General features: G+C 38.1%; 1 protein-coding gene across 2 annotated transcripts; it reads left to right on the forward strand.

The window, feature by feature from the left end:
* Positions 1–4,408: 4,408 nt before the first annotated feature.
* On the forward strand, positions 4,409–50,274 carry TRIQK (triple QxxK/R motif containing). Of its 2 annotated transcripts, XR_014896111.1 has the most exons (4): positions 4,409–4,485; positions 34,982–35,067; positions 45,129–45,316; positions 48,381–50,274. XR_014896111.1 is itself a non-coding variant. In XM_085306871.1 (3 exons), exons 1-3 carry the CDS (start codon positions 4,425–4,427, stop codon positions 45,240–45,242), a joined length of 261 nt encoding a protein of 86 aa, XP_085162997.1. In that variant the 5' UTR covers positions 4,409–4,424; the 3' UTR covers positions 45,243–48,366. The 2 variants fall into 2 exon arrangements, 1 of the variants encoding a protein (XP_085162997.1); XM_085306871.1 differs by lacking the exon at positions 48,381–50,274 and having other exon boundaries at positions 45,129–48,366.
* The last annotated feature ends 21,815 nt before the right edge of the window (positions 50,275–72,089 follow it).

Below are 72,089 nucleotides of genomic sequence, written 5' to 3' on the forward strand. Positions count from 1 at the left end.
TTTTCTTGCAATTTTGACTACTGGTTACTTTCACTACCTTTCTTCAATTTTTTTGTTACTATTTCAGTAGTGCACAAAAAAKCCAATTAAAATAATCAAGAGCAATAATTTCCAAAATAGATAAATGCAGACAGCTTCCTACACAGAATGCTGTGCTACAAGTTCTTTTGGATAACTTGATGTTCACAGAGAATTCAATATGGTCCTTGGATTTTACCTAGGAGGATAAAAGGCTATCTTTATCTCTGGTAATCTGTAACATTATTAATCATTAATTATTTATTAATAGTAATCATTAATTATATAAAACATTATATTAATATCCATTATTTATTAAACTACCGACTATGYGATTGACTGGTAAAAGACTCATTCTTTCACATCAGTAGACTTTGGATCAGATTCAAAATTAATTGGATTATGTGTTGAAATTACTAACCTGCATTGCGCCCACATGAAAAGGAGAGATTTTTAAGTTTTATATCCATTTGTAATATTTATAAAGCATAAGGAACTTGTACATATACACAGATATCACTATACATCATCCTCATTTATTTATACCCTTTTTCGATTAAACTTGAAGATTTGACCCAGTAATTTTACACGCTGTAGTGGTTCTTTTCTATCACAAAATCTTAATTTCTTTTCTCACATCTGACTAGCCTCATTTCAACTGCAAAAATAATCATTTCATTGGTTATTTTGATCACTCTAAGATGCCCTGTATTAATATTCAGGCAGCCTTTTGTTGAAGAATAAAATCATTGGAGACTGTCAGATACCATCACTGCTAAGAAAGTGTGCACATAGGCACATATGTAGATCTTCCTGTGTTCAGTGCTACACACTTCARACTTCATTGCTATTATTAATAATTTATATTGTGCCATAAATGTACAAAGTGCAGCCTTTATGCTATGTAGTGCCTGTGTGCTTATTTCTAACACTATTTTTTGAAGGAATTCACAGTATATTTCGTTAAAATAATTGCTTTAAAATGTCTGTGGTTGATAGGAGCTGTATATATTTCACGACTAGTCAGTTGGGATTTAAAACAAACACTGGTGTGATCACATCTTGAATAGACATTCGGACTTGTTTTATAACTGAAAAAATGCTATTAACAGTGGGAGGTGGTAATAGGCAATTTATCATGTGTATTAATTATTATCAGTCACTGCTTCAGAATAAAACAGGAGGAAGTTAAAAAAAACCCCGTGTGCTCTTCCCAGGCTACAAGCCTTCAAAGGTGAGTTCTAGAGGGCAGGAGAGAGAGGGTAAAAAAACAGTTAAAGGAACCACAAAAATGAAGAAATCGTTTGACCGTGTAATATCTCTGAAAAATAGCAACAAACAAGCAAAAAAAAAGCCATTCAAGTGGATCTTGCTTCATTTTCTTAAAATCATGTTTTGTAGAAGTTTGAAAGGTGAGGAGGGCTCATGTTGACTTCAAATGACCTGAAATTACTCTTGAAGTATTTTTAATAGCRTGTAAAAAGAGCAGAGACAAGGCCCTTTGCCTGTTTTGAAACGGTTATACAGCCATCAGTGTCGCAGGGGCCTGGAGACCGTTCAGCGCGTACGTAGCACGCTGTGCTGCTCGTTGCTCGTGTTCTGCAAAGAAACAGCAGAAAAGGCCAAATCCGGCACTCGCTGGCATCAGAGAGAGTGTCGCTGTCARAGACAGCGGAAAACGCCTGACGGCATGTTTCTTTCCTTAAAGTTAAGGCGAATGATTACTGCAGGACGACCACCGCTGTTTTAAGTAGGGAAGTGGCAGTTTTCTCTTCGGATTGTGTCCTGAGCCGTAAAGGATCCAGGCTTTTCCGATCAGAACGTCACATTTGAAACCATTCCTATGGCAAGATGCATAAATAATAAATATTATCTCTTATTAATCCGTATTTTAGTTTGACTCTGGCTCATCGCAAGTTACTTCCTCGGGGAGCACAGGATTCTGCGTTACAAATTACAAGGGAAGGTGATGAGCCACCGTCCCCGAGGAGTTAAGTTGTGAAAACAATCTTGGTTTCGTACGCGCTGATATAGATCTGTTATTCCCTTTCCACAGCTATCACAACACATTTTAAATTGTGGCTGATCTTTTATGCAAATAGCTGTCTTATTAGACGTTGCGGCTGTACGTGCTAATGTCTCCACGGGTTTCTCGGGCATTTGCGATGTAGCCACCAAAGTGGTGGAAATGAATGATGATGGCTGCAGAGCTTTGAAGAGCGAAGACCAGCGGCAGCGTTGGCGAGGTTCTAGGTGCCCGAGTCGGTGGCCGGCAGCAGCGGCTCAGGGAATCATTCTCGTCTGCTCTCTCTTCTTGTGTTTTATTGTCACTCCTAAACCTGCAGACATACCTCACAGCTGACATTTTGTTAGCAAACATGAGTAGGCTAGTGAAATTGCAAAAGGCGAGTCGAAACAGTTGCTAACGGTGGCATAAAATAAGCCAAGAACTGGTTTTGCTGTGTAAAATGTATGCTATCTCCTCAACTAACTGAAAGCTGAAATTTTGTATTTGTTTTCCGGTACTGTAATGTGAACATTATGTGAGAAATACAACGCAGTCAACAGAATAGCAGGAAAAAAACCAGTGGATTACAGCTTACCGCATATCTGTTCTAGATAAAATATGAGTATTCTCTGAATTAAACCAAAATAAGGCATGGAAGCATTAAAATGCTGTTTTTGAGGTTTCAGTTCAGATTAAAAATAGTAGTAGTCTTTTATACCTTGCTATTCCTCTTGAATATTTTTAAGAATTGTGCCAATTTGTAGACAACAAAGTTCATTTTAAATCCTGTGAACCACAGTTTAAATTGCAGAGCCTGATTCTATTTCCGTTGTCCTGTTTTTTTCACTTGACATTTACATTTTGATAATTCTCGTAGCATAGATAAATACAAAAAAAGGAAATTGTTTTTAAATGCATGAATCACATGCAGTCATTCCTGCAGCTATTCTTTGAACCTCATTTAAAGTTATGAATGAACTAATCTTGAATGTTTAAGGTTGTAACATAGACAGTAGCCCACTTCGCAGAGATTTGGCATGCTTTTTAGCACGTGGTTTGGCATCACAGTGCCTTCAAGGGCTGAGCTTCCCAGACCGTGTGCCTGGGGAAGCTCATGTTGCTGACTGTAAAGTTGCATGCATTTCRAAGGCCACCTGCACAGTCTGCGTATAGTTTGTGACTACCCAAGGCAGTCCAGCCAAAGTCACCCTTGGCAYCCGACCCACCAAGGCCTATGGGGAAAAAGCAAGTATTTACTGGTRTACATCTTTTGACTAACAGTTGAACTCGGTAAAGTGGATCTGCACATCTGGGAAATGCCAGGCTTCTGGTGGCTGATAGGAAACTTGTGTTATAAAGATGGTCAAATGGTCGGGCTTATTGGCACTATGAGAAATGACGTGTTTAGCCCAGTGGAAAAGACTGAAAAGCATTGTTTTGAGCAACAAGGTGCTGATTTAACTGTAAAATTCAGGTATTTTTTGACTCTGGAAAAACGGATGAAATATTAGCAYGTTTCTGTAAGCTCACTGTACCTCTGGAGCCACGAGTGGCAGCCCCGGGACTGGACACCTGGCAGGTGGACGGCAGGTTCTGCACTGTGGGTGGGTGGAGATTTGCTRGCGCACTGCTCAAAGGGTGCTTCTTCACCAAAGAGTGACACGGATGGTGTGGGGGGCACCAACGTAGTAAAAAGAGCATCCTCGGAGGAATATGGTATCTGAGCAAAAGAGAATACCAGGCAGCAAAAAAGCAGCTCCGTGTAGGAAGAGACAGCGGAGCCCCGGTTCTCACCTTCTCTCTCCACTGTCTCTTCATTTGTCGCTCTCTAGAACCCAGGGTGGGAAAGCAGAGAATATGGGGTATTTTGCTCCCTGGGGAGAGGTGCCAGGAAGGCAGCCCTGGTGGATTTCCCGGAGCAGATTTGGCTTGTGGAGCATGCACGCTGCCTCCTACTAGCTCAGGTTCTTGGGCGTCGTGTGAATGTTTGCCAGCAATAGAGGAGGCTCACAATACTCCACGTGTGCTGTGGTTTACTAAGGAAAAAATATTCTAAAATGAAGTTCAATGGCATCAAGTGCAGAATTACAGTACAATCAGTTTAAATTCTTATGCTTTTTTTTTTTAGTTCAAACTAACAGGCATTCTGTAATGTTAATAAATGATGTAATGGGGAAAAAAGATATTTTTAGATTTTTTCTAATAGTCTTTATAATAGTGATAATTAATTTTAGTACGTCATTGCATTCTGGGTAGACTTATGTCTTTGTTCATAATCTTTTAAGTGTTACTTGCTACATTGTTTTATGTTATACATAGAAGTCATTGCTTTCTTTAGGTGTCTTATTTAGGAGTAATTTTTTTTTCTGCTATTGATAGTGATATTGGATTGAAAACGATGGGTAGAAAAGATGCCTCTGCAGCAAGGACTCCTGTTGACCAATACAGGAAACAAATAGGTAAGAGACCTGAAGAAAAGTCTGTGTGCTTAATTTTTCACAAGTAGGTGAGTTGGTTTAATAACATGTATTATTTCTCCTCAAAAACTGAATTGCTTATAAGCGGGTGAGGCAAAGTAACACATTGTTTAGGAAAACATTTGTATACTGTTGACTAAATCATTCAGCAAAACTTTTTTACAGATAGTGTTTTGTATAACTTGAAAAAAATTCCTTGTTTTATGTTTAGAAACGTTAGCAAAATATATCTGTGTAGTGGCTACATGATACTTCTGAACTGTTGGACCTGTCATTATTCTCCTGTTTGCCTCCAGTTTGAAATATGGACATTTCTAACAAAATTGTGTTCATGCTTTTTAATAATTTTTGGTATGCTGAAAGATACAGGCCTTTACATTGTATAACTAAATTTATTCATATATTAATGACATATTTTTAAAATACATTATTCCCAGTCTTTTCTGTAATGACTTATTGTAGATGTAGGTAACTTCTCCACAAAGCACACTCATGCATCTACCTCCCCAGATATGCACGTTGAGATACAAATCTCTATTTCTTGGCTTAAATGCWAAAAGTGGCTTATTTTTTGGCATCTGTGTTTGAGGATTCTGCCTCTCTAGGTGATAAACAATATTATAAGACACATACAATRTTTTAAAAGTAGATATTTAAATGAAGTACCTTAATCTATACTCTGTTATGTAAGTAAAYGACTTTGTTTTACAGTTGCTAAGCACCTACATCTGTGTTTAAATATGCAGAAAAATAGCAAGTCTCTGGGTAAAAAGAGCTGTTCATAATGTACATTCTCATGATRACAAAKTTAGGGTTATGTGAAAAAATCTTGKTTTTATCRTGTCTTAATTATTTTAGTGTGACATTATTTTAATATAATTGTTTTAATGGGATTTTCTGCATTTAAAGTTGAAAATAAGGGACTGTTTTGTATTTTATTTGTTTTAGATTGCTATAGGATGCTCTGTGTTTCCTATCTTGGGCAGGCTTCCTTGATTAATTCTTTGAAATAGTTAGAAATGTGGTTGAAACTCTTCAAGCACATTTACAAATGGGAAGCAAATATGTTACAGARATTTCAAATAGATGGGCTGTCTGTTTTTGTGCAATTTAGGTTTTGCATAGAAAAACCTTGCTAGGAAGCTGCTACCCAGCAGAAGATGACACCACAATATTTCACCAAAATGGATTTGGTAAGAAGTAAAAATAAAAATAACCCTAGACACTGGTACAAGCTGGGGGGGTGACCTTCTGGAGAGCAGTTCTGCAGAGAAGGACCTGGGAGTGCTGGTGGACAACAAGTTGACCATGAGCCAGCAATGTGCCCTTGTGGCCAGGAAGGCCAATGGTCTCCTGGGGTGCATGAGGAAGAATGTTGCCAGCAGGTCGAGGGAGGTGATCCTGCCCCTCTACTCAGCCCTGGGGAGGCCTCATCTCGAGTACTGTGTCCAGTGCTGGGCTCCCCAGTACAAGAGACATGGAGCTACTGGAGAGAGTGCAGCATAGGGCTACAACGATGATGAGAGGGCTGGAGCACCTGCCCTATGAGGAACGGCTGCGAGAGCTGGGCCTCTTCAGCCTGGGGAAGAGAAGGCTGAGGGGGGATCTGATCAATGTGTACAAGTACCTGAAGGGAGGGTGTCAAGGGGACGGGGACAAAGTCTTTTCAGTTGCTCCATGTGAGGCACATGGCCCCACAAGAGGCAATGGGCAGAAATCGAAGCACAGGAAGTTCCACCTGACCGTGAGGGGGATTTTCTTCGCTGTGAGAGTGACGGAGCACTGGACCAGGTTGCCCAGAGAGGTTGTGGAGTTTTCTTCTCTGGAGATCTTCAAGGCCCGCCTGGATGCAACCCTGTCTACCATGCTGTAGGTGACCCTGCTGYGTGGGGAGGTTGGACTAGATGATCTCCAGAGGTCCCTTCCAACCTTACCGATTCTAAGTGGGAGGCCCTCAGCTCATCTTTAAGATGATTCTTCCCACATAGCTAGATGGTTAAAGAGAGGATTGTTACRTCCACTTTCTAACATTTTCTTGGCATATTTTTTATTATAATCGCTTCTTTTTCAGCTATCTCCTTCGAGGTTGCTTTTCTTCTTATTGTGAACACCTTCATGTGGTTACTCTTGGAGTCATTTTTTTGAAATCCTCCACAGGGTGGAAGAGATCAGTGATCTCGAGAGACATGCTCTGCTCACCAGGGCAACATTCTCATGCATGAAGCATCTCTCATTTCAGCAGGAAATTCTGCTATCCAGGTCCTGCCTTCAGCTGCATCCCCTAAGAACTGACTGGACCACGGGAGACCCAGAGGGGGCGTGAAACAGCCACTGAGTATGAGACTCACTAAAATGACCTCACTGTCTTCCATGGCTTGAGCTATTTCTTGCACATTAACACCACTTGGCACCATGGTTGCACATCTCACACCTGTGTGCCAAGACTGATCAGCTGTGTCCTGAGCAGGAGAGAAGACACTGAGTTGTGGCAAGGAGGCAAGGGAGTGAGAGGATTTATATTGGTGCCCAGCACTCTGAAGGATCCTGTTATGCAGCTGACTCGTGTTTCAGGTTAGCCTTGTATAGCACATTGTCTCAGCAATTTGGCACCTCCTCTGTTATATGATGCAGCACCACGATCTGTTGGATACTGCAAAATACAGCATCTGAGGGATCACATAATAAGCTCATTTTGCTTAGATGTGATGCAACTTKGCAAAAGCAAATGTTAATTATTATAGGGAAGAATCTTGCACTGGCAGATAAATAAACTATATGACCTACAAGGTGTTTTTTCTGTTTCCAGTTTCTGTGACTGTATTATTCCTTAGAGGACTGAGAAGACAATTAAAATRCACTATCTGTTGCCTTTTTCTCTGGTGATAGTTGTTTCAGTTCCAGTTTTAGTTGTTCACTGATATACCCCTGCAGTTTTCCAGTATGCATTATTGCAATTAGTGCATTATTATTAGTGGATTTATAGGTAAAGTTTTATATTTTAGTATTACAGGGGTGTTTGAGTTTAATGTACAAGCATTACGAGCCAGCAGTAGGTCTGGTTCCTGAGCTGAGTTATCCTTCTATTCTCTTTACAYCTTTAAGTGTATTAGTGCAATAAATACAAATTTTATCTAATAAAGAACTTTTCTAGCCATAATGAATATGGAATCATTCATRTTTTGCCATTACTTCTGATTTTTTWATACTCTTTTGCTTTGATGATAATTCATCTATTTAATTCCTTATGATTTGATTTCATTGGCATACTTATTAAAAATTGTACTGGAAGAATTGCAGTTTCGTCTTGAAATCTGGTCATCAAATAAATCTTAGATTTGGCAGTTTACATACCTTTTCAGGATTTCTTTAGTGTGAGAGTTGTTAATAAAAGACCTTCTACAATATGGAATATAGATGCTCTCCAGGACTATGTAGCTTCTGGATGGTTTGTTATTATTTGTGGGATAACAGAGGCAGAAGGCTCCTGAGTTGCAGGAGAAAGWTGTATGCGCACCCTTTCCCCAATAGTTTGCAATCCCAGAAACAGTAGACAAAGGGAKACTGCAGGGGGCCTGTCTTTGAAAACTTCATTTATCACACCCATTTAAGGTTTTAAGCCAGTTCTTGGAATGATTACCATCCTTCTTTTCCAGGGGTTCAAAGTATATGAATTCTTGAAAAATATTAYGATGGACACATGCTGAACAGCTATCTTCTGCTGTCTAATTTAGGCATTATTTTTTAGTTCAGAGTTTACTATTTTATAGCCTTTCTGGATAGAAGGTAACCAGGTTGAAAAAATTTTCGTATCTTTTTTTGCATGAAATATACAGTCATTGAGGAACAATATGTCATAAAATCCTGTCAACTCCAACACAATTTTCAATTAAAGTTTTAGTGCAATAATTTGAACTAAAATCAGATATTTAATTTCATTTTATTCTAAGCTTTCTGTTTTGTTCTGTTTCTGTACAGCATGCCACGTGCTTGCCCTATGCCATGGTTTAAGTTCATGTGTTGACTGGTTCAGTTTAGCCTTTTTCCTTTTTTTTTTCTCCCTCATGGCTGCAGGATTACTTGGGTTTTGCTTGCTGCTATGCCATTAGCAGTTGTTTTTTGCTTCAGTGGCATTTTCAGAGGACTCCTCCAGAATAAAGATTGATAGTACTCTTTTCTGTCAGCTGGCTTTCAGCCACCTCTCTTACCATCAGCCAAAATCTGTCTGTAGTGCCTCTCGTTTCCAGCAGCGGCCCTGCCTTTTCCCCAGGGAATAGAGAGAGGCTTTTACTTATCAGACCAAAGTGACGCTGGCTTCTCAAAGACTGTCCCCAAGTGAGACAGAGAGTAACAGCAGCAACCTTTTCAAACTCGCCTAGGTTGTGCCAGGAGAAGGCGAGGAGGAGGAAGGAGAACGCCGAGGGAGTTTTTATGTGTTCGGTCCCCTTGAGCAGCCAAGGCTTTAGAGGAAGCATGGGGAAAAGTAGTTGTAATGCTCTTTACTCAGCTCGCTCTCAAACAGACAAAAATATGCCTGAGTGTGCACTTACACGCACACATAGACACACGCGCGCGCATGCAGCCCCGTAAGGTGGCAGAAAGCAGTGAACTCTTTTGCGTAGCTTTTACTTATCACTGCTGCTGTTTGTGCTGCTGTGCTTAATTTGCTGGGATTGGAGGAAAGGTGTTAGTAAGTAGGCATCTTTCTGCATTTATGTAGCTTTGCTTCACAAATGCTATGAAAATAGCAACAGGTTTTGCACCATATTTGCTTTGTTTACTGTTATGGGTGCTTTAAGATCCCAGAACAATTCCACATGTATATTTTTCATCCTTCTTCATCTGGTGTGTCACTTGTTCAGCATAGGAGCTGYGGGATTTGTGGGTAGTGTTCATGACTCGTGTGATTGCGTGGATCCTAAGCAGGCATACTGAGAGGATTATAGTATAACTAAAACCTGGTCTACAAATCAGGAATAGACATGGTTTTGGCTCACATTACTATTGTGTTGCTGTAACATAACTTTTCATAAGGAGAGATTGTTTGCCGATCATTCAGGCTCCAATTTGTAGACTCAAAGGTCTGCTTGTTGTCTGCTCCGTATCCTTTGACTTGCCAGCTTGATCCTTTAGGATCTGAAACTTATACAGGCATGGCGCTCAGGATCACTGGAATAAATGAGGCYTTCCACAATCCCATGGGAAGGAATACAATTTATGAATGAAAATCACTTTTTTGGGGGGGAGAGGGGGGTGGAAAGCAGAAGGTGCTAGGCCATGCATGATGGGTCTCTTGTGGTGGTGCTTGTTAGCATAACATAGACAAACCAGTGCAATTGTGAAAGAGGCCTAGGTAATGGTCCAGGAGACGCTCGCATGTAGCAACACAAGGAGAAAAGAAAGAGAAATATTAACTTGAACTAACAGCTGAAAACTTGAGRGTAAAGGGACTCCTTTTTTACTCCTTCTCAGCATGAGGAACTGGTGGCTAGTCCAAAAGAAAGGCATCTCATCCCAAGGTCAAAGGCTGTGCTCCCTCAGTATCCCTGACCGCCTAGAGAAGAGCTATGGTCTTGCAGCTGTAGCACCCTGAGCTGAGCTAGGCTCTGGTGCCTCCCAGCCTTCTGCACAGAGCAGCTCCATTGGCAGCTGTGTTATTGCAAAACCCCCCCCCCCAGTCCTAGTTTTCCAAACCAAGAGTTATTTCTGGTACTACAGTTGTGCTGACTGATGGAAGGAATAGATCTTGAGGAGATGGATGAGCAGGAGAGGACTAGAAACACTATGAATGTCCCYTGCTCTAGCCACCAGCTCAGTGGCCCGGAAGGACCTGGTGCCCCCTTCTCTCCACAGGGAAGTCATTCCCACCACAGTTGCAGGTTGCCATATCCAATTGCCCTTCTGCTAAAATAAACTGATTTTAGCTGGGAGAACATCAGTTCCATCTTAGGGTTCATTAGGGTTCTCCCTTTACTGTGTTTACCTCACCTTTTTTTTCTGCTTTCCCTTATTGTTCACCTTCCCTATTTTTTTKCAGCATTAATGTCCCTCTTCCTTCCCTATCCTGATTAGTGCAGTACATACTCAAACTGGCCACTAATATTTTGCCTGCTCAGATCAAAAAAGAAAAAAAAAAGTTATATTTTGATATTTCCTTCTGAAATAATTAGATACTTTGAAATAAAACATTTTTGTTGTTTTTCAGGGAATGCTTGTTAGCAGCATCAAAATTTTAGATTTTTGATTCTGAAACAACAGCAACAACAATATTTGGACYGAATTTGCACTGAAACTTCAAAATTGCACAATTTGTCAGAAAACAGTAATTCCTAAATGTTTTATCTATTAAGAGAAGGCAGAGGACAGAAGGTAGCATTTTGGTCTTTGAGACTGGTTGTGCCATCACAAACAAATGTATAACAGGATAGATGTTAATGGAATGAAAATTCTCCACCCTCTTTGCTGGAATAGGCTTTTTTTCACGTATTTGATAGAAGCAAACTATTCACTGGGGGAAAGCTAAGGAGAAAGAAAGTTCAGAAGAAACAAATACCTGCTATTCTGGCTGTCTTATTTTGAGTAGAGACAAAAACAAAGACTAGAATTTATTAGAGGGGGAAAGCAACCCAAGAAACTGATGGGCAACTCTAGTGCATCACATTCTTTTTGCATGTAGAACGTTACATTTAACCACTTGAATTTTCTAATAAGAATTTTATAATAAGTGCATATAATAAAAAGAAGTAGGAAAAAAAATCTTTCTCTTTTAGCTATTATGTGAGAGTGTTAGCAAATTTTAGAATTTTTCGTATGCTAAGGTTCATACCTTACGGTGATGTACCATGTGTAGTCCTTTTTCTTTTGCTTGGAGGGAGGAGTGAAGGAGAATGAATTTCTTTTTCATAAAAATTGAACTATATTTTTTGGTCAGTGATTGCTGCTTTCATTTCATTTTTGTGCCAGAAGTGTAATTTCTTGGAAAAATAATGCAAGAGCAGCTGAGGGAAACACTACTATGAAGTGAAACTTAGGCTAGCTAAAGTAGTGCAATCCACATTTTATGGCTATTGGGATGATTTTAAATATGTTCTGTGAAGACTGGTGATGGATTTTAAGCTTAAAATCATATATGATATGTGATCATTTATTTTTAAAGTCCAAAGCAGTAAAGTTGTATTTTATTGCCTTGGCTCGGAGCATCAAGGGATGGTAGGTCTGGGTATGTACTTGTGTTTGTATGGATGTTGTTTACTTTTCATTTACCGCGGCAGGTGCAGTCCCAGTTTGAACAGGGAAGCTGCAGAGCTGTAGATCTGGGAGTACATGATGTAGTGTGGGAGAGTTTGCATGCACGATACAGTGACTATAAGGAAGAAGATGGTGTGTGTATCCTACTCCTTTCCCACCTGTTACCTCCCCACAGTAAATCCATATTGTTTCTTTGAAATTGTTTGATTATACTAGTTTTACAGTACTTTTATACTACACTTGTTTAGTACTTTTATACAGATGAAGGCTCACAGTCTGCTCTGTTTTTAGTCTCATCAACAATATTACCATTTCTTCAGTGGAGTTTCTGTGAATTTTTTTCTAGGTGCACATGAGAGTGAAATATGACACACAATTTCCAATTGCTCTACTGCATTTTGGTATTACTGCAAGCATTTGCAATTCCTGTAGAATATCTGGTGTCTAAAGGACTCTTGGAGTGACACATATTTGCACTTGTACTTATTCTGAGCTGCCTGATCCAATTGTTAATGGATTCATTTTTGCAGGCAAAAATATCATCCTAACCTCTCTGCATCCTTTCCAAAATACATAAAGATTCCATTATAGACACATAAGCATGTATATATTACATTCAGAAGCAGAGCAATTCAACTTATTTATGAATTCTTGTACCAGGCTTTGAAAATCTTAGCTCATATGCATTAAGGGTGGACCTCAAAGTACTCATACCGGAATGTGAATCTCTAAGTCTGGCTTTACGCACCCATTTGAAAAAAAATCTCAAACATCATTTGTATATGTATACAATATTCATTTCTATGCATTCTCTCTCTGTGTGCGATGTGATTAAAGGTAGCAATATGTCAGTATAAATACAAGGAAAGGTGGGTAGTGAACAAGAAATTAGATTTCCTATTATTTCATCATAAGTAGCAGTGCAGAGAGAAGGTATAAGAATGAAATGTCCAGTGCATGTTTCCACAGATGTGTTTAATAGATATTTAAGATGGACATAATGCATACTTGTAACTTGTATTTCTTTGGTTATAGTATTGCAAAGTGTTGTTCTATTTTTTCTGATGCAGTTAAGTTTTGTCCAGCCATTGTCCCACAGTGGAATTTGGAGTCCTTAAATTTCCATGGATGCTCCTCTGTCTGGACCTAGCAGTAATGAATGCAGCAAGAAGTCTGGAAAGCACTGCGGAGGCCACTGGAGTAAAAATGGCATATAATTCCCCTGTCTCAATTCTGTTCCTTTCAAGAGGTTTTTCTGGAGTGACTTGTGTACTTCATCTATGAGGACGTGACAGTAGATCAGCAGGCATTGCACCTATTTATGGCCAGAAAAAAAAATCTGTGTTAGATTTCCATGTTCATCATAAACATGACCACAGATCAGTCATCTGGCTTTTGTAGGATCAACTTGTAACAATTTTGTTCTCATTGGTGATGGCTATCATGTGGTCTATTACTTGCACGTTGTCAGAGATTTATGTAACTTATCTGTATTAAAAATATCTTTTTTTCAGTGGAAGCTTTTGCTTCTATTACACTTTATTTTGGAAGTAAGAAATTAGGACCAGACTACGTTGTGACTTACAAGGTCTTGAGCTATTCATGTGGTGTCTACTAGGCCCTGCGTATTACTTCTCAGGCTTTGAGTGCTGGATGGGCATTGAAATAACAGTGCAGCGGGAGAATCATCTTAGCTCAAACTACTCAAATAAACATATAGAAAGAGCCGTTGTTTAATATGTATTAAAGTTACATTCAAAGTTATTTTGAGGTGTTTCATTGGTGTAGCAATTGGATCAGTGCAGCAAAGCATTGTGAAGTGAATGAAGAGCTATAAAGTGACAAGTGGAATGTAGGAAACCAAATAATCTGCTCTGATTGAGTGATTAATATTAATGTATTTGCAGATAATATAAGGCAAGTCACTAACCTGTTATCTCTGAAATACTTTACTTCAAATCTGATCCTTGTAATAATCCCAGCTATGTGGATATTGTATTTGCCATAGGACCAACTGAGTGGATTTTGCCCTGTTAAGCTATAAATACTGTTCTAAACTAACCCATATATTAAATAATGAACTAAATACTTTTCAAATTTTTAAATTGCATATTAAATAGGAAATGTGGGAAAGATCTACCTTTTCCTTAGTTTATGTTCTGTGAATGTCTTATCACTATCACTATATTTTTATTGTTGTTCTAAAATTTGTAGCAGAATTGATATTCTGAATTGTGACTTTTGATTTTTCATTAAAAAATGAACAGTGATTTCAGAATGCATGTTGTGTTTATTAGAATTAATTTCCCTACAATGTTTTAGCAGAATATCCATGGGCTTTCTTGTTTGTAAGAACTGGGGATTAGATGATCTAGATATGATAGGTAACAGGATGTGACACAGCTCAACACTAAATCACTTGTTCAGGTTCAGTCTAGGTGATAGTCATGGGATGATGGTAACTACCTGGCAGATGTTGGGTGGCATTTATGATGCAATGTTTGTGCATTCAGTTCCTAGTGGAAAAGTGTTGAAAAACATAATGTTGTTGGCAGTTAAAACAGAGAGGAGCTGGATAATGAACTAGCATATGGAGTGAAACAGTGTCTCAGCATTAGATGTGGTCCTGTCAGCTCAAGGTTATTGCATACTGATAAGAGAGTGGCCCAGATTCACTGCAACCGTTGCAAGGAAGACTGAAATCATAGAGTACGTTAGATCCCTCAGCTTTGGACTGTTTGAGCATGGTGCTCGTGCTGTATTAGCCTGTCAGCAGTGCTAATTAACTTCACCATGATGCTATATGTTATGGCACTGCATTTTCTGGTTTGAAGTTGGTTTGCACCTGATCAGAGCATAGGCAGAATGAATGCGCCGCTGTTTGTGTAGCCATAGCCTGAGGGACATAGCCTGAGTCAATGTAACTTAGCAGCTGGAAGAAGTTTTAAGTTAAAATAAAATGCAAGTTGAGCCACCTAGGAGTTTTGCAAGCATTGACTGAGCATTATAAGAATCATTTCCACAGGCATTGCTGCAGGTGAGAGGTCTCTGAGTTTGGCCTGGTGATTCACATCTGCACTTCTAAATTAAATAAGCTTTGGACTGTTTTTTGGCATAGAAGCCAACTGGCATTGAATGAACCTGACCATACTGTTAAACTCTTTTATGTCCCAAGCAATGGGGTTGTATGCAAACTGCTTATTGGAAATTGCTCGAGGCCCATGTTAGCTCTTGAACCATGCATAGGAATGACTTGGGAGAGTTTTAGTTACCTTGAAGACAAACTGTGCCAGACACTATTCTAAGAATTTGACAATACAAACAATTGATTTTCAGTTCTTATTGCCATTRTATAATGTGTTGATACACCTGCCACCAGATAGCCAAAGGGTGCAGTTTGACATTACAAAGTGATCATTAGCAACACCTACTTAAGATACCTGACTCTCACTACTTGTTCCTGTCCCCAGGTTACAGGGTACTGTGCCATCATTTGTGATGGCACAGCTGTTTAAGTGGTCATTTTGATCCAGTTTAAAGAAAAAATTGTGCTGGGTGTTTTTTTTTTTTTTTTCAGTTGAGTCAATTCCCTGATCTGCTTTATCAACTGACTGCATGCAACTGAGCTAATATAAATAAACGAGCAGGATGACACACTGCAGGAACTGAATCACGTGGCAAAAGTCAGGGCAACAAGTGCCATAATCAAGTATTGCTGCTAACTGTACTGTAAGGCTGAGCCACAGCTCCAGTGAATTTAGGAGGAATCTTTGATCTGTCAAACAAGCAGATTGAACAGATTAGAAGGAAGTGTAAGAAAGATTAGTTTCCTGTGCAGGCTTTCCTTGACTTGCTAAGAATCACCTCTGATTTCATTCCAAAGGTGTCTGTAGGTCAGGTCAGTCCTACTTGCTGAATTATGGTATGAATAGTAAAAATGATAGTTTAAAACCTTATATTTTAAAAGGTATTTTGCATTGTCTGCAGTGAACAATAATGTTGTCTTTCATAGGTCTAGAAAGTACAASGAGACCTGAACATAGCTCTTTTGAGCCACACCTTTTTCATAATGTTCAGGTGTAGTATGGTGTATTGTGTCTACTGCACATGTGATCAGAAGAAATGGAGTGAAATGGCTAGTAGGTTTATATCTGAAGAAATGCTTTTCCAGAAAAGATAGACTGCAGTCTTCTGTGTCTTTTCTGGAACAGATGGGTACTATGCAAACTGGAATGAATGGCACAGGGAAAAACATTGAATAAATTGCAAATCAAATAGGTATAACCCTTAACATACTTCAGAGTGTGAAGTATCTTAGAAAATCAACCTGTTAAGTACATTACCAGATGGAAATGACTGGGAGAGTTACAAGAAAATCAGACTCATGTCTGCAACACCGGAGCCCTGTGTATCTTGAAAAGAGGCTTGGAAAACCACAGAACACATAGCATATATTCCGTGCAGGAGCTTCTGACCAAATGGCTTACTGGAAGAAGCAAATATGACCTGTTGTTTGTGCAGAGAAAACTATCAGATTCTAATGAGAAATCATCATGAAAGGGATAAAGGAGAAAGTGCATTTTACTGTTCGTGAGAGAAGGAGAATAAAATGTTTTGGCTATGGCAAAAGCAGAAAATAGAAGTCCSTGAAAGATGGTCTTTCCCATTCTAGTTCTACTACTGGAACAATATGAGGAATTAAAGAGCATGGTTCAGTGTTAACTTTTTTGCTTTATCTAGTTACCTTTTAGGCAATTTTTAGTCTGAATAGAAGCACTTCTGATGGTAAGAGATCGTGAGCTGGAAAGTCAGATTTTACTATGGTGGAGGTTTGTTATGGATATCACAATACTGAATTTAGCAGAGTTACTTTAGATRTGCATCATTTTAAGTGGGAGCAAGTTCCAATTCCTAAGTGTGAAAATAAGATAAATCACAGAATCACAGATCACAGAACAGTTGAGGTTGGAAGGGACTTCTAGAGACCATATAGTCCAACTCATCTACTCAAGCAAGGTCACCTGGAACATGTTGCCCAGGATCATGTCCAGACAGCTTTTGAATATCTCCAAGGATGGAGACTCTACAACCTCTCTGGGCAGCTTGCTGCAGTGCTCAGTCACCCTCACAGTAAAGAAGTTTTTCCACATGTTCAGACAGAGCCGCCTGTGTTTCAGTTTGTGTCTGTTGYCTCTTGTCCTGTCACTGGGCACCAGTGAAAAGAGTCTGGCCCCRTCCCCTTGACACCCTCCCTTCAGATACTTGTACACATTGATMAGATCCCCCCTTCAGTCTTCTCTTTTTCAAATTGAWGAGCCTCAGCTCTCTCACCCTTTCCTCATACGAGGGATGCTCAAGTCCCCCTTCATAGCCATCTGCTGGACTCTCTCCAGTAGCTCCATGTCTCTCTTGTACTGGGGAGCCCAAAACTGGACACAGGACTCAAGATGTGGCCTCACCAGGGCTGATTAGAGGGGCAGGATCACCTCCCTCGACCTGCTGGTAATACTCTAATGCAACCCACGATACCACTGAATACCATTTAAACTCTAGAAAGGCTTATTATGTTGCTTCCAGTTTTGTTTATTGTCTTTTGTCAAAATATTATCAAAGAAGTGTGTACATTGATAGAAGTGGATAATCCAGCTTTATTTCTAGATTTTATAATCCAGGTAAACACTGGAACGAATTGCCCAGAGAAATTTTGGAATTTCCTTCTTTGGACCAGATTTTTCAGAACTCAGTTGTACAAGGCCCTGAGCAACCAGATCTAACTTTGAAGTTACCCCTGCCTTGAGCAGATAACTAGGTAGCCTCCAAAGATCCTTCCAACCTGAATTATTCTGACATTTYCTGTGTTTATTCTCATGTGTTTCTGAAATACAGGGAATTTTGGCTCAGAACTGTAGCAGCATAAAGTCCTGTCACAGTAAAGGTTCTCAAAGATGTCTAAGCTTCCTTTGCTTGGACAAATAGAGAAACCAAAAACTGATGATGTGATACTTGTCATATTGAAGGAATATCAGGATGGGCTGTATCAACATCTTAATGCTTGATTTATAAATCTTTAGTTTGTTGATGAGCTCACTACCAATGCTGCAAACTCATCAACTGAAACCTCAGAGGAAAGGTCCCCTTGTTTCTGCTCATCATCCAAATCATGGCCATGAAATAAAGTGTATATTATCCCTGTATGTATTTCAAGTAAARATAGGAARTATTAAAGCTTTTGGATAGGGCACWGGTAACAGTGCATTTGAAGTTTTGAGCACTAATTTGGCCATGCATATTTAAGGAAAAAACTGAATTAAAATTGAAAGAAAGATGTTGAAAGAACTACTAGAGTAACCAAGAAAATTTCATTTCTTCTTGTCATAGACAAGATATRTCAAGTCATGTCTTCTTGGCGTGATTTTTGAGTCAACATGTTTGGCCTAGCCAAATACAAGCTAAGATAAATATGATTGCTTTCTGTAAATATATTGGGGTAAACACCAAGAGAGATATAAGTCTATATATACTCCATCTATAACTGGATATAAACTGGCTGTAGACAAATCTGGAGACTAGAAGGTAATTTCTAAAAGGAAATTGAGGCTCTGGAGTGATGTCCTGCTTGTAGTGCTACAGGGGGAAAAAAAAGAAAGAAAAGAAAGAAAAAGAAAAGCTCTCCAGCATGTTTTCAAATTGATCATTCTGATCAATTTTGAACAAAACTGAATGATATAGATGCCTGCATTAACAGAGAACTGGATTTCAGTAGTTCACAAAGTCCTTTCTAGTCATATGTTCCATATGGACAAGATTTTACTGTGAAGCGAGCAGCTTTCTGAGATATTTATAGCTAAAAATATATTTGGAAGGATTACCATAACTTTCTGCCTGGAGTTTTACTTTAGGAAACATTAATACTGAATATTTTCACCAAAATCAAAAATTCAGGAGRACTGAAGAACATAATCCTGAATTTCACCAGCTTTTTCCTTGTTGAACTGAATAAAAAGTTCTTGCTGAGAGTTCAGGCTGAGAGGAGAAGGGTGAGAGAAAAGGGACACAATTTCTCTGGTAACATTAATCTTTGCTTTTTAATGCTTGTGTTCTCTACATAAAATGGCAAAACCATCAAAACAACACAGGTTAAAAACCCAGAAACCTGAATATTTCCGCAGTATTATTGTTCCTGTTTCTATTTTTTTATAAGGTGCTGGGTACATTTGATGTTGTTGCCTTTTTTATTTTTCATTTTACACAAGTGCAATCTAGTCTAGTTAATAAGTACAGTGTGCAGTCTCTTTGAGGAGCCCTAATTGTACATCCTTGACTGGACTTTCCTATCTCACCTCTTGGTCCTAGCCTTGCAACATGCCCACTGACAAGAATAAGATGTGACTCAGGCTTTCTTATAATTAAAAAATGTCAATGGGAAACTAAAAAATGGTTCATAACAAAGACTTCTGGGAATTAGCTTATCTCCAGAGGGAGAGAAAGGAGAAGCACATAGTGTTTGTAGGTTGTCGAGGAACCTGGGAACATTCAGTCATTTGTTTCATTCAGTCAGTAAATAGGAACAATTTGGAAACAGTTTATAGCAGGTGCCAAAGATGTTACAGTAAGGTCATGGTAGTAAGAGACATCTCCATTGCATACAGCACTGACTAAAGTGCTTTTCTTAGGTTGAGTTTTCCTTCTAAAATGAAATAATCTTTATAATTGATTGAACAGCATATGCAGAATCAGTTATTTCCCAAGAATGGTTTTAACCTAGTTTAGCACATTTTTGATGAAATACTTGTGAGTTTGCAGCATTAAACATTACTGAAACCCTTGGCATAAAACTTCTCTCATGTAATTACACTCCGCTACAAGGGTGCTCTGGAAGAGCTTCATTCTCAGTAAGTCTGAGAGAAGGTGGAAATATTGGTGGAAGTGGGATGATGGGGAAATACCTGGAATGGAAAATGATTGTGATACCTGTATTTATTTGGACTTTTAGTCCCTGCCATAACACAGGCATGTCAGCTATGGCTGCCATGATCATGGGGTGGGATACTGGCATTAGAGAAAGATGAGTGAGACTGTCAGTGTGTTTTGCTGCTTCCTAACAGCCAGTAAGAAATTATTAATTAGAACATATGCATAAAGTTAGCATTGTAGTTCTTCTACACCTTTGGATTTTGCACCTGAGATTTCACTTCAATATACAACCCAAAGAAYGTTCAACAAAAATGTAAAACATAATTTGACAAAAATCTCCTCTTTGTGTATGTTTCACTCAAATGTTAGTGGCAATAGTTTTAATAATTTAGTGTAATCTGTACTGCATATACAAAATTCTTTTGCTAAATTCTTGCAATTTGGAGTAATCAGATCTGCTGGCTTTCCTGTGGATCTAGGAGAAGAATGTCTGTTGTAAGGACTGCATTGTTCCTAAAGGTGAAGAAGTGTCTTCTTTCTTCTGAGGAACTGAAGTTGTTCAAAAACAGACTATTGAGGGGGTATTTTATTTTATTTTGTGGGATAAGAGTTTCCTATATCTATCTATYTATGAAATGAGACATTCACAAAGACAATTCATTCCAAATGTAAGACAAAACACCAGGCTGTGAAAAACTGAAAAATGACTAAAAAAGAAATGCATTGGCTGTTTATCACTTGGCATGCTATRTATAATACATATGTTCTTTCTGTTATTTTTAAGAAACAAAATTAATCAGAATRGGAAATGTTAGTAGTGAACTTTTCAGGTAGTTTATTAATAACCTCTTTTATCTGCCTTAAGCAATAAATATCTTTTCTTTTTGGAGTGCACTGCCAAGGCAGTTGATGGATTCTCTCTGTTGATGTCTGCACATCGGGACTAGTCCCATGGTAGATGCACTTCAACTAAGCCTGTRCTACTGTGGTGCATGGGTGAAATTCTATGATGTCCTGCATTTGCATGCTAGGTCACTACAGAAAGATGTAGTTTCTGTAGAATCACTAAATGAAGGGACTTCTCAAGCATGAAAAAAAAATTGGGGAGGGAAGGATGATACTTAGGACCTTTGYGATCAGACCTAAGTCAATATAAAGAGTTTGTGAGGAAACAGTGTTCTAGTTACAAACAGGCATTGCTAAAAGTTGGTTTTCTGTKTGATTTAGAGAATTTTGGTATGTTTTTAAATTCTAAACACTGGAATTTCCATGTGTAAGGATTTATAAATATTTAACATGCATTTTTTAATGAATAAGAAATTGATGTTAAGGGTCAGTAACAGATTCAGTTACTTTTTCAGGTACTTTTTAATTGTTTCTCATTACATTTGTAAATTTAAATGTAAAAACTTTAGAAATAAATTAATATAGACTCTCAGAGAATCACCTTGAATAGATAGTATTCATGATTATTTTTACACTTCTATTACACTATCAAATTTTTGATGAGTATCAAAGTCTTAAGAAGAGAAACTTCGAAAGGTCATGAAATAATATTATGTAGGATCCAGGAATAGAAAACAGCTCCATACTTTTTCTACTCAAATAGAATATTTTTCCAGAAGATAGGCTAGTTTCTTCAACAGTCATGACAGATTTTAACTATTTCTTACAAGAGGTGACACTCTTAAAAGGTTATCTCATAGAATTAAATTTCAGGAAAAAAGATTTTGGGAGAACTTCTTTTTTTCTTTTCTTTCTTTCTTTTTTTTTATTTTTTTTTTTTTTTGGTAAACTTCCCTACTACACACCCTTCATTATTTAAGTTAAATAGTGTAGCAAGGTTTAAAATAAGACTATTACTGAAACAGACTGACTTGGTTTATAAAAATATCAACACAGAACTGATGCTGATGGAAATGAACACAGAATGGTCCCAGGTAAAGTCAAAAGGCCCCAGGTAAAATCAGAATGACGATAATGTAATGGTAAAATTACAGCATTTAATTGTCCTTTGTATATACCTAAAGAGAAAGTGTGGAGTAGCCTACTCTGCGTGACATACTGAACATTGCAGTATTTGTGAGTGGATACCAGAGACTCTCCTGCAAGGCAGTTAAGTCCAGTCCTGAAGTCAGGAATGAGAGGCCATAGATTTTATGTGCTTTAACACACTACACATGCAGACATAGTTCATTTTCTACAAGCTGCCAGAAAGGGGAAAGAAAAAGATGGAGTAATATGTCTGGAAAAATATAGATAAGTTTAAAAGTCAGCCAGTCTCTAGCCTTTCTTTTTGTAGTAGCAGGCTTTAATGTCTTAACACAAACACAGATCTCATTGTTGGCTGTAGCTCAGTTTGGCTTTTGAAGGTAAAATTGTGTCTTCTAATATACTTCAAGACATTATTACACCTTTAGTTCTGAGGTCCATAAACCATTATTCTGGATACTCATAAATATGCATTTCCTTTACGCTTTTAAGTAAGTAAGCTGCTATTGCTGTCATTCACTTTTAGTTAAGACCTGTCAGCTGGTGTTTCTGTTGAAGGCAAGAAGTTTAAATTATGAGTGAACTGAAGATATGTATTTCTTAGGAGTGCTAAAATTATGAGTGAGTTGGAGAGATTATTCCTCACAAGTAATTTTAGGATCCCARGGGATAATTGTGATATGTACAAGAGATGTTCCCTTCTCCACTAATTCCATTAAAAGCCCCTGATTTCTGCGTTGCTGGTGAGTGAAACTCCAAAACCCTGCCTTTCCGTCTTACATAATCACTTTCACAGTATCCTTTAGCATCCACCTCTGCTAAAAATGTCAGTGCGTTGACTCCTGCAGTGACAGTGATATATAGGTCTGACAAAGCATCTTTTGCAATAAGCTTCATTGAAGTGAGACTTGTAATTGCTGACAGTATTACTGGAAACCTTTTACTTAGACAGTATTAATAAATTACAACTTCTGTTTTGGGATGGCGTTGTAATATACAGCTGGTCCAGAATGATATGACTCTTACAAGTAAGGAATTACTGCATGTTGGCAGACAGCATCCAATTTATTTTCAATTCAGAGAAAAGCATTATCCACTGGATAAGACTCTGGACCAGGAGTTAAGACATTCAGGATCACAGTTGTGCCATTCTTCTGGTGTATGACCTCGTGCAGGTCTCACTCAGACATCTTTTGTTCCTTTCACTTTTTAGCTTGTGTCATTCTYCTTGGTGTGTGATCTGACAGTGATTATTCATACAGTATCCCTCTCTTAGGTGAAACCCAGGAATCTCATATTCAGGCTAAATCTGTAAATTCAGTTCCTTATTCACAAGTTCTAACTCCAAACCAGATATTATTTGGTCCAGAATCTGCAAATCTTTCTTGGGCACGTTGTGACGAGTGATGAATTGACAGTAAGTCAGTCTGAAGCAAAGAAAAGAATCTTAGCAGCAATAATACAGGTTAATGTTAAAAAAAAATTCCGGCTCGACAAAGAAAGTATTAGAGAAACGAACCTAGTTTCTCCTTTGCTGCACTGTTTCTGTGTCTCGCCTCTGCTAAGGAACGTCCCAAAGCAGAACAGCTGGACATGTGAGGCTGAGGAAAGCCTGTGGCTCCTGGGAAAGGGCTTGTGAAGGAGGCAGTTTTCCGAGGCCAGCGCTCTGCAGCTGCAGGGACGGAGAGGGAGAAGGGGCGATTCCAGTTCCATTCAGTGCTGCAGTCTCCATGGGACATCTCCCAGGAACTGGTCCCCTCTCCTAATGAGGTCGAACCCATCAGGTAGTGAGGAGTTAACTATAACAGAGTGAGAGACATCCTCCCCTCCTAAAACACCATTGCCCCTTTRTCCAGAAGGTTTAATATTATTATTAAAGTACTTGACCATGTTGTGGTGCTTATTCAGCAGCTGTGGTTGTCAATGGTCAAAATGATGGTTAAAATGATCTAGCACTAGACTAGCATGATATACCAGAGTAACTGGGAATAAATTTCAGATTACTGGTATTGGAAACATTTTTCAGGAAGTGGTTGGTTTGGCCCTGTTCACGTACTCGGAGGATAAACTTATTGTTAGAGTTGTAGTCAAGAAGAATTTTTCACTGCATAAGATTCACTGGAACTGTTGAGGGGGTTTCCTTTAGTGGGGAATTAGGGGCGGGACATCTTGCTTTTTTGCAGTGTGTGCCATGATCTGCCTCTAGAATCATGAATATATTTTTCCTAAAATATTTCCCAGTAAAGACTCTTTAACCTCTCCTGTGACCTCAGTCTCTCCTGTTCTATATAGGGTCAAAAGAAAGTAACTTTATGCAAGATAGTGGGAAATTTTTCTGGCTATGTGATTACGGAGGTAAGAAAGCAGAATAGATATTTTATGGAACACCTGTTATATGGATATGTTTTATTGTGGGCAAATGAATTTGATGACCTGGTCATCAGTCGCTATATTTTTCTTTGTTGTCTTTTAAGTGTGCTCACTAGAGAACTATTAGTAGTATTTTTCTACCTTCCTACRTAAGTTCCTATTGGAACTCACCTCTAGTAATTACACAGCCAACATCACAATAACAAGGAAACAGATGGGACATATAATATTCATAAATTATTGAATGAAACTCCCTCATCCTTCACAATAAGCTCTTCAGTACAGGCACAGACAGTGTCTTGTAAGTACCTAGAATATAACAAGGAGATAAGTAACAGCCAACTTGATTTGTCATACCAGTCTGATATTCTTCTTTGGAGAGTGGCAAACCGTATGCCGGGAGAAGAGGAAGAGGTGCCATATGCCTTGACTGTATTAAGGCTTTTGACAGTGCAGTGTGATAAGCAAATTAGAGATGTATGAACAGATGAAGCTGTTGCAAGGTGGGTGCCAAGTTGGTATGAAAGCTGTATTCGGCAGTTATCAATGGTTTGCTGTCTGTTTGTGAAGGTATAATGAGGGATTCACAGGGGTCTATCCTGGGCCCAGTATTCTAATGGCAAGGGGAATGATGAATTATGTTTGCAAGTTACACCAAGCTGGGAGGAAGTAAACAAGTAGGGATAGAAGATTAGAATTGAAAATAAATTTAGAAAGTGAAGAAACTGCTTGGAAACATAAAATATAATGCAGTGAGAAAGAGGCAAGATTCTTAATCTTGGTAGAAATAATCAACCCACAAACTGAATAGAAAGAACAATTTAGGCAATAATTTTGGAAAGGGTTTATAACCGTGGACAGAGTTGCAGACTCTAACTGAATTTATAAAGAGAGTATATGTGATAGAGRTAACACCTCTACTGAAGTGTTCTGCCTGATTTTGTTCAAAGATCAGGAAAAAAAGTCCRGAGGAGAGTAAGAGAGATCCAGAAAACAAAGACTGAAGGACTGAGGTTGTTCAGTCTGGACAGCAGAAGATTTTGAGAGACATAATGACARACTAAATATATAAAAACCTTGTACAATGAAGAACGGAATAAATCATCTGCTCTCCAAGTCTAGTGAGCTAAGAGTTCAACAAAGGAGATTTAAGTTAGATGTTAGACTTTACAAAACCATATATAATAAAGATAGTGAAGCACTGGGGGAAAGCTAGTGAGACTGTGGATTTTCCATTATTAGGGATTCTTTGAGAACTACATGGACAAACATCTGTCAGGAATTGTATAGATAAACTTGATTGTACCTTGGGGCTAACAAGATAACTTCTCAAAGTCCCTTTCAGACCTGTCTTCCTGTGATTCCGTAGCTAATACGTCTGTGCAGGACTAGGCTGTTGGTAGTGTCCTCTGGGAACCACCATCGTTACGTCATTATCTATGACAATGATGATTATACTCTCTTTCTCTCTCTCGCCTTTGCTGCCTAGCTTCTATCTAGCAGATCCCCTCTTGTTCAATTGTTTTTCTCTATTAATTGACCTATGAATGTATCTTCAGATAGKATATATTAAAAAAAAGTTGTCTGTGGCCTCTAGAGACAGAGATTGCAAAGAACAAAAGAATGCTCACAGAAACGGTGCAGCTCTGAAACTGCGGCRCTGCATGCTATGTCCATCTTCCTAGAAAGCTTTGAGCGTATGTCTGGTTCCACTTATTTCAGGGTATATCACATTTTCCTCTATTTGGAGCCAATAAAGTTAAAAAAGAAACAGTATAAGCCAAGTTGGAACTGGGCTTAGTCTGTCTCAAAAAGGCAGAAAGACTCTGTGTGCTCTTTCCCCATGTTATGCTGCCTTTTTCATAGTACTGAGCATCAAAGAAATAGTACTACAGTTTCCGTTGTCCAAATACAGTCTAATCAAGTACTTGATAAAAATGTGGCTTATAAATTGTGTTAATAGTGGGTATTTCACACACACTCCTAAGCAGTAGTATTTTTGTTTTGCTTTGCTCAGTTTAGAATTTTTAGTGAAACAGGACTGATTATATGAAAGTGCAAATGCTGATACTTGTTGTGCAGCAAATAGACGTCTGCTCAAAACTACATGTGTACGTGCATGCATGTATATACTAGGTAGATGGAGAAAAAAAAAGAAGAAAGCTACTCATTCTTTAATATGTTTCAAATTAACTGTGTTAATTTGTTTTTGAGAAAGTTATGTAATGTTRTCGTAGTTGTCTATTTTAATATAAAATGTTAAAGAGATCACTGGAAAGGTTAATTGAAGAATTGCCATCYTGTGTGTTCAAGATATTCCTTTTTATATGGAGCTATTACTTTCTTACTGGCTGTAAGCATGCACTTGTTGGCTTGATTGAAATGCTGAAAAAGATAACTTATTATTGAAATGTATGAAAAAAGAAGATTCCTCAAATAGTAGCATTAATATTTTTAGTACTGTTCTTTATTCTTTTATTATGCAATTAATTGTGTGTATTCTATAGATATTGAAAACAATGCAATTGTATGAAATATGAATTAGCTGACAAAGTATTGATGATCTTTTTATTTTGTAAATTTTTCCAAAATTTTGTAAAGTTTTCTAAAATTCTCTTCTAAGTTGTTTATATAGGTCTTTAAAATATTTCTTAAAGGAGTCTTTAAAAATGTACTAATTTAAATGTTTTTTAAATATTTGTTACAGTCAACACATGCCTAATACAGATTTTAAATGTAAAACATTCCTTTTATGATACACTGTTTTTATTGAAAAACAACTCAATAATTCTGAGGGATTTTCTAAGGGATTTTGTTTCCAGTCAGAATATTACATTTAACAAATATTAGCAGATTTCTGTTCTGGAATCAGGGAAATATAGCAATAGTTAAATGGGCATATTTTGGTGTACTTAAGGATGCCTTATATTTTGATTTTTTTTTAAGCTTGCAGGCAGCATAAAAGGAACTTATTCATTTTAATGCATCCTTCTTGTTGGCTTAAAGCTGAAATATAGTTGCTTGAAAATTAATTTACCCCTCATGAATGACTGGTTGGATTATCTTTGTAGCATTAAATGTCAACCTTGAGCTCAGAGAACATTGTGTCTACGGTAAAAAGTTGTCCCTGAGCACTTAATGTTGTGTTAAATGATGATGTGTCCTTTGCAAATGTATTATTAGTGTCAAGCTGTTCTGTCTCTCAAGATTGAAAAATGGTCAGTGATTTGAGCTGCCATTAAACCTGAATAAAAAAAGAGAGAAGCTGTGGGGGGCTTTCATGCTTTTTCTGAGTACAGACGTACTCTTGAGTACGTACAAGACATATCAAAATGTTTCTGTTAACCTAAGACTTCAGAAACATTTGTAATCACAGCAATTAAAAATAAGAAAATCTCTCTTCTGTGTCTCTGGAAAAAAGAATGATCATTGAATATATCTGTGTGATGTTAAGAGCACAAAAATAGCAGATACTTGAGAGCTTGGTCTTGTTTTCATAGAAGAGAACTAGAATTCTGGCACTGATCCTCAAAAGTGAACAATAACGTCCTAAACGCTGTTACATATATATGATTTGCTCTCTGATTTTAATTGAAATTAGGCCTGAATTTTCTCTGGAATTGTTTTTCTGTAAATCCTCTAATATCCTAAATAAACATTTTTTTTTTCAATTTTAGAGTTGTAATGTTATGGGTGATACATGGATGTTTAAAATGTGAGTGTTATGTCAGAGTAGAATTTCACAGAGGTTCAGTAGATTCAAATTCTGTTACTCAGTGAGTATATAACAACTAGTTTATGATCACTCACAAAGATATTTAGACATCTGCTTGTGTTCAAGCACCTTAGAAACTAGGTGCATAGGAACCTTTGTGGATCTGGTTGATGTTAAAAAGTGCTTGAAAGAACACTTCTTTGCCCATACCAGGCACCTAAGTTGCTGGCATTCGCAAAGGCGCTTAAAGGAAAATTCTGCTACTTATGTGTCTAGAAAGACTGTTTTCTGTGAGGGCTCCATTGCTTTGAAATTCTCTCCCTTCCAATACGAGATAGTGCTCAGACTCCGGGACATATAAGGAAAGAAATATCTATATCCCTTGATATTAAATATAAAGTACTGTAAAGTTACAGAATTGTTGAAAGAACAAAGCCTTTTAACTTTTCAGTCAACTGACTTGCTGGTTATAGACCCAGAATTCCTCTGGTGCACTTTAATCAGACAAGAAGGTTCTGGGGAGACCTTATTGCTGTCTACAGATAATTAATGAGATGCTACGTAGAAAGTGAAACCTAACTCTTCTCGAAGGTGGGATAAGAAGCAACATACACAAGTTAGAACATGAGAAATTCCAATTACATATGAGRAAAAAATTTCGCTAGAAAGATGGTCATATATTGGAAGAGGTTACTCAAAGACGTTGGGCAATCTCCATGTTTGGAGATGTTCAAAACTCCACTACACAAGGCCCTGATCAACCCCGACCAACTTTCAAGTTGGATCCAGTTTAGAAATTGGCTGTTGTGAGTGGGATGCTGGATCAGATGACCTCCACATGTCTCTTCTAAACTAAATTTTTCTRTGAATCTGTAATTTAAAGCCCCGGGGAACATAGCTGATATGCAGGAAGGGTTCTCAAGAGGTGCAGTGTTAATGATTGCAGAACAGTGGCTCTGTGCAGGATAGACGTAGCATAATCTCTGGCTCAGGAACTGCCACGGCATAACCCACCTGACCTGGGTGCTGAACAAATCTAGGCTCGCTCCGTGGTCAACGGCAGTAAAATAGACACTGACAGGGAGCTGTTTAGTGTATTCCACTCTGCTGTCATTCGCTCTTTGGAGAAGTTTCCCAGTGGGAAGTAGAGAGAGAGAGCTAGAGCAAGCAAGTGCCTGCATCCCTGAAGTTTGGTGCAATGAGCGTGATCTTCTGTGTCTTCTGAATAATCATGTGCCTGAGCTTTCCTCTGCACCTTTGTCCCTCCCTGCCAGCACGATCAAATATGTCTCCTACCCCTGTTGTGGCAGGGAAATAAGAGCAGTTACTCAAAATCGGCCTGTGGAACCCCTAAAAGGACTAGAGAAGCCTCATCTTGCTTTGTGCTTGTACAGTAGGATTTCCTGGGAAAGTTCCCCAAAGCTTTACTAATTGGATCGATAATAACAATAAGAACACCGATTTCTGTTTAACTAGGTGTGTGATTAAACACTTCCACTTTGACAGTAAAGCTTACTACAGTCCATCTCCAGTTTTTAGTTAGTTATGTATGCAATTTAATCTTGGATTCAGTGTCAGTTGCATTAATGCACTTTAGTCGGACTACTAACACTAACTAGAATTTACTCAATAGCTGTGATTTTATTAAACTTTAAACAATACTTTAACATTTGAAATGGATTGCTACAGTGTGGAAAAAAGTCTTATTACATTTTGATTATGACTGTAATATCAGCACAGAAAGATTCAAGCAACAGTTTATTGGTTGTTACAAATTATACTGAAAGTGTTGAAAAGAATTTTAAATCTGTAGTGTTGATTAGCAAATTTTACTATCTGTCAGGTTTTTTGGCATGCTGTAAATAACTCATCCTCAAATAGTTTGTCTGAGTAATTAAATAGAGATTGCACATTTCACATTTCAAATATTTTGACTCTTATCTATTTGCTTTTCCATTGTGGCTTAATTGGTGTGGTCTATATAAACGGACAATAAATTTATATACCTTTGTTATAAAGATCAGTCAGTGAATAGAACTTGGTATTCATCCCAGACAGAATTATGATTGAATGTATTTGCAAGATTAAAGCATTGAATTTACTTTTTTCTAATTAAAGGCAATTAAAGATTTGCAGACACAAATAAAAGACAATGAATTGAGGAATAAGTGTAGGAGCAAGTCCATTTGCAGGTGAAAAGAAGTGCCTTTGAAGCAGAACCAGCTGTATTTTCATTGAAAGAATAACAGTTTAGGAAGCTTTTCTGCATGTGCTTGCTTGATAGCATAATGTACTCATAAGCAGCTTATGCAGTACAGTATTCAGAAAATAGCAGTGCATTAATTTTTAAAGTAGCAAATGCAGGCGAGGAGCAGTGCTGCCACATGATGATAATGAAGGTGGATATTGTAAAGTCTACTGAGAGAAAACAAGCAGGGAGCTCCTGAAATGTGAACATTTATAAAACAATAACTAGATATTCATATGATAATAAGCTTGGACAGCAGTATCAACAAAAGGCCAAAGATGCAGTCCTGTTTCTGCTTAAGCGTGATGAATTGAAAAGCAGAGAGGCAGTCTTTAGGCTGTTGTTCAATCCTAGTAATGAGCTATTGTCAGAACAAAGGAGTAAACGTATAGAAGAGGTAGGGAATCTCATTTTTTTCTCTCCTGAAGTTATTCTGTAGAATTAGAGAGTTAAAATGTGTTCTGTTCAGGTTATGTCTTAAATGGTGGTATCTTTAAAACTCAATCTTATATGTAGTCAATTGTCTTGAAAAGTAGTACTCAGCATGTCGCTTGCTCAGTTACGTGCGCTGCAGAGATGCATGAAGAAGGGATGTATGCAAAATTAGTTATTGATACTAGCATGATCATGTCATAGTATTTCTGCAAACTAAATAAGAAATGATCACCCAGAACTTAATGAACTTGTCTAGTTCATATTTATTGTTCAGTTTTAGTTCTTCATTAATCATGGTGCCATTGCAGGTTTAGTTAAAAAGAATACTGACAATTCCAGGTCAGGCTATTTCTAACCYGTTATTACAATTATTGAATAAAAGATGTATGAGATCTTGTTCTCTCTTGTGAATAGAGGTAAATCACAATAATTCTTGGGAAATCCAGAGAATTTTAATCGTAATTGAATAAGGAGAAGCAAATTCATGTTGCCTACTGAATAAAACACTCACTTGTGCACTGAGGGGGGGAACTTTGGCATTTTTCACAGCATAGCTGTGTTTTGTAGTTGAAAAAGTCCCTATCTTTCACCCTTGTCTTCACCCTGTTCTAATTCTACAACTTATAAAACAATCTTAATTTTTAGGCATAGAAATAATTTGTAAAGGATGCAACTCAGTTCAGCAGCTACAGAGGCCACTCTGCCAGCAAAGGAATAGAAAAARCTGTCCAGACAATGGTGGAGAAAAGGGACTAGCCAAAGGGTGAGATCTGGAGAGCTTCTGAAGGACAAAGGAAAGTTCAGACACTGAAATGGAAAGTGAATGACATGTGTATTTGCTATTTGGAGTGACTGGCAAGAGGCAAGACATAAGCAGGGAGGAGATGGCTGTAAGTGATTAAGAAAAGTTGCCTTATCATGGACTAGTGCTTTGGCCTTAAAAATGGAAAGAAAGTGGTGGACTTAGGAAAAGCTGTAAAGAAAGAAATGAGAAAAAAATGTCTAAAAACCAAAATTTGGAGTAGCAAAAAAAAAAAAAAAAAAAAAAAAAGAAAGAAAGAAAAAGAAAAGAAGGCCAGTGCGGGAGTTTGAGAGAAGAAAAGAAGGACTGATGATGGGAATGAGAAGAAGTAGAAGAGGAAAGGATTTTGCTTAAGTAATAAAGAAAGTAAGATTTGGTCTGGAAGCATTCCAATGCTATCCTTTTGGCTTCTTCTGCTTGCCTTCCTGTGTTCCCTCAGGAAAATGCAATGTCTGTCTTGAATAGACATTGGGTAAAGCAGACAAATGGGGCTTTGTCTGATGAGTCCATCTTAACTGGCTTTGATGGTCACTTCCTGGGAAGAAAAAATAGCTCAGGGTGATGATTCTGACAGGCAAATGTACAAAAAAGCTTGCAGGATAAGTGAGATAAAACTAGAAGAAATTGGGAGTGTGCAGATACATATTCCAACATGTTTTAATTTGCAGGCCCAAAAGAACATAGGGATATAGTATTATTTATTTCTGCTTGCTGTCCAGGTGGTAATGATCAGTGTTCATGTGGTAGGGGCTTTGTATTTCATAGTTCTTTATAGTCCTGTAGTGCAGATGTCTTTCCCAAGGCCTTAGAAAGTTCAGATGTTTTAAGAGTCTTTTAGTGCAATTGCAGAATCTGGTTTTCATTACAAAAGACTCCACAGATGCCCTTTTTAAACTTTTGCACTTGGTGGACTCAGACTGTTTCCCAAACATGTATTTTTTTTTTCTTTTGGCCATCACATTTAGCAAGGAGAGWGGTAAATTAATGACAGGTGCATAGATTTGGAGAACTACCAGCTCCAGAGTCATTATTAAAATAGCCTATTTGTTATATACGGAGGTTTAGTTGTTCATATCAACTTTAATATAAATCTGGAAGTATTCTCTGAGTAAGTACAATCCAGTCTTAGCCATAACCACAATATTGGAATAAATAGCACCAGAGTGCTTGAAACTGATGCGAAGAACACCAATAAAATTTCCTTTTCTAGGAATAGACTTGGCCCTACYAGTAGATTTTGTATAGAGATTATGTGTCTCCTATGTGATATTTACCCTGGCTCTTCACAGTTTATCCTTGCAGAGGAGGAGGGAGAAAGAGGGATGTTAGGGAAGGGGGTTGGGTTTCAGTAGCTGACTTGAGTTGCGCCTCGTTCCTAATGGGTCTTACGAAGCTTTCCCGTTTTCRTTATCTAACCCCACTGTATCGCTGGAAGGAAAATCTTTTTAAAAGTAGGTCATTCTGCTGATCATCCTGCCTTATTTGCCCCATACAGGAGAACAGCAAATCTGAGTTACAAGAACTGAAACTGAACCTAGTCCTTKTGAGTTATCTGCTTCTAAGCTGAARATATTTTTAGTGCTGAAGAAATCTCAGATGGATAAATTTCTGTAGTTTGTTCACAAGTAAGTTAGAACAGCTGCATCACTTTATTGAAAATTGGCTACAAACAAACAAACAAACAAAATTAAAGGCTGGAATATTTCTATGCCAAATTTCACCCTGGAGTGAATCTTTATAACTTATAAACTCCTGCCATATATAATGGGAATTCTGACAGATCCTTAACTATTTCATAGCAAAKAGTACTATTGCAATACTTTAGGGGGAAGGAACACATTCTCTTTTGAGCTGCCTTCATCTTATGACTTAGCTATTTTGGTTGTTCTTGCAATTTTTTCCCTAACTGTTCAAGAAAATTACTGTACTCCACTCTCTGATGCATGCTATTATTAGATATCTTTGCCTTCTACAGAATAATGCTGCAGTGGTGCTGTACCATATATAAGATACATTGACTGGATTAATATATTGGAGCACTAGACATAAATAGTCATTCTGTCACCTTTTCTTCACTTCATCCCCTATGAAGATTCCTTGGATATACATTTTTGTTCAATAGATRTGRTTTCAGTTACTTTTCCTTTTGCCATTGAGTACTTTTTAAGTTATTTCAAGACTTTTGTGAATGATATTTAACCAAAAGATAATACAGGGACCTTCACAGTGTATAATCCCTTAGGCTGAGGAGAGATTATACAGTGAAAGGAAATTCATAGTGTGAGTTCAGCATCCACAGTATGCTACACAGGGACGATCTCTGCATTGAATAGGAACAGGGTGATGAAGGAGAAAGAGCTTCTCTAATGGACAAGGTAGAGGGAATGTGTGTTTCTGTGAACCCAGTGCATCACCGGAGAAGACCACACAGCTCACATTTTTCCAGTTCACATTTCAGAATTTCATTACTGTACTATACTATCCAAATTTTGAAGAAGACCATAAAATGAGAAGACTGTCCTATTGATTATGAATGTAAGTCTGCATATGGTTGAGCAAATGGGAATGTTGTGTGCACAAAACTGTTGGGCACAGATTTAGAGGACAGATTAAATTATTCAAATGTAACACTGATGAGATTTAGATGTAAAACTAGATACAACTAGTGATAAAAAATGACCCCAAAAGATTTCTGCTTTAAGTGTTGTAGTTCAGTCTGGGAAATAGCCAAAAGTGTCATAAAAATGCTTTAGGGAAAAAAAAGGGGGGGGGGGCTTGTGAAAAGCCAAAGCAGTTGTACTGAGGTTCTACCCCTCTGAGCAGTTACTACACGGATTTTTCTTGTCTTTCTCCTTCTTCTGTGACTGTATCAGTGCTTTAACTTCTGTTAACTTGAATATGCTATGGCTAATAATACATATGGTTACCTATGGTTAATAGTACTGCAGTAATAGGCCTTTTAGAGAGCCAAAATACCCCTGAGAGATGTCAAAGTATTTCAGGCTTTATTTTTTAAGTTAAGATAAATGATTTAGGACAGTTTTAAGTACTTTTATGTCCTCCTCTGAACTCCATTCATGTGGCTGCACAGTAATCAAGCACTTGGTGGTACTGTTAGGTGGCTGCAAGAGGTAGTCCCTGTAACTTTTTAAAAGTCCTTCTAAGCCACTTCTAGAAGATTCTGTGTAACATAGTCATATAAGCAGATGGTATGGTTTTATTATAGCTCTTACTTGGAGTGACCTACATGAGTCTGAATTCTGCTACTTTTGAAAAATATTCCATTTCAGAATGATGAAACATCTACACTCACTATAATGTTATGTACTCACATTTATCATATGCATTAGAGGTGACTAACCAACAAAAATTACAGTGAAAATTTTTTTTTGATTGAAATGCAAGTGAAAAATGTCATCCTCCTTTAATCTGCTTATTTACTACCAGATGCTTACTGAGCAATATAATTTAATAAGTATTGTACTATTGGAAGGCTATCAGTATTGGTATTTTGATATGTCTCTGGAGTAATAGGTTCTGCATTGATTTACTGACTCTTGCTTGTTGCTGTCATTCTTTGTTTTAAAGATCATTGTTCCACTGATTAGTCCCCTGTGTTACAGCGTAACTCCTTTTTCTAAGTGCTGAACTGCAGGATACTTTCAAAATGATAATTTGATATTGAAACTAAAATAATTGTTGACTTTCATTACCTTCTTTGCATCATTTCCAATAAATGTTTTTTTTTCTATCCTAGGAAAACAAGATTATAAGAAAACCAGGCCAATGTTAAGAGCAACAAGATTAAAAGCAGAGGCCAAGAAAACTGCACTAGGCGTAAAGGTAGAAATCTGTTTGATAGCTTATACCACCTTTCTGTATATGTTGTTTCTTTTCCCCATAGATATATTGTGTGAATATTGATTTCTGAGAGTTATTGTTTATGACACTTCAAAATCTAAGTGGAATGCCATCATCTAAAATATTTATGATGGATTGCTTTTACTTAACCCTAAAATAACTAGAATAGCTGAAACACTAAAAGATTTTATGCAGTCCATGTCCTTGTTTTGGAGCAAACTTACATTAATGTCAATAAAATATTGTATGCTTAGGAAATGGATACTTTCAGAGAACCACTATATACACACAAAAAGTGCTTCCACAAATTTTTACAGTTATAAAAATGACAGTAAACATTTCCTTCCTCCTCTTCCTATCTTATGCCCAGGAGTAATTTAAAGACAGAGCTGTTAAGTATTGGTAAATTCTCAGCGCTGTTATCTCAGTTGACAACCTTGTATACTTTCTCTGACTGGAAAAAATGGTTGGTTTAACTAACAAGGAAACACCTAGAAGGGTACTGAACTTTATTTTGGAAATGTCCCTTCTTCAGGTGAGTGTAAAGTATAGTAATGACTAATTAATCGTGGCAGTGAATATGAACAAGGAGAACAAATATGAATATTCTATACTATCTCCTACCCAGCTTGTCATCATAATGGGGATTTGGCTGAACATACACTGTTTATTTTAGTTGCACCCAATATTTTTCCCTCAAACTCATTTTTTAATCGAATTAGTATGGAAGTAACTTGGCAGCCAGAGTRAAAAACATGCAAAATAAAAAAGTGGATCAAATACCTGGCTGTTCTAGTGAAAGAAACTTCAGAAATGTTAAAAGGAGAACATGTTCTTCTTTCTGGCAGATGAGAAATCAATTTTTTCAAGTTATAGCTTATAGCAAATGCCAAGGTATTACTACCAAGCTGTAACAGCTGTTGAGCTGCCAGATGATGTATTTGGTTGTCTTCCAGAATTTGCTATTATAATCACGAAACAGTGCTTTCTTTTTGCTCCTGATTGCTGATCTCGATCAAGCATTACTGTGCGATGCAGTATGTTTTCACAACATAATCTCCTCAGTTAGTGCTGTGTGTCAGGTTTTAATGAGAAAAAGTAGATTGCCTTTTTTATTTAAAGGATAGATTATTAACCTTTTGAGTTCGATGTTTTTTCCTTCCTTCCTTATTAAATTTTACTTTTTCTTTTCATTTTACTTTCAATGACATGACCTTTTAAAAGGGATGTTCTACTTGGAGACTTTTACTGTACAGCCGAGTCCTATAAAAATATGAAGTTTTTCTGCATATCTTTTACAAGAGAGAAAAATATGAGCCTTGATCCTTCAAAATGTATTTTATTCCTTTTTTATATACATAATTCTTCCTTAAAAAAGACAGAGAACAGGTAAGCTTACATATAATCACATGTATAATGAAAAATCAAATCTTAGTACATAAGGAAAACAACAATTTATTTTGTACAAATGTGTTCCTGCATATCACAGCAGAATGCCTGCTTTGTTCTGGTTAAGAGAGATTTTGCCTCAGTGTGCACTCATGCTCACCTGGTCACGGCGTGTGCTGTGCTCTGGAGGTTGGTTGGTTGCAATGTTCTGGATTTGCAGTTGTGCCTCTGCCCTCTAAAAGGGGGGAAAAAAATCTTTAAGGCATTGTTTTCTGACTGTAACATTTTTTTTTGCACTTGAGCCCACAATTTTATTCTGATCATCCTCAAACTGATCACAGTCATTTGTTTTGCTTCGTAATTGCTGGGGAAAGCTGGCAGAGCCGAAGCGAAAGGGAAGGTGAGTTGGGCGCTTTTCCTGCAGGKAGATGCTTGTGCAGGAAGGAAAGCAGAGCCTTTATGTGTCCCTCTCACTGCAGTTACTTCATGCAAACAACCCCAGACTTGCTAAATGTTRCAATGCTTTCCCCGGAATATTGACAGTCCCTGTAGAATAAAACCGTGCACGGCCCCCGACAGAAACGACAGTGCACAGCCCTGACGTGAGGCGTATTTAACGTCGCCGGGTGAACTGGCACCTCTTCTCACCTCACAGCAACGGCTCTTCCAACCCGCTCCGTCGCTGCAGTGCCGTACGGCGATACCTCGGGTAGTGCGGGCACCTGGAGCCTCTGCAGATAAATCGCTCTCCCTAACCCAGGAAAGGCTGCTTTGAAACAGGACTTCTGTGTCCCTGTTGGTGAACCCTGCAACTTCTCCCCCTCTCTCAGGCAGGGTTTATTTTGGTCAGACCATTGGTAAGTTCCTCCATCTGTCCAAGAGCAAACTTCCTGTGACAGATACATTCATCCCTAACACCTATCCCRGATACTTCTGTTTTATCTTCCAGATAAATTTAGAAATAAGAATTTGCTGAACTCTCCTATTTATTTTTATTCCAGGGTACTAAAACATTCTTTATGTGTGTGGTTCCCAGAAGAGGCAATGGAATTAAATCTCTCTGGGTTATATAAATTAATGAAACTATTTTGAAGCTTAGGTGTGTGTTACTTTTATTGTTTTTTCCTAATATTCAGAGCTTTGAGCATATTGAAGCTTGTCATTTGGTAAGGGTAAGGTATAGGGTACTATCATCACTTTGCATTAGCAGAGTCCTCATGGTGGTAAGTAACATGCTTCACCTTCCAAAGGGTGCAATTTTAATCTTTTTATAGGATGTAGGCCCTGATTCTGTACTATTACAGTTGATTACCTTCAATTTGTGTTGAAGAAAAAAAAAAGTATATAAACTTTTAAGACAAGTGCAGGGTAATCTGTTGACAGCACTTCAGATAACCTCAGAAATGTCCAATATTCTTGACTATCTTTGAGAAAACGCAGACATATGTAGAGTTAGCATACATTTTTTTGCTTGTCCAGGTTTCCATACATGATGCATGTAGCCTTTCAAAATACATTAACATGTTCTTATAAAAAATTAAGTTGCAGGTAAAAGAACTGTAGGGGAAATATATCCTTACCATACCTTTGGAAGTACAAGCTCTAGAAGAGAGGAATATTTTTATAATTATAATTCTATGAAATATCTGACACAATAAGTACCATGTTGTAACTTAATATTTTTAGTATCCATTAATATCTCTAGAGCTGTTTTGTATCAGTGTCCTAAAGAGCTTATTTTTATGGGGAGAACAACCATTGGCTATAAGGTAAGACTTGGTGTAGTATTTAGGTAAAAGAGAAGAGGATTGGAGAACTTTGAAGTGGTGTTAGTCATCAATATCTACGAAGATAATGAAATTCCACTGTTGTGTGTTTCACCATAAGAGCCGACAACATCTGCTTAAAAAAGGCCCTATAAATGACATAAAACTTTTCAGAACCAATCCCCTGGAGATCCTTCACATTTCATCGCTGGCATACTAATTAGCTTGTCTTGTCAAACTTTGATTGCCTTGTCATTTTAATGCAGAGTTTAAAGTAACAAAGTTCCTTTCAGTTACTGCCAYTTAGTACTTTTTAATTTCCCCAATGAGAGATTTTATCTGTGTTGATAATGTCAGAGAAGCAACTAAGCACTAATAACTATTAAAAGGTGGTTCAGGCAGGGTGACCATGCCAGCATTCAGGGTGTAATATTTGTTCTTTAAATGTGTTTAAAAATCAAATATTTTAACAGAAWTATTGTGCTGCCTGTGTTTGTACAAGTGGCACTAATGCAGATGGCACTGAAATACATGGTGTCTCTTGGAAAAGTARGAGTCCTGTCTTGAGAAACAAGCCTGAGAGAAAGCTGTAGGCTGTGTCTTTCCCAGTGTTTGGACAGAGCAAAATTCTTTTGTACCTGGACCAGAAAGGGTGCCTCTGAGCCTTCTTTGTGTGGTTGTTTTGTTACCACAGGGAGCTCGTGCTTGTTGTTTTGTTACCACGTGGAGCTCATGCTTGTGTCTTCGTTCCAGGAGCTCCACCTGGTTGTGTGCACCTTAGCAGCAAGGAGTCTTAGCAGCAACTCAGTTCGCAGTGGTGAAGGAAGGGATGTCCATATGAGAGGGACAAGCAGAAAATGATCTGAGGAAGGTGAAAATGCAGCCACCTGTAGCTGGGGGATTATATGCCTTAATCATTAGTAGAAGCCAAAAATAATGGGAGTTCTTGAGGAGATTTTTTTAACAGGTTGCAAGAATGAATCAGTGGTCCATGGAACAGATGATGAAGTTCTCTATCTTTTTGAGACACAGACACAAATCTGAACAGTAGTATTTTACATCCTCTTGCAAAAACATAAACGACTACAGAATACCAGTCTATAGAGAATTATTAGCTATGTAATACATTGATTGAGCTGAGGGAAAAATGTTTTCTAAAAAGGTGGAAACTTACTGTCATTATTTTGCATATCTACTTAGTCTATTATTTAGTTAGCTAGCTCGCTATGAAGAGTCTATCTCTCATCTGGAACAAGTTATGTATGAATAGATAACAAAATATTCTTAGTGTATTTTGGCAAAGAGTATTCTCTGATTTCATGCTGTTTGTAATCTGCTAAGGTAGTGAATTCCATTTGCCAAGATATGTTGGGAATATAGTTTAATAGCTTTGTAGAAATTAAGGCCACAAGGGACTATTAAATCATTTGATCTGGCCTCTTATATGTCACAGGTCATAAAATTTCATCCATATACCTTCTGGGAAGCCCAAACACTTCAGTAGGGCCAAAGTATTTTGGCCTTCAAATCAATCCACGTGCCTCACATAAAGAACAAGGCAGTTTAATGTGCCACCAGTGAACAAAGTATGATATTCCTAGTGATCCCAGCAGAATATGTGCCCTGACACCGAGATGGAAGGAGGAAAAAAGAAAAAACCAACAAAGAGAGAAAACAAATCAGGTTGCTCCCACCTGACCTGGCCTGACCTGTACACATAAGTACAGTGATCAGATGCTTTGCGTGTGTGAACAAGCTGCACCATGTGGAAGCTTAGGAGGATTTTATGTACCATCTCAAAGTAATAGTCCATCTTTCTTGGCTCTAGTGTCTACTTGTGGCCAATCTCTATTACTTCAAAGGATAGCTGAGGAAAAAAAGTCCAACAACAAAACCTCAAGTCCCATAAATTACATCAACACAATTGGAGGGAACTGGAGGGAGTTCTCTTTGGAGGAGAAGGAAACTTTTCTTCTAATCCTATATAGAAAAATCTGAACCACTAAAGCATGAGCTATGATTATTTTTAACAAGATGGAATTTCAGAGATTCAGAGTATAATGTTGACAATGCAAGTAATCCCATTCTTCCCATCGTCCTGAAGGAGGGGAGTAATCTTGAGGGCTGAGGTCACAGACGCACACGCCAGCAGCCAGGACCTCCTTTTCACACATGCTGAAGCTGAAGTATTCTTCCCAAAAGTTAAATCAAAACATATTTTTGGGGGAAGTCTTGCCTTAAAAGGCTCACACCCATGGTAAGTCCATAATCTCCCCAAAAAGTAATTCAAATGTTTTGTCATCCTTCCTCCTGAGAAATTACATTTTACTTCAAAGTTTAGCTTATTTCCAGGTGTACCTGGAGGGGTCCTTGTATACAAGATCAGACTATCTTGACAAGACTGACTGACAAGACCRTCTTACTTAAATACAGGTATATGGCATATATAGTTATATGCTGTAACCGAACTACTTCTTATACTTCTCTGTGATAAACAAAATACATTGAACTCCTGTAGCTTGGCCATGTAAGGCTTTTTTCCCAACCTCTGATCTATCGTAGTGACCTCTTTTTGAACTTCTAGCACTTGATATAGTATATCTAGTGAAGATCTTACTAAAACCAATCATTTCCCTACTGGAAATCCCCTGTTTGCTTATTCAGAGATCACACTGAGGTAGTGCTTATCCCTTAAATCCAAAGAACATTTTATAGTCACAGTTTTTCAAGGCTTTGTAAGTACTGTCTATGTTTTTGATATCTGTATATATTATCTTGTATTTAGTTAGAACGTTCATGTTCCCAATCTTTAAATTTTGTGAAATGATATATGCTGTTTAAACCTACCTGCTAGTAGTTRGTGAAATACTCTACTGGTATAAAGCAAACATAAATGTTTCCTGATTCTTTGAACCAGAAAGCTTTTTCTTTTTTTGAGTTGTGGATTTCTTTTTGCCCATTACAAGATAATCCATCTTTGTTGCCTTCATTAGATGTAGAATGTACTGTGTTAAGGAAATAAACATCCATTTTTAAGTATTATTTTGCTGCAACTCTAAAAACTGTACATCCTGAATGTCTGCATAAAGTCTTCCAGTTATAAATTACACATGGGAAAAAGGTTTATTGTGAAGTCCATGTATATCTACCTATTTTTTCCCCCAAAAGACAAGTATCCTTGGTGAGTGTCATTTGCATCTTTTCATCCCTTTTCAGAAATGGCTAGGGATCAGAGATAGAAATTTGTGGTGCTTTTTCACCTAGTTTTAAAAAGATGTCAGATAAAAAAGGTACAATTCTTTTTTGGGGGGACAATAAAAAATAAATTAATATGTAAAAAACTGAACATTTCCTGAGAATACGGTATTTTCTATATACATGTTAGATAATATTCTATCCAGTGTCCAGATTTGTGTTATTATAGCCAATATTTTTTCCTCATTTTTTCATCTCCTGATTAATCTCATTTAGATCCCAACTCTGCAACTTGCTCCATCAGGGTAAATCTGAGGACGTTAGCTGAAAATTTCAGCCTGAGAGACATAAAAACAATGAAAATGAAAGGAGAATTAATTCTACTTTATGCCATAATGGCATGTGTTTCTTTACGGAAGTTTCTGGGAAAATTAAGATGAAGTCAGTATGGTTCTACAGAAATTATTGTAAATAAGAGAGAATGTGATAGAAAAGTATGTTCCTTTTAAAGGCTTGTTTGACTGTGTTTTGGAATTTGAGAGCAAGGATATTATTTTCTAACATTCTATACCATGTTAGAAAAAAAGGGAGAAAAAGCTCTGTGATCATTTTAAGTTTATTTCTATAGGACTTTCTATATATGAGTTAATTATTCATGGTGAAATCCTCTGAGTAAATGGATTTTGCAGAGGGATGATAGGGATGATCCATAAAGTGCAAAAGAAATGGAGCTATATATGCAGAGCAGGGAGTATTTTAACATTTCATTTCTATGCATGACTTAAAATACAAATAGCAAAACCTGAGAAGTATAAAACAAATTAAAATGACAATATGTACTGTTGTTGGAAAACCAGTACACTGGTACAGTGTTTCATTTGCTACTTACATTGCAAAATTTATGTTTATAAAAGTTCATAAACTGGATGCAATTCTTAAGAGACTGCAAAGACCAAGCTGAGAGCCAGGTGTCCCTTGTTAGTTTTTTGCTACTCTGCCTTCCTGAATAGCTCAATATTAAGATTATTGCATAATTCTTAAACCTGGAATTTTTGATATTCTTATATCTTTCACTCTTGGAGTTTAATAGATATTGGTCCATCCACTCGCTTCCTAATACCCCATAAGGAAAGTAGTAATGCTATCTCAGTGTTTTTCACTGTAAAACTTAGGCAGAGAGGAATTAAAGAACGACTTCAATAAGATTAGTTATTGAAGAGCCTGAGAATAAAATCAAAATTTTCCCAGTTCCACTTTCTAGGGAACAAATCTTCAGTGTAACATTCTTCCAAATTTTGCTCCTTTTACCATGAATTTTGTAAGGGAGACTGAGGAGAAGGGAGAAGAAAGAGGAACTAATTGTAAAGTAGKCAGCATGGCCAGCATGGCACCCAAACAAGAGGGAAAAACTTTGTAATACTGGAATGAATTTGCTGTCCGTGTCAAGTGTGAACGGTGCCTGCRTTGTACGGTTTTGTTGTCCACTCTCCTGAGCAGATGGAGCTTGCAGTTGTATGTCACTTGTTTATTACATCCTCTTAAGATTAGTAGCTGTGTGGCCAGATGGGTCTGGGAGCACAGCTGTGGATACAAGGAAATAAATGAAACCTGTCTGATGCTGCCATGCCCTTTTGTGAGATACTGACGTGTTGCAACTGCAACAAAGCAAAAATCACTTTCCCTTAATATATTAGTGAAWTAGATGTAATTTCTTTTTTTAAAAAATCAAATATAAAAACAAGAGAATAAGGTTCAAAGGGTGATATAATTCTAAGAGAAAATTGTATTTGAAATCTGTAGCAAGCAGCCTCAGCAAATTTACAGGAACAATGTTAATGTGTTAAAATAAATTTAAAATACATATCAATTAATCATCCATGTAAAATGTAAAGCAAAGGTTTCTATAGAACAAAGACGCATATAGAGCACACGCCAGCTAGGCAGTAGTATTTCAAAGTTTATTAGATGGCATATGTTGAATTATTGATCCAACATTCTGATAAACTATATAATGCATTCATGTAAATGCAAATGAAATGCTGTTCTATAGAAGAATGCCAGATTATGGGCTAGACTTTAAGAAATGAAGCTAACACAGTTTTAACTCCTTCATGGCAGTGGACACAGAAGGAGAATCACAGAACTACCATGAATCTGGAGATGTAGGATGGGATTCATCCTGCAATGAAGATGTCTACACCTGACACTCATCTATACTCCCTTTTCTGTCAAAAGGGGAGAAATAGGCATTTTTTTAAGGAGAATTCACCTGATCTTTCTTAGCTATGTGCTTTAGGACACAATGAATGACACGAAATGGGGTCAGATTCTTTCCTTTGATGGTAAAGGGTGACGAAGTGTCCAGGTCATGTGTAGATAACTCCATTCAGTCCCACTAACAGAGTTGATTGACATAGCAAGTTCTGTAGCAATTCAAATTACTCGCTGAACACTCAGCTGKTTTTTTTCCCCTCTCCTTTTAAGTGGATGGGTGGATTGTTTTGATGCAGATGATTTGTAGTTTAAGATGAAGCAGAAATTTTGAGGAAGTTTTRTTGCTTCTTTTTATGGAAGGAAGGTGGTTGGGAAGGATTGTTCCTTTTGAGAACCCCACTGCATGATTTTAAGAATACTTTATGATGGTAGATAATGAAGCAATGCATGCTTTCAGCTGTGGAAGTGGCAGGTTCCGTGAACTGAAGGAACATATGGCCACTTCTCAAAATTATATTTCTTCTCTCATTGTCTAACAAAATGAGAGTCGACGCCACAGGAGGTATGCTGTGCTTTCCAGGAAAAAAATCAGAAACACTGTTACTTTGAAARAAGTGATATTATAAAGAGGATATCATACTATGATTTATTAAATCTGAGAGCTAAAGTTGAACTTAACTTGGTCCAGCCTTAAGACAGAATATCGTGATAGTCACATAATGAATATGACGTTTAGTACAAAAGTATTTTTCTGCTTCTGAAAGCTGCTATAAATCATGTCCACTTTGGAAGACTCTTTTACGTTAATTAAGGAAGATGCAGCAAGTCATAGTACTTTATGGGAAGAGAGGCAATTGCAAGTGCAAATTGTAGTGCTTTTTACTTTATTGCAGTGAGGAAGCAGAAGAAGTTTCACCCCATTCTGAAGGATTTTGTAGATCTATTTTAGAGCCTGCCAGGAGGTTGGGAGGTAGAGGTACTGATTTTCATTGACTTCCACCATATTGTGTTTGCTTCATTAAAAAATTACAAATTTGTTGGCAAAAAGCAATAACATATTGCTAGGAAACATCAAAATTCACAGTGTAAATTCATAATTTGAATTTGTATTCAAAACTATGGTTACGCAAATTCTATGTTTTCTTTAAAAAAAGCAGTAGCATAATAAACGGACATAAGAGCTTCTATTTCTGGGTCATATCAAAGATCTTTTAGCCAAATATCCTGTTTCTGACAGTAAATGAGACTCACCAAAGTCTTTATTAAATTAATGGATTTTATAACATTCTGAAATGGTGATCACAAAGAAGAAATCATTAAGATAGCAATGCATTATGTAAGGTATACATGTCTGATGAGAAGTTACATCGATGTGTGTTATACAAGGGAAATAACATTTATTCCTTATTTATTTGAAATGATGATACTATTTCTGACATTTTTTATTTTGTTTTGTTTTGTTTCCTCTCATTTCTGCAGGAAGTTGCCCTTGTCCTTGCAGCTATATTGGTATTTTTGTTGGCTTTCTATGCTTTCTTTTATCTTAACATTTCCAATGAAGTTGACCTTGATCTGGATCCAGACGAAAACTAGCAGATGCAATGAATCTATCATCAGGATTTCTTCAGCTGAAACAAGACTGCGTAGGAACACACAGTCCCTTCACTGTGAGACAATAAATGATGCCATTTCTTGCGGTCCAAATTCATAAGAAAATTTTGCAATATGTCAGTCACTCACATTCCAGGTCTCCAAAATACGGGAATAATACTTGCACCTAGCAAGCATATTTGGTTAACACCAAAGCCAGGAGCCACAGTACAACATATGAAATTTATTGTTTACATTATTTTTTTCTCAGGCAGAGAACTCTGATGTCAAAAGAGAGGTGCTATTATTATAATAGATATTGATGCTCACTTCACAGGAGAAGAGTCTGCCTTGACTAAATTTAGGAATCAAAGCTTCCTAATAGCCAAATTAGAGTCCTTTTCCTTTCCCCAAAGAAAGCAGAAATACCAAATAAAATGTCTTTTCTTGATTTGTATTTAGAGTGTATCAAAAACCTCTCATTCTTTCTCTCCCCTTTTATCTTTCTTGTACATGTGTGCACACATGCCTGCATGCACAAAGTTAGAAGAAATCCTAGGAAAAAAATTATCCTTTTAGAAGCAGTCTGTCACCTCCTATATGGACTTAATTTTATGTCATCCCAGATTCTGTGTGCCCATATATCTACAGTAATCTTTTTCATTCTTTTGCCAACTGTTCAGCACACATGTGTTCTGTCAGAAATGGCACCTGGATGACAGAAGCTCTAACATTCGCATATGCCTCTGAAACACAGTTCTTTGCCTCCTGTGCTGTCTGAACTAGTGTAAATAGAAAGTTCAGTCACTGTTGATTTTAATTAGTGTATTGCTCTGTTATTAATCTAAAGTTGAAATTTCTATTTTAATTATGTTCTTCCTACTGATTTTGGTATCAACTTGCTCTACCTGTAAGGGAGATGTAAAAAATTTGCTTTCCAGTTATACTATCATTTTTATCATCAAACTCATGTGGGAAGTTGTAATTACTGAGAAACCTTTTTCTATGCATACTTGTAATGCATACTTGTAATGATTGGAAGAATGTTGGCTCAGTGACATCCTCTAGTTCTTGCAAAGTACTTTTCAGAATATGCAGTATAGATAACATTTCTGATCCCTTTGATAAAGAACCGCAAGCAACTTGAAAAAGTATGTTAAAGCAGCTGCAGGGAGCTCTAAAATTCAGGATTTATCCTGTTCTGCTTTAGMTTTGGCATATTTCTGGACCTGTGATTGTAAAGGTTCTGTGTTCTTTGTTCTAAAAACATGGTTAGTCTTTCTGTAGTTCTGATTTCTGTTATTTTGATATCAARAAGAGCATTGAGCCATTGATGCTGAGTGTGACAAGAGACTTGCCCATATTTTCTTCCAGAAGTTATCAAAATTCTGAAATTCTATTAGCAATCTAGCCTTGAGGCATCTTTGATATCAGTTTCAGGTTAGACTGAAGCTGAAGATTATACTTAGTTACAGCAAAGAAATTTACCTAGTTGTTCCCGAAATGCATGACTTARATTTCCTATAGTGATTTTGGAGACAAAGGGATACCAAATCATAGGAGAGATTATAATGTAAAAAGATATTTATTTTAAATTGATCAMTGCAGTTAATTTTTAAACCATATAGTAATTATAACCATATATGTCATAATCCTCATYCAGCTTATATAATGCAAAACAACTCGTCTAGAAATTTGGAATACAACAGCCTTCTAAGAASAAGATGAAAGAGATACATACACGTATAAGTGCATATATTTCTCATCTTTTAATGATGACTTACAGGCACAAAATCCTAACATTTATGCGTTTGTATGACTTATAGTCCTCTAATACTCATATACATGACCAAATGCTTAGCAACATATTGCATTTATGGTGAAGCATTTCCTGACACGTGGTCTGCCTTTTAGTGGAGAGAAAAGCATATCGCAAGCTGTCTTTCTGGATGTGACATGCCTTTCATTTCACCAGTACCACGCCACATGTCACAGGAGCTGCAGACCTCTCCTTTTCCTTTGCATGAGCAATTTCCTTTCTCCATAAAATGCTGGAAGGATTGCTTTGTTCATATGTGCATGTTGCACTGTAGGTGATGTGCTCTATGAGAAGGAGGTACAGTTACCTCYTTAATGCAGGTTCTCTAATAACTTGTGTTCTGATTCTGTTTCATTAAAAAGGGGACTATTTTTAAATATCAAATAATAACATGAAATTACTAKAACAAGAACATATCATTTCCCACACATTATGACTCAAAGACAAAATCCGAACAATATATGTGAGTGAATGACGTATCTTCACTGGCTTGTGCCTCATCAGAGCACATTGCCCTCGAGTGTTACAGTCTGCATTGGCTTCATTTAGGTTATGTTTTTTCATTTACATGAAAGATATTCTTCTGTAACCAGAAACCTTTCTTTTTCTCAGCTAAACTGAACAGACTTCTGGTCCGTGTACATAGAAATACGTGGTAAATATTGCAGTGAATACACCCTTTCTCTTATCAGTATACTATTTTTAATGGGACTATGTCAGTAGTTTTGTAAAGATAATCCTCCCGACACGTTTCRTCAAAGTATGCATCCTTGTTTTTCTAAAAGGCATAAATACAACAATGTTAGCAACAAAGTCAGAGTCTGAGTTTATTCATGTTTGTCTTACTATGATTCTGCTGTATTCAGTGAAATTACTCCTGATTTACTCTAAGGGGRAATCAGAATCCAGTCTAGAGTTATTTCTGCTTTCTGGAGGACTGCAATGTCCGCGCCTGCTATTTGAAWGTGGAGATTGATTTTAATCTTTCAAACACGTTGCTTATTTATATCTGAGGTTGAARTTTGAACATTTTTCTTTATGTGAGTTGCTCAGTATCTGTTTTAATAATAAATGGATTTCTACTATTTTGAGCTCTTATTAATATGGGATATGTCACAKTGAATTATATGTTCATCTGAAAGGACATTAAAACAATCTAGATGGCATGATATTCAAGTTTTAGCAATGATACWTAGATTTTTAGAATATTTGGACTAGTATAGGCAATTCTGAGCCCTAATCTCTCATTAAAACTGAGTGTAGTCTCTGTGAATACTTCAAAGACAATAAAGAAAACTTCCCTTGGCATCCTTTCCTTGCAGAGAAATTTGTTCCCTGGAGCTCCCATCAACTTCAGAAGGATTGGCTTTCAAGGAAGGATTGCTGATCAAGTCACACAGCAGCCCTGACTTAACTAGGCAGCTTTTTTGAAGGATGTYCACCTCTAGAGACAAAGTAGACTTCAGTATTGTTGCTGCCCTCTGTTTGTGGAGTAAAGTGAATTCCTTTCCAGCTGAGATTGCCTAGGAGGTGCCTGTACTGGGCCCTCACGCTGCGAGCAAGAGCAGATGCCTCTGGTTCCTCCAGGAGTGTGGGAGCTGCTGCTATTCTCCACCAGYCCCCCGGGAAAGGAAGGAACAATGGACATCTTGCAAGGATTTTGCTCAGTAAATCTTTCTTCAGTAGTTTTCCTTTTGATAATACAGAAGCAGACCCATTATATAGACCATCTCAGGACAGAAGCCTCAATGCTTTTCCTAGTGTTGCTGGTGAACATTGCCAAGGGAAGGCTTTAGCTCTATTTCCTTTAGCCCATAAATATATTTTACTTGAAGTTTAGGATACATGATAAGTGTTTCCTGATGGACCCTAGAGATACATTTAAACTTTTGTTGAAGATTGCTTTATTTGAAGTTCACTGTTGCGTATCATGTAGATATCATGTTATTCAGGATATGTCATGGTTCCTTCCATTAATCTAACCAACTATAGCAGTGACAACAAGTGTACTGCAAGATTATGCAACACCGTGTAACTGAAAACACATGCAACATGAGCGAACTTCTCTGTTTGCTTAGGTTTTTAGTATAATCTATAATATTTGACCTAACAAGTTGTGTTTGAAAACAAATAGCTTTTAAACAACCCTATTCAATGAGGGCAGAGTGGAAGCCCTACAAAAAGACCAATCCGATCTCCAAGGAAATTGCTTCCATGGAAGAGGCTTATCTGTTCACTTAGGGTCAACTTGACTTAGGGTCAAGTTTTGAATGCTGCCCTTTCTGGGAGGAAAAAGTTGCTAGCTGCTCCCGGTAGAGTAATGATTCATTTTGCTCTGATAGGATTGTGCCTATAGGGCACCAATGAGCCCTTTCTTGGTGAAGGTCAAATACATTCAGGACAACTCTCAGTAAAGAATTGTACTTGAAATGCRGACTATGCAATTTAGATTGCCAGCAAACAGGATACTATGGATCTTGATCACATTTCAAGTTTTACTTACAGTAGCATAATAATTAGTGGTGCTTATGACTAAGAAAATAACAATATCGCACATCAATAAGACAGCAGAAATTGATGTTCAAACTGCTTCTTGAAAGATTTTGTAGTGGATTATGCCTGCACTTTGGGAAATGAAGCCATGAGATGAATAAACTGGCAAAGATTGTCTCTGATCTTATGCTTACAATATTTTTCCCTGAAAGCCGGCACTCTTACTTTTCTGTAATACATTCTTGTGTAGATGTGTTTCTACATATTTCAGAGTAGGAAATATTTTCATAGTTTATCAATGCATTTATTTGACAGAACACTATACTCTTCCTTATTCCCCTGCCCTTATTCATAAGCAAATTGGTGAAGAGAGAGCCAAAATGTTAGGTACCAATGTCTCTGAAGCAGATGTCACATCACTATTTTTTAACCCATTTAAATGAATAAACATGTTAAACTGTGAAGTATTACATTTTACATTTTTTCATTAAAAAAAAAATAGGACAATCTGTTTACTGTCCTTAATTGAGACAACAATCCTGGTGGTTGCCAGTCTTGGCAGTTGTTAACAGTAAACTATAAATATTGGGACGAATCAACTAACCGGTGATTGTGAAGGATAGTTCAAGTAGGAGCCTCATTTTGCATGAATACTTTTTTCAGTACTATGTTTTTTCTAACTTCTATAATTGTTATACCGATTTTGCATGTTAAAGCCACAAATAAATACATATCTAGTAAAAAATGACGATTCTGTTGTCTTCTGTTGTCTTAAAAGCAGATAAAAGCTGACAATCATGTGTCACAGACCTGTAGCACAGTTCATGTCTTACCCAAATTCTTCCAGAAAGATGTTTGTTCAGGTCCACTACAGATGTGGGTATTATGAGATACGAAGAACTTCATTTTGCTGAAGAACTAAGCAGAGCACAGCTCTTTGGGAGTCTGCCATTTCACAGATAGACTGTAGGAATTTTGACGAGCAGAACCACAGGAGGTGAGCACAGAGTATGGCGACAAASTGGTGTCATTCTCCTATCACAGTCTCCCTGGAAAAGAGAGTGGAAGAAAATAGAACTAAAATGAGAAATTCTTTCRGGAGACAGCCACCTCTCAGCTCTCACTGTGTTACTCCAGAAGAGTTGCCTCAATTTATCATTTTTCATAGGGCAAAACAGGACTGGGGGAGATAAAGTCATCTAGTATGAAGCAGCTTCTCAATGTATCAATGGTTCATTAAGGTATAAAATGGGTTTGGGGGATTTACACAAAGTGTAGGTCAAGCTATTTGGTGCTGCATTCATTCAAAAAAATTGTYACATCATGCCAAGCTGGAGTAGTTTTGTGTGTCTGTTATTTGAGTTAAATTTAAGCATTCTTACCAAAATTGGCAATGTCGCCATTTCTTTAGACACTTTTTTCTCCTGTGATCCTAGCGGTGGAGACGAAGGACAGAGAGGGAAATGGCACAGGAGCCCTTTTGCTGATTCTGCATTCCCGGAGCATCCTCCCGTGCTCAGTGGGGTGAAGCTGGTGTTTAGAATTGGACTGCACTCCCGGACTGCTTTGGACAAGCTACAGAAAAGAACAGAGCAGAGCTTAACCTACGGGCCGAGTCTCCTACCACCTCTGGTGAGTGATTTGTTGCCACAAATAAATAGAAGCTGAGATGCTGAGGCTTGTTACTTTTATTTATTAGGTTCTCAGGGAGGTGCCAGAAAAGTTGTTTTTGTTTTCTTTTCGAAAGTTGTTTCTGCATAGTTGTTTCACATGCTCAATATCTGCATGACAGCTCTCCAGTCAAAGGATGCCAGGCTCATGCCTACTGCTTTCGTCAGGAAAGCTGTGGATATTATCCTTTTGCAAGGGAGGGCTGGCCTGCCATCTCCCCCCACTCCTCCCTGCAGCCGCAGTAATAAGTACAAGTATAACAAGACTTGCTCTGTTTTGGGAAGAACAGCAAATGCACAAGCCAGGGAAGCTTTATTTAGCCTTTCTTGCCTGAGGAGCCTTCACGCTGGCCCATGTAGTGAAAGACAAGTTTTTATTTGCTTATTTGCTTTCTTGTTTTTTGATGATTTCCTTCAGCCTCTCATTTTTAAAGATGAGCTAAGATGCTATGGTTTTCCACTTAAAGCAGGGCTGCTTTAACAGCTATATCAAGAGTTCTCACTGGCCTAAGGAGCCCCTAACTGTTTATTCTTAAAAGGCAGACAATCATATTTGGGTTTATCTGTTCATTAATCATAGCCGAACGGTTCTCAAGCTGCTCCTCTCAGGCTGCACTTTACCTTTGTGCCACTGCATCTGCCCTTCAAATAATAATGGGATGTGATAAGCAAAGAAGAGAGCAGAGGGGCTTCTTCAGATCATTATCAAAGCTGCAAATTCATTTGAAGTCGGGCAATATATATGGGGAAACTTCCCAGTGTGTTACACATTTYATTTTGAAGAGTGGCCCATTAAAACCTGCTCTACTCTTGCAAATGTCTATTTGCCAGTCTTTGCCCTGGCCATGAAGACTTAATGTGAGTTCACATTAAAATAAGACTTGAGTAAAAATACAGTTGTATTATTCATGAGAATAATTCAGAAATTTGTTCTCATAAAACAGTCATCATCTGCTTTTAATTGATAGAAAAAACGCATTATTTACAGGGATACAGTTTGTTCAAATGTATCTTGTCATTTGAAATGTTACAGAATGTTAATAATATCCTTTTAGTTATGGATTGCCTCAAAATATGAGTTACTTTTAATAGGTATGACTTTTACCAAGGAATGATGTTGAAATTTGAGAAATTCTCCCAAGAAATTTCAGATCTATGACTATCTGGAGCAAGGATTTCAAAACTTTTACTTGTCAGTGAGATTTATCTTCTGTATTAGGAAATCTTCAAATTGATATTATAGTGGAGTGCATAATGTTTAAAGGACAAAATAAAGAATTCTCTAGATTAAAGAAGTCTCTAGATTTAAGAACAAAATAAATGCTCTAGTGACTCTTCACATACATTATTTAACCTCTCATATATATACTGATATGACTGGACTACATGAGTATTGGGTGGGGAATCTACTTTTGCATGATTGCTACACCCTCAAATCTATGGTGGCAAGTGTTTCTACTACACTATATTATGCTTATGTACACATAAGAAATATCTCTCACTAAAAAACCTACCTACAGCAAAAGGTAACTTCTCCTTTGTATATCTTAATGTAAAAAACACAGGTAGGAAGAAAGAAAAATACTCCCTCGGGCATTTGGAAACAAGAATCATTGCTGCAGCATGGGAGATGTGTGTAAGTCTAAAGTGCTACATTTAAAAGATAATATAAATAGGGAAAGGAAGCCTTCATTCTCTGTACACTTACAAAGGATAGAGGTAGGCCTAATTACTTTGTGGTATATTCACYATTCCTTACAGTACAGATCTTAGCATAGTTTCCACAAAGCTGTTATTCCCTCTACTCCATTACTGGTTTGGGGATCATCATCACCAACTCATGAAAAATTATCTCATATTTCCCAGAGCTTAAATAAGAAAATTAAGGTATCACTGCTAAACACTAAGTTATTTAGTTGCTTTACAAGGGTCTGCTAGAGGATATGTACAATTATGTAAAAGACAAAGTGATGTGAAATAACAGAAAAAATTAACTTTCAACTGATCAACTACCTATCAGAGAGCAGGCCTGAGCATCCCTTCTGCACTAGCGTTTCCCTGAAAAGCCTAGAGGAACAGATCTGCAACATTCACCATTTGTGTCAGCTACTATTTTAGTTTTCAGGTGCTCTGCAAAGGATTCAAACTTCCAGGTCATTGGTCTGGAGAAGGCTGGTTTCGATCTGTGCACCTCATTTGGGCCTTCCTATTTGCTCAGGTCGAGGGTCTTCGAAAGATAATTTTCAGAGAGCTGTGAACAGTTTGAAAAGAGACCACAGCACTACACCACTTAAATTTGGTGCAACGAGATCAACAGAAGATGAAGACGCTTAAAAAGTTACTCGGCCTCCACTGGAGCAAGAAGGGGAAGTACTTGCTCAGATTGTCTGCAGGGGGGTACCAGATGTGTCAAGCTATGTACAAAAGGAAGAGTGAGCCAGGGAAGACAGAGCTCAGGACATCAGCAGGGACTGGATGCAGATGTACTGCCAGATGCCACTTGTTATGTACTCCCTCCTGCAATGGCATAAACCCAAGAAAATTTGTGAGAGGACCCTGGTGAAATCTTGCTCTTGAGGAAGATTGGAGATCATGAGAAGTATCTCTTATGCTAAGGATCATGAAAAGATGATCAATTTGTTAACAGTTAAGTGTTATAGGAACTGCAATTGCTGAAATAAACCTTCTTCTATGTAAGGCTCTATGTAATACTGCAACCAACACCCGCTGATTTTGAATTTTATCACTGGCCTTCATCCTGCTGAAAAACAAAGATGATTTGACTAATACTGTAATGTTCCTAATGACTTGTTTTTTGGATATGAGGTAACTACATTAAAAAAAAAAAAAGAAAAAAAAGAAAAGAAGAAGAAGAAGAAGAAGAAAGAAAAAGAAAAGAAAAAGAAGCCATGCAAATGGTGGTTTGACTCACTTCTGCTGGCACAGATTGCACTTGCTTCTGGAGATGGGTACAGCAACTCCAGCAGCTTCTGTCGGAAAAGGCAAGACCTTGCCCCTTGTTATGCACTTGCAACATGCTCCTTCCAGGCAGTATTGCCCGCTGTGGGAGTTGTGAGTCCCTGCAGGGCCAGGGTGCTCTGTGCTGCTGCATCAGCTCTCTGAGCAGTTTAGGTATTGACAGGGCTTCCCTACGAACCAGTCCTGAGCAAGCAGTGCCCTAGAGGCAAAAGCAAGACAGGAATGCACATGGGAGGATGAAATAAAGTCCCAGAGGACATAGAGAGCTGATATGCTAAATTGTCAGGAGAACAGGGTTTAAATCTGACTACAGCCAGAAACAAAGGAAATTTAGAGCTTGGCCTGATGTAGGGTTGATTCTAGGCTGATCCTGAATGGCACAGTAGAGCAGAGAGGCAATTTGGAGTTGCAAACTGTCAACAAACTTTCAAGGGGCAGGTGTTCTCCCAGGCTTTTCCCTTTTGTCTACAAAGAGCCTTTAAGGTAATCTTTGCAGGCTGTCTGGTGACAGTTTGACCCACTTCACACCATGCCAATATTGAATTTGCTTCTGGATTTGCTCAGGTAGGAAAGTCCCACGACCTCCAAAGGGCTGTCTCAGCTGCTCATAGGATATTCCATGTTTGTTTTCTGTATAAATTTTGAAAATACAATAATATATATAATCTTGAGAAAGACTCTGTGGGTATATTCAGACTAATTCAACCTTTAGTGTAAAGTTTCTGGATTTGCTCTGGCATAGTTTAATCCTTTTTGTTTGTGGTTTAAGAAGAACCCAGAGATCTAAAGCAATACCCTGGAAACACAGACATGAATAACATTTATTATAACCTCTGATATGCCTGTTATWACGTCGCTCTGGAGAAATAGTCTAGTATCACATGATCTGGCAGCCTTCTCTTCCAAAGCCAAAGACATTCCCATGCAAATACATTTTCTGCAGATTTAAATTGAGACATCTGGTTGCACCAGCAGCGGTAATGATTTTGCTTTTGAAAGCCCAGCTTTTTAAAAAGTGCCCAGGAAGGGGCTATGAAAAGCCATCGAGGCTTTTTGGATAAATCAAGAGCCAAAGACTTTTCCCAGGGAAGGTTTATAAAGGTCTGCGTGCTGTGGGAGGTTAGTGGGACTGCAAGGTCCAGTGAAACCTCTCATGTCACCCTTGTCAGCTCTGCCGAGCATGGTGACAGCATGCTGACAAAATGCCTTCTGAAGCCAGAAAGGACCGTGGGGAAATCGCCAGTCCAGAATACAGCCCCTGATGCAGGACCCAAGAGACTTTTATCTGAGCAGGAATATGCTTGCCTATGATGGTGCACCAAAAGCATGACAGAACTTTTTCTTGAATATGGAATAAAGGGGGCAGGAGTTCCTAAAGAAATTGGAAAAATTGAAGTTTGATAAGATGAAATCAGGGATAAAAATGTTGGAGTCTCCCAACATTTGCAAAAATGTGCATCTGTTGTGGGAAATTTTAGAGAATGTTGACAACTTGTTTTTTTGAAACATTTTTCATGCTGCCGTATCACTAACCATCACTGAAGTCTTAGAAGAACTTTAGCAAGACTATATATCATTTTATGTCTCCCACAGACATGTGTGTTTTCTTGGGCTGCATCAAATGGTTTGCATTCACTATACTTTGCAGAAAGCCAGTATATTTCCAAATTAAAAGAATAGAGGAAAGAAACCCTAAACTCTCGTTTTCAAAAAAGTAAATTGGATAGTTGCATACATTATTCAGTCATGAATTAAAATACTTATTTCTAATTATTAAATCATTAATAATTAAAATATTTTAAAATATTTTAATCAAATCCATAACACTGAATAATACTAAATTCATTAAGATAAACACAAAAAGGTGGGATGAATATAAGGATCTTAAACAGTGGTTCACTTTATTCACTATGTGGTGCAGGCAGGCTTCATCCTGAGTCTTTCTCAGAATATATTTCACAAACATTTAGGAATTTTCAGCATTGCACCCACCACGGGCAGTTTTTTTCTTCTTCAGTCTCTCCTCCAGCATGGTGTAAGGCATGCTATACAGATGCAGATTTTGTCTTTAGAATGAGGCAAATCTCAAAAGCCTAATAATTACTAAACACCCTTTAGTACTTTTCTCCAAAGCTAAATGTTTTTACTGATGATTTTCCTATAAATAGCAAGTCAAAATAATTTATAATTTCTCTTCCATTGTTACTTGTTACAGTACTGTCTTTCCTTGATCCTAGTTTATCAAATAGCATTGACATTTTTCTGTTTTTAAACAGATGTTGTGATTCACTCTAGAGGTGGCTACATTTCAGTAACTGGGTAAAGTGGTCCCATAGCATCATTTTACTAAGTTTGTAAAATGATTTGGGAGGAAAAATTCTATTTAAATGTAAATTACTTCACTATTATCATCATTATTATTATCATCATCATCATCATCTTCAACAAGTAGTAGGACTGGAGAATAAGAATTTATTTTTTTCACATTTGGAGCAGAAAGAAGCACACAGAGGAATAATGAAAGGTATTTGTCTACCTACTGCTTTACATGAATGTATTCATATTTTATTACCAATGTTGTATTTTTTGGCCTTGGCTCAGCTAGTACTAAATATGAAAACAACCTAAAGGTATTTGTCTGAATTCAATAAACAGTTTTAAACAGTTTTGAACATGAATTTCACATTGCAGCTTCATTTTCCTGGCAAGCTTTGTCATTCAGTTCTAGGGTATCATTAACTGTCTGTGGGAAACATTCAGGAGAAAAAGTTTGCTGGTGTATCTCACTTGTTGCTCACTGTGACAAGATTCGTATCACTAAGACAATGGCTGTAAGATGCTCTAGCTGGAAATCTACTACTGATTTATCTAAAGGGGGSCCTGTTCAATAGATTCCTGATAAAATCCGGATCAGTCTTCATTATCAAAGCATGAGCTCCAACAGCAGGGAAAACTAGGTGTTTTCTACTGCTGAACCACACTGGCTGATGGCAGTGAAACATGTGGAAGTTCCCAAATACAAAACCCAGCATTTAAGAGGAATCAAGTCCAATGAGAGGTTTACCTATCACTACACTCCAGTGTGGCAGTGTGCAATTTTTCAGTGCCTGATCCTTGGGTGGGTGCCCAGGCTCCATGAACAGCACTAACAGGTGCGTGAGGATGGGATTCAGAAAAAGGTGCATTACTTAAATCAGAGGACAAGGAGTTGTGGAGCTAGGAGCCTGTCTARAATCCTATGCCCTCCCCTTCCCCTGTAGGCTTTTTGAATTTTAGTGCCATCATGAAGACTTGTCCCTTTCACTTCCATCTGAATTCTTTCTTGATTGTAGGTGCCCAGACCATCTCTTTCAAAGGTGCAGCAGCTGTTACATTTCTAAATCACAGTCTTGATGGGAATTTCCATCCTTTACATAAAGAAGGATGAGCAAATCTCACATTGACTTCCAGAGAGCCAAAATATTCTGACTAGAGTGTATCACAAGAGGAAGGAGCTGTGATCAGGTAGAGGGAAGCTCTGAACTCTACCTTTCATATCCTGTTCAAATACTGCAATACCATAAAAAAGGATAGGATCCCAGCAGCCATGTTTCAAAGGAAATTGCTAGCTACCATTGTTTTTTATGTAAAATCCAATTTCAGTAGGAATTTTCAGAGCACTCCAACTGGCCCTGAGGGAAGATAAACAAAGGAACATATTTTATGGGTCCCACTTAAGCTGGTGCGTGAACTGGATGCTGGACAACTTGACCTCATTAACACTGAAGAGCTTTTGGTGCATGACCAGGACTATAGATGTCTGGGGAACTGCAGTACTTGCTCCTGAAGTGCAACAGGAGTTTGGAAACCTCCTGGACTAGACAGCGGTGGAATGGGGTTTCCAGAATCTCAGTTTTGGATGTAGGTACATACATTCCAACTACACCCATTTTTAAGTGCCTAAATCCTTTTCTGACTGCTATGAAGGTGTGACAGATATATGGCCAGCTCTTAATCAGAATTCCCAGTGGTATTTTCTTTCTTATTGCACAATTCAGAAAAACTTTTATACCTTAATTTATGTTGCATATTGAAAAACGTGTTTATCCTGAGTTTTCCTTTCCCTTTTCTTGCTAAATTGGCATTCAAAGAGCATGAAAATGCAAGGGAGGTTTCTATAACAACAATATGAATTAATAAATACCACAAAGCAACTCTGCAATCTCCAAATAACGTAAATGTTTTTTCCTTTAATTACTATCCCCATTTCTGACCAGCTTCAGAACAATGCAGCTGCAAAAGTAATTAATTAATATAAGGATGGAGTTTAATAACAGCACATGAGTTCTGTGCTCACCCATTGGTTACTGGTACTAGCTAGCATGCTGATAACAGGTTGTTGCCACTGTTGTCACCTCATTAGAAAATTAGCATTTAATTAACTTAGGAAGATATGGAACAACTTTGATATGAGAAATATTTGTACACATTGTCTATTGGAATTAAAAGCTCCCATCCAGCAAAAAGCACAGCAGCCTCTACAGCTGGTGGCTGTTGGCCCACAGAAACTAAACAGACTCGCCGGTCTGTGCAGCTGCAGCCGCTGTCTTTGATTTGGAGGGGAATGGGAAGCTGTCAGACGCACGCTTATCTGAGGCACCGCAGGAAAGGGGTGATCCAGCAGTGGTGTCAGCTCTCTCCTTGCCGGCAGGATAGCAATCGTACGCACGCGAAGCCTTAATGCATGGCCAGTGCTCGCCTATGAGCTATCAAGTGAAAGTTTTGAAGGGAAGATGGCTCTGCTTCAAACCAGGCCTGATTCACCGTCCCCTGAAGTCAGTGGGAACCTTTCCACTGACGTCAGTGGGCTCGGGGGCGGCCCGCTGGGGTTTCCTGGCCTGACAGCCCGGGTGCTATGGTAAGTCCGATGCAAGGAGAAACAGGTCAAGCTGCACAAAAGTTAACCATTGCCTATCTGAGAGGGCGGRGAGGCAAAGGCGACAGCAAGAGAAGGAAAATGCTGCTCATATAAAGGCAACTGGATTTTTTTACTGCTGCTTTCCTACTGTATTGACATTGGCTGAATGGTCTGAGGTTTGATTTAGATGCTCTTGTGGCTCAGAAGATCCGCTTTAAATTACACCGTTGAAAAGAAAGCCTTAAATCTCCTGCTAGCAAACACAAAATAAAAAAATCCCCAATTCCTGTGGTGATTTGTTATTCTGGCTGGATACTTCTATTTATGTTGATGTAAAATCAGAGAAATAGACAACATTCAGCCTTGCTCCTGCTGACTGAGGAATTCACACCTACACGTGCCAGCATGGCCATGTGCATACACGGGGGACTCCTCTAAGCAGGGGTAAATGCTGGTATCACCTCTGTCGTCCCTTGGGTTGGGAGCAGATACTGCAAACCCTCTGCACGTGTTTAATGTTGCACATGCAAAGCCATGGAGTCATGCCAGCATCCCACAAGTTTCTCCCACTGACGTCCCTGCAGCTGCAGTTACGACAGCAGGATCCATTGTAACCCTGGGCTGAACCAGCCCTCTGCATCAGCCGGTCTTTCTCAGCTGCACTCTCGGCTCTGCTAAAGTGTCTCCAGGTACTTTCTGAAAGAGATGTCATTGGCCTTGCCAGGAAAAACAGAATTTCCAGCTCTTCACTCGCCTTTCCCCAGCCCGTGAAGCAGATTAGCGCTTGCTAGAACTGCAACAGGATATTATAGTCACATTGAAAGGGATGGGTGGGCTGCGCTGTGTAAGCCTGTCTCCCAAGAGGAGAGCTCATTCTTGTCAATGCAATGAGCTGACAGGTAGGGACCGACAGCACCCATCAATCACACCTTTAACAGCCTGAAATGCTGCCATTTCTCTTGCAGAGAGCAGCAGCCAAGCCGACAAGCTGTGCCGTGCTGTCAGTGAGGTAAAAGTCCTCGGTGACAGAGCTTCTCCTGGGGGATCTCCCACGGTTGTTCATGTTTATCCCGAGCAAGTGCCCCCTGTTCTTCCTACTAGCGTGAGGAGAACAAACATAAGAGCTGGAGGGATTAAGAATAATTGTGTTGTGATCAGTACACAGATGCTTTTTAACACACACACGCACAGAAGTGCATGACACTACTGTACACTGTGTGTCAGGAAGCAAGGAAGGGAGATGAAATAAAGTGGYATTCCTTTAATACGCGACTTCTCAGGGAGGCCAGACTTGGTACCACGGGGACAAGGGGTGTAAGCTTGTCTGCTACATGCTTTTAATTGGCAGTAGCAATTAAAGTCAATTTATGTGTGAAACAAGTGATGTAGATGAACATAAGCACTGAGGCTTTGCTGTTGCTTAAGAAGGAAAATGCTCTTTGCTTAGCGACTCCAGTAGTATGTTTTTTTTTTTTTTGCTCAGAAATTGTCTGGCGAGCTCAGAGTAAGATTAATTCAGAAGACTAAAGGTAGAAGTAATGTAACTCAAACTYGTTTCAATACCCAGTGGCAGTGGTTAAATATTCAAATGGAGGGACAAATAAATTGAAAAGCAAAGCAAAAACAAGCAAACAAAGCAAGCAAGCAAATAATAAAAAAAAACTCTCATCATTCAATCTCATTGTTCAAATAGGTTTTATATTTTCTTTCAACCAGTTTAGAACTGCTGGTAGTTTCTAGCCTCCAAATAAGCCTAGTAAAGTGCTGTAAGGAGCATATTTTGGTCCACATTAACAGATGACTCTAGCTGCATTTGTGATTCATGGAAACACTTAAGGAATGTATCTGCTTGACCATGCTTAATCATCATGCCTGGGTCTCCAGAAGAAAATGTCATACAGTTTTAAATGGGCCTTGCATTCTCCCATGTTACACAATATTCCCACCACCAATAATTTGTCTATGGTGAGATTCAGACTACCTACTTTGGTGCTTAAATCCAAGGATATGATTTAGAAACCTACAGTCCAATACTGCTCAATTTCAGGCCACAGCCCAGAGCCCAAAGGCCCARAGACCAGCAAGTCTCATTCTCAAAAGCATTTGGGCGTTTAAGGGAGCAAGAATCAAAACCCAAAGCCATGGGCTGGCATTTGCACGTGGTGGCTGGGGGTGACTGAAGTGTGCAGTGGCTGGACCCTTCCCCAACCTTTGAGGGGGTGAGGGAAGCTGTTGTGGCATCCCTGCCACGTCAGCCTCACCTCCCCTAGGTTATCCCACTTTCTGAAGGACACTTCCAAGCCATATCCATGCTAGTAAATCGCAGCAGGCCAGAACACAGTTGCCCCACAGACAACTTACTAGAGATAGCAGGGAGGAGGCACCTGCTTTTTGGATGTTGTCTAACTGTGTGCTCAAAGAAAATCTAGAGATTCAATTAGCCTAAACCTCTGTCTGTCCTTACCTAATGTCCACTTCTGCTGTCCATGCAGCAGCTGAATCCTTGTAGTTCATCAATTCCGTGTTCTCCAAAAAGGTAGGGAGAGTTACACCGTTGAATGCTGATGAAATTTCAGGTGAAACAACAAGTACTAAGTCCTTCCCCCCTCCAAGCTACCTACATTCTGGCATTTTGCTAATTTGAATTGCCGATCTACTTAAAATGTAAATTGCTGATCCATTTAAAAGGCTACAGCAGGAGCACAGTTTACATGAAGATCCAGCTGGGCTGGAGGGTCAACATTCAAGTTCAGTGTTTTCTTTCTAAATAACTTGGCTGCTAGAACAACACCTCAAGGATTTGAATTTAGTAGATCAAATTTTCTTCTCAGTACATCCCCACTGACACCACTTAGGTCAATGGACCAGCTTGTGATCTCAGTTAAATCAGCATGTGTTGGGAGTATCATTACTGAGACTCCTGGAAGTATTCCAGATTTATTTTGGTGCAAATAAGACCAGGATCTGGTCCAAAATACTTGCAGAGATAAAACTAAAAGCAAAGCTTACATTCAAAGCTACAAACTTTGTTAAAACTTTGAATCAAAGTCTATGTATAACAATAATGACAAGAAGAGGTTTCTCTAAAAGAATTGAAGACTAAAATTTATCCATTCTCTCACACTCAAACTATTAAATTCTGAAACTATTCGAAGGTAGGTGCAAAATACTATTGATCATTTTAGATAAGCTAAATGAACAGTCAAATTGAGTCAGAAATTATTGTTAAAATCTTCTAGTTTAATACAATATTTTCAGATGAGAATGTTAATTCAGGGTCCCAGCYTTGCAAAGACTGAAATATCCTAATTATGTTGCTGATACCAGCATCCCCTCCACTTTATTCATGTTTGTTTTTATCACCCATATGACCCTCAGTACTTGCATTCTCCAGCATGTGACAATTCCTTTCTTTTATCACTTTAGCTTCTTTGTGATTTGCCTTCTTTCTCAGATAATATTGCAGAAAGCAAATAAAATTTTCATTTTCTTCTTTATATATCTAAAAAAAAATCTGAATATTATGTAGTTGAAATAAGAATGATTATGAAAGTCAAGAAGACTGAAGATTGGTTCAAGTTCRTCTTGATTGTTTCTTGTGATTGAAAAGAATGATGAAATACCCTTCCTGGTTCCTTGGAAGGATGAATTCTTCCTGCTTGGTTGACGAAAAGGGATAACTAGCACTCTGGTAGCCAAATGCCCAATGCTAATACATGTGTAATGCAGTAGAGACTAATGGGATATTAAGCCAATGTCTATAAATTCAAAAGCAAAAGTATGAACCRGAGAATAACCAGAACAGTTCCAGCTCCTCCAACATTAGCAGAACCTGACAGCTTTCCATGCCAGAACTAATACTGGAGTGTATGAGTCAGAAGCCCCTGCCCATGGGCTGAGGGAGAACAGAAACCTCTATAAATGCTTTCCCTCCAAGCTGGCTCCCTTCTCCAGCAGGGCAGAATGCTAGTCTGGAAGTGTGAGGGAAACCAGCAGGTAAGATCTTCAGTAAAGTGGAAACCAGAGAGAGGTATARCACGTGGGTGTACATAAGTTGTTCTGTCTCTTTTCTTTCAACTTAAGTGAGAAATWAAAAYGAAATGAAATAAAATAAAAGGGTAAGGCAGGGACTAGGGAAAAGCTAAGGAAAAGTGTTAATTCCTCAGAGATATGTCTGAAGGAGGATGTTTCCAGTCCCCCTGCTCGGTGAGTCCTGCTTCTCAGGGATGGCTCCCTTCCTTTCCCTTTCCCTTTCCTCCTTTTTCTTCTTCTCTTTTTTATTTTACTGTTACATCTAGATGGACTGTGGTTCAGGAATGTGTATGTAAACCATTACAGCTTTGTGAGAATCAGTGGAGCTAAATGGATTTATGAGAACCACACTTTCWTACCTGGTATTTAAACCAAAATAGAAAACTAATGGTAGCATCATTTGTGTTTATATGCATAAGGCTTGATAAGTGACTCCCTGATACRGCCAAGGGGAAAAAATAAAACAAAACAACAAACCAACCAACCAACCAAAAAAAAAAAAGAGATCTTTGCTGATATCTCTAATARGAATCTGAGCTCTAAACTTCATAGTATGTAACTGTGCATAAAATTAACTAGATATGTTTGTTAGCAGATCTGGCTGAAATGATGCATGATTACATTCTGTGTGCATATTTGTTTTCAGTCATATTTACAGGGGTGCCTTTATCTTGATGCCTCAGTTAACTGTTACTTTGAGGAAATAAACAGAGGTGAGGGTCCAGTCACCTTCAGCTGTTGGAAGCTAATAAGGTGTTAATGAAACATTGGCAAATAGCTGCAGTTTAGCACTCCATTGACACTTGATTTTTAAAAGAGACAGAGTGTAAATAAGCTGTGTTTGTAGTGAAAATTAAAAAAGTGAGAGGTGGGGGCACAAATAACACTCTCTCAGCTTATTGGTTTTAAGAAGGAAACACTTGATCAGAAAGGAATTCACATACCACAGTTCTTGCTTGTAAAACAATGTAGGATGACAAAGGGATCTATTTTCATACCTGCCTATTCTAAATTTAAGGCCACCTGATGCAAACACCCAGTGTACCAGGRCTCTTGGCAACTCTGCCTCCTAACCCTGGTAGTCTCTGTGTGAAYATCTGGCCTATTTTCACACCATAAACCTTACTGATCCTTGGGGTTGCTTGTGATGGATATGCAAGCYCTTTGTGCAGGGCACCTAAAGGTGTAAAAGAACAAGAGCTCTGCTTCTGCCTCAAGGGGGACAAATGATGCCTTAAGAAACAGCAGTACTGTGAAGTTKTATTAACTTCTGTGGTTGGTAGCAGTGCTATAGAGGTGATCTCTGGGAGGCAAGCAGCAGGTARTTTAGTTATGCATGTATCAGGCAGCTCTACATGCGGTAATACAGCATCAACCTAAATAAAACTTTGCATCACCACTCACAGTATACGTGTGGGTCCTGGTGATGATATAGCCCTGCTAGCATGGGCTTTAGTTAGGTCTGTCTTTTGGTAGAGCGAGATATTGCACTACTATTGCACTACCATGGCTAAACTGCTGCTAGTTCTGGAAGCAGTTTGTTTAATGGGYACCCCAGGTGTGTGACACATACTTCTGTGTCACGTGGAGGTACCTGGTGAGGTTTCAGGCAAGTTGCACACACCACCATACTCCTCCTTCACTTTTACTGCATGGAAGAAGGAGGAGGAGTACAGTGGTGGAGCAGGAACTTTACTGGCAAGGTTATGGGAAGATTGCCAAAAGCCTTTTTAAGGAAAGGTAGCATAGAAGGCTGGAGCTTTAGAGAGATCTGGGAAGAGCGTTAAGAGCTTTGTTTCAGAGTGCTTTCTTGGGATAGAAAGCTTTGACATCAACACCTAGAAGAGATCTAGGCTCAGTAGGAAGGCAAACATTTGATGCACTGAGTATTTTCTGTAATGCAGTATATCCAAAAAGTGTCCTTGATAAAACGTTCTACAAGAGAAGACCTAATACCAAGGCAAGGGAAAAAAGGGCACCCTGGGGCACCATTTTTCTGTAGAATTAAAAAGACATTGTTTCTTTTGCTGGTGAGTCATGTGTGGGTAAGCCACTAGTTTGAAGAGATCAGTAGGTTCTAGCAGAATATCAACCACAGCTGAAATAACTTGAGCAGTGTGATGTTGTTATAGTTAGTCACCTGAGTTACTTGATTTATCTTTCCCCTGTTCTCATGTGTCACTTTCATTCATAGCAGCCCTTGCTGTAGCATACCACAGTAGCATAAGGCAGTTCCTCTGGCATACATACTGTATAATAATCTCTTACAGTACATTACAATTGCAAATTAGAGTTAGCTTTAATTTAAAATGTAAAAATTTCATTTTTCCAAAGTAAGGATTGTAAGAGAAATAAACCTGTGGGTGTAATATACCCATGGGTATTAGCAATTCTGAAGTGTTGAATAAATGAAAGACATAAAGCCTCTACTTTTATGTAGGGTAAATAATGCCACGCATAAATATTGAAGTATTGAAATAAAACATTCTATGCAAAAATATAGACTTTGTTTGTTTGATTTTCTCCAATACGTTAGAAAAGCTTTAACCCAAYGGGATTGTAAGTGCAGTCTTTAAAATGAATTCAAGTGTTGTATGTTGTCTATAAATTTCTCTATTGAATTACTGTCTTATTTTCAGTTTGAGGCAATAAATTGTTTTGTTTATGAAGACAACAGCATAGTGGGTATCTTTCTGTGTCAACAAACTGTAAGATAAACATCTTGCAATGTGTTTTCTAAGAATCTGAAAATTCACACTTCCCAAATGAGACAGAATCCCACATTCTTTGAATATCCTTCTCCACTGCGTTGCACTGGAGATTGGCCACAGCAGGAATTGGGATGTTGGGTAAGATACCTGAAGTGCCTAGTCTTCTGCAAAGCAGCTTGGTACTCGGCTGTTCACATGCGTGGGACTTGGCGGTCAGGATTTCCTCTGGTCAGGCTGGCAGAGAACATTGAGAGCCTTTTTTCTGCCTTTGTATGTAGTCCATTTCCTAGGATAATCCATTTTTTCACTAGCTGCTATTATGAGGACATAAGACACCAGGAGGTGCACTCTGACCTCTCCTGTTCTCTTCTGTCATACACAGACTATTTGAAGCTTTTGGCCTTTTGTACTAAAGGTCCAGTTTTGTTGTAGGATGTCAAGGCTCCTTTTGTAAGGGACACAGAGCATAATTCCTATGATGCTTTTGTCACAACAGTGTATTTGTTTTAATGACAACTAAGCCACCTTTAGCAAAAGCAACTGACCCTTGGTGATGGACTGACTTGCTTACCATCAGACCATGGAACATTTGTTTTGACATTAATGCAGTAATACTGGTACTACTTTTTCCTCTAAGTATTGTGTTTTGACTCTCAGCCCTATGTAGCCAGAAGTGGCGAAAACAAATAATATGTGTTCAGTAAGTTTGAATATAGAAATCTGAGGGAGGAATCTTGTGCAAATATAATTTTCATCTTTTTTCACCTTGTTTAGCATTTAAAATAAAGAATGTAAGGTCTATTTTTTTTCAGATCTAAGGCAGAGGTATTGTAGYAGAAGATTACATGTAACCTTTTACATGTAATTACATGTAAAAGGAGTCATCTGATGCTGTGAAAAAAACTAAATCATTTTTAGTGTAGCAGAAAGCAAAAAGGGGGACTGAGAATGAAGGAAATAGCATTAATAATGCTAGAAATAAATTATTCTTGCTGGGACATTTTAAAGAAAAAAAAGAAAGATTAGTAGTTTGACACCTGAAGAAGATCTGTTCTATGACTGAGCTATGGAATGCTCTCTGCTTATAAGTGTTGAAACTCTGCAAATGACCAATTGGATTTAGGAGCTAAAAATTTTACTGTACAGACTTCTGTTTGATTGCAGATCTTGGGGAAAATTTTTCCTGGTGTAGCTTCTCGGTGACACACAAAGCCAATGGAACTAAGAGYAACAGCATTCATTTGTTTTCCTAGGCTGGGCTAAGAGTTCAGGTCAGGATTCATCTCGAGATTAGGACATGCACATTTGGGTGCCCAAATGTAAGTGTCATAATCTAAACCAAGTGTGACTCTCCTTGGCCATTCCAGACTAATGTTTAAATTTCATTTACATGCATTGAACAGGAACAACCATCTCCAGAGAGGATGTCTTCCCAGCCTATGATGGGGACTCTAAGCTAAGTGCAGTGGGATAAACTTCCTGTATATGTCCAGAAGACTGATTTAGACTAGACACCTAACTAAATTTAATTAAGATGAATTCCACCTCTAGCCTTTAAACTTTACTTTTTAGCTATTATAGAGTCTTGGTAGTCCTCGAGGGGCATCTTTGAAAAACAGGTTGTCCTCTGTTGGTRTATGTGTTTCTCATAGCACAAAAGTGCTACTGATTGATGGAGCATTTGAGGGATAGAATGGTACACKGCCTTGGGGACTGACTTTAGGCCTGTGCCAAATTTTAATGATAACATGCTGGGCATGTCATAATCAAAGTTTCTAGTCTGGGCAGCTCTGGATGAGCTTCTGGCTGCACCTTGCTGAACTGCCATCAGTTTTCATTGTGCAATGAAGAGCAGTTGATTTCTATGCTCAGAGGCAGGATTTTGTTAGAGATTTTTAGAGGCAATATCTAGAATATAATGCTTATTTTGCTGCCCTTCTCCACTCTACAAAATTAACTTTTGAACACTCTTGGTATGGGGTGCTTGTACATCACGGTTTCTGTTAGCTGTGATGTGTGGATTGTAAATATAGTTCACCAACAGGTTGCAAAGTGTCAAGGATTGATTAGGGGTTCCTAAACTCTTTAGGAGGCTTGTGTTGGGTTTATAAATGTCTTGCAGAGGTTCAGCAAGTCCATGCATAACCCCTTATAACAAATGAGAGGTGGAGGAAGACTAATCTGGTTAACTAGACCAGGTTTCTAAACTGTCAGTGAAGCAAAGGATGCTGAGAGCTTTCTCCCATGTGCAAATATACCTCATGATTTCTCTCACTGTGGCCATATTGAAGTTTACACAGGTGATTTCCCATTAAGTAACTGTTAGGGTGCTCTGATCCCAAGCAGCTGGATCACTAGTGTTAGAAGCTCTCTCCTCTACCTACTCGTCACTCTTCCTGTTCAGATCAATAGTCGTTCTGTTGTGAAGCAACCAGCATGACCAAGGCACTAAGGATCGAATCTTTTTTAATTAGGTCTTCACATGATGATTATTTTCCTGACACACAAAAAAACCAAAATTAACCTGAGAATAGTTTGCCTCCAAGCACTTTTCAAGAGTTTCATTTAATTTCTCTGTAATACATAGAGAGAGGAGTAATTTCTTAGTAGATATTTATCTGGAGAGAAGAAGGTCGTAAATAGTTACCCAGGCCTGTGAAGTGCAGGTGTTCATTAAATGTATCCTGACATAAATCTCTTCCCTTTTTCTTTCATTTGTTCTGTTTGTTTGCTCTCTCCTGTTTTATTCAGGAGCAGCCAAGTGTTACCCAGCAGGGATATCCACCTGTGGTCACCAGGGTAGATATGCCATAAATGTTTGTGGAAGCTCATTAAAAATAAATCCCACTTCCAAGCAACTTTTGTTTGCTTTTGAACACTCTCTTAAGAACTCTACAGCCAACATTTTATTACATCAAGATATGATTTTTTTTCATGGATTCACTTTTTATACATTTTTTTAAAAATCTAGTTGCATTCTTCCTTAGAAGTCACAGTTAGAATTTCACCTGTAATTACAGAAAGCCCATACTTCCTCAGTAGGCTGCAACTTGAGCCTTAGAAGAAAACAAAACATCAGAAAGATTGAAACTTTTATCAGCAGTTTACATTACTAACCTATTGGTAGTTCAAAATATTGGTCATATAAAACACTTGTTTTGCTCTTTCACTTTTTTCTCAGTCTGGTCTCCTGGTTGTATTGTATTGGGACAAATTTGAGCAGTACATATCTTAAATTGCTAGGGCAAATTAGAGTGGAAACATGTTCAGGTCAAAAAAAAAAAAAAAAGCCTTGAATAAGAAGTCAAGCTCCAAAATGGCTGCACTGTGCCTTATTCCGACCTGTTTCTGGACATTGGTTCCACAGCTTCTTTCTCTTCAAATACTTGACCTCCACATTTCATAGATCTTCATTATGGCCATATCAAGGTACAGTGAGCTTTAACACACACAAGTTCATCTGCTTTAGTGGGTTTTGGGTGGAAGGCAGTTTTAATATGCAAATGACTGACTGTTATTTTCCCTGAAGGTTAGGATCAAGACATTAACCTCATGTAGTTAGACTGGGACTTAGGAAGGAGTTTGGCACACACAATATATATAGATATGTATAGAGCCCTCCAGCCTTATATCAGATTTCTCTTTATTAAAGCTAAAATTCCTCTATTTTCTATGCAGCTCAGAGTATATTTAGGATTTCTCATAGATATATGATTATTTATCAGAAATTATTTGATTTATTAAAAATCGAAGATATGGTGTAATAAAAAAAAAATGTTTCCTCATTTCATTAAGTTTGTTGTCACATGCAATACAGCAACAAAACCCAAGCAAATCGAACTGAAGGCTCAAATAATTGTTTCTTTGCCACATTCAAATCTGTAGAAAGGTATTATTCAGGAAATGAATGCCATTAATTTTAAAGCTTATTGGCATTTGTTCAGAAGAGAATAATCATGATCTTATTTAAATACGTATGTTTGTTTCTATATTTAACTAGAAAATAGTGCCAAACAGAAGAATAGAAGCATTAGTCGTTAAAACCCAACACATAGTTATGCCCAACACTGAGAGAAGTTGCTCATGGTGGGTCTTACAGGTAAGCAAAGAATGCCATAGAGACCTAGAGAGTGGCAGTAGCTAAGGTCTGGGCATGATGGGCTTTAACAAACACTCCTTAAAGGTATGATCCTGGAGGGCTTGGAGTCCTAATGAGGTTCAGTAGATGGTTGCTGCCATCATAGGCAGTGATGCTAAACAGAAATCTGGTGTAGATGCAGGTGTATAGAGTTTCTATACTCAAGCCACAATGTGGCACACGATATATGTAGTGCAGTAAGATCAGTCCATATCATAAATTAGTCTTTGCCAGGGTTAGGCAATTGCTCTTTTTTTCCTATACTAGACAACATCCTTAGCCATACTTAATTCATAGATGAAACTTTGATCAGTAGACAGATATTGGAAAAGAATAATTGTCATTTAGATATTCAAATAATTAATTTTCAGCATATGTTACATTCCAGCAGGGAATAACAGACTGGTGTATTTGGGGATAAATGCATAAACCATTCAGGAACTGTTTGAAAATAATTAAGGAAATAAGATGCCTACTGTATATAAAGTGGGCTTTTAATTATAATAAAAAAGATTTTTTTCAGAAATCATTTGTAAGATAACTTATTTCTCAAGTGTGTTTTGGCAAGATTTCAAATAATGTATCAGATAATGATTTCACATTGTGTGACAGGATTAAAACTAACCCAGTACATTTTACAGGCCCAGTTACTGCAGCTGAGCTCCCTTCAAAAATTAAGGAGATGCTAAAAAGATACTGGAAGAATGGAATCTACATTCAAACAGCTTAGTGTGCAGAATGTTCTGATATTGCACCAGAGGTGGAGAAGCATACCGTTACAGTACGGGATGAGCAAAATCTGACCAGAGCGGATTGATGGCAGATTGCGAATGTGAGAGGCACTCACTCCCCTTCAGAATAAGGTGGTGGCTGTGTGATCAGATTTGATCTGGACCAAAAGTAGGTGCAAGAGCATTTCCACTGAATTAGCTAAAGTAGGCAATACATGATTTAGACTTTATATTTCCACGCTGGATTTATAATTCATTTGTCAGGACAAAGAATATGGCAAAAAAAAAATTGCCAGAATTTTTTATCAGAATTTTTGAATGAATTTGAACTGAGGAAAAAACACCCCAAAACTAGCAGGTGGATAAGCTCTCTGTATCACATGGCTAAGGCAGTTTTTGCCTTGTCAGGATTTACAGAATAAGGTTTATCCACTTTCTGTTTAGCCAGGTCAGATCTGGTGGAAAAGTTCATGCTATCACCAATGCTTATGCCTGCAGGGAGAGCTGATGCTGCTGTTTTCTTTACCCAGGTTTTCAGCAACTGAAGCAGTACTTTAGGAGGAGAGAAGCTAGAGTTTAGCTTCCTCCTTACTCTCCTGAGGTGATGTTAAACTCCATTAGCAAACTTTCAGGAGAAAGCGGTAAGTACCAGGCTATAACAGATTTGGAGGTGAGAGCCTGCCCTTTATTGGGCCAAAAAAAAACTGGCTTTGTTGTTAACCCACCATCAAAGGAAGAAATAAAAAATTTCCTGGGTTCTAATTCTTGTTACAGTGCGTATTTTGGTATTTTACATGAAGCTCTCCCTGCAGGCATAAGCATTGGTGATAGCATGAACTTTTCCACCAGATCTGACCTGGCTAAACAGAAAGTGGATAAACCTTATTCTGTAAATCCTGACAGGGCAAAAATAATCGCTATAATTGTAGCAAAGGATAGCATTTTTGTGTCTGGTCTTTCTATTGAGCATAGTAATCCCATGCTCTGTATTTATGCTCTCTTACCATGAATATTCATTAAGCCTTGCAAAGAGGATAGCAATAATTCAGAAGATGCCACCTTAGATTACAAAGTGCCGATTAAGGTGTTTTCTGAGGAGGATGAAGGTGAAAGGGGAAACATGTTGGATTTGGCATGTGGCCAGTCACAACACTGAGGGAAGGTTGTTTTCTCACCACCTGGACTGCTAAGCTGATATTCCACATAATCACAGATTCACTGATGTTGGAAGGACCTCTGGAGATGTAGTCCCAGCTATCAACAAATATCTGGGGAGTATTTTTACATACCGGGGAGTCAGTCCTCCTCAGCATAAAGACATTATGCTTGTGAGACCTGTAAATCTATGAAACTCCTGACTATCTTGCTATCTTTGCATAT

The sequence above is a fragment of the Rhea americana genome, unplaced genomic scaffold (assembly GCF_003343005.1).
Source record: "Rhea americana isolate MKP2758 unplaced genomic scaffold, rheAme1 scaffold_0, whole genome shotgun sequence".
NCBI lineage: Eukaryota > Metazoa > Chordata > Aves > Rheiformes > Rheidae > Rhea > Rhea americana.

What these genes read in the sequence shown, in the direction of transcription:
- TRIQK (XM_085306871.1), top strand. Translation starts at nt 4,425, where the DNA reads ATGGGTAGAAAAGATGCCTCTGCAGCAAGGACTCCTGTTGACCAATAC. An exon ending in CCAATACAGGAAACAAATAG is followed by an intron (nt 4,486 to 34,981) that starts GTAAGAGACCTG and finishes TTTCTATCCTAG; the next exon opens with GAAAACAAGATTATAAGAAA. An exon ending in AAACTGCACTAGGCGTAAAG is followed by an intron (nt 35,068 to 45,128) that starts GTAGAAATCTGT and finishes TCATTTCTGCAG; the next exon opens with GAAGTTGCCCTTGTCCTTGC.